This window comes from Carcharhinus amblyrhynchos, chromosome 24 (assembly GCF_965287045.1).
Source record: "Carcharhinus amblyrhynchos chromosome 24, sCarAmb.v2.hapA, whole genome shotgun sequence".
NCBI lineage: Eukaryota > Metazoa > Chordata > Chondrichthyes > Carcharhiniformes > Carcharhinidae > Carcharhinus > Carcharhinus amblyrhynchos.
In genome coordinates this window covers 40,929,966-40,990,913 of record NC_137347.1, presented here as the reverse complement: position 1 = coordinate 40,990,913, position 60,948 = coordinate 40,929,966, and the positions used below count along the sequence as shown (strand labels likewise).

Genomic DNA, 60,948 nt, shown 5'->3' with positions numbered 1-60,948 from the left:
TACTAACAAGTATTTCCTAAGACCATAAGACATAGGAGCAGAATTAGGCCACTCGGCCCATCGAGTCTACTCCACCATTCAATCATGGCTGATATTATTGTCATCCTCATTCTCCTACCTTTTCCCCTTTACCCCGATCCCCTTATTAATCAAGGACCTACCTATCTTTGCCTTAAAAACACTCAATGATGTGGTCTCCACAGCCTTCTGTGGCAAAAAATTCCACAGATTCACTCGCTGGCTGAAGGAATTCCTCCTCATCTCTGTTTTAAAGGATCATCCCCTTAGCCTTAGGTTGTGGCCTCTGGTTCTAGATTTTTCCTACTAGTGGAAACATCCTTTCCACATCCACTCTGTCCAGGCCTTGCAGTATCCTGTAAGTTTCATTAAGATTCCACCCCACCCCATCCTTCTAAACTCCAACAAGTACAAACCCAGAGACCACAACTGCTCCTTATACGACAAGCTCTTCATTCCAGGGATCATTCTTGTGAACCTCCTTTGGACCCTTTCCAAGGCCAGTACATGCTTCCTTAAATATGGCGTCCAAAACTGCTCACACTACTCCAAATGGGGTCTGACCAGAGCCTTATACAGCCTCAGAAGTCCATCCCTGCTCTTGTATTCTAGCCCTCTCAACATGAATACTAACATTGCATTTGCCTTCCTAACTGCTGAACATGCACATTAACCTTAATGCAATCTGGAACAATAACTCCCAAGTCCCTTTGTGTTTTTGATTTCCTAAGCATTTTCCCATTTAGAAGGTAGCCTATGCCTCTATTCCTCCTTCCAAAGCACATAACCTCACACTTTTCCACATCTGCCACTTCTTTGCCCACTCTCTAACCTGTCCAAGTCCTTCTGCAGTCCCCCTGCTTCTTCGATATTGTGAAGGGTCGGTTGTGCCTCACAAACCTTATTGAGCCCTTTGAGAAGGTGACCAAAGAGGTGGATGAGAGTAAAGCCGTTAATGTGGTGTACGTGGATTTCAGTAAAGCATCTGATAAGGTTCCCCACGCTAAGTTATTGCAGAAGGTACGGAGGCATGGGATTGAGGGTGATATAGCGGAAATTGGCTAGCTGTAAGTAGACGGGGGGGGGGGGGGGTGATAGTAAATGTTCATCCTGGAGTTCAGTTACTAGTGGTGTGCCACAAGGATCTGTTTTGGAGCCACTGCTGTTTGTCATTTTTATAAATGACCTGGATGAGGGCATAGGATGGGTTAGTAAATTTGCGGATGACATTATAGTCAGTGGAGTTGTGGACAGTGCGGAAGGATGTTGCAGGTTACAGAGGGACATAGATAAGCTGCAGAGCTGGGCTGAGAGGTGGCAAATGGAGTTTAATGCGGAAAAGTGTGAAGTGATTCACTTTGGAAGGAGTAACAGGAATTGGCTAACGGTAAGTTAGTTGGTAGTGTGGTTGAGCAGAGATCTTGATGTCCATCTGCATAAATCCCTAAAAGTTGGCACCCAGATTGATAGGATTTTTAAGAAGGCAAATGGTAATGTTAGCTTTTATTGGTAGAGGGGTTGAGTTTAGGAGCCACGAGGTCATGTTGCAGCTGTAAAAAAACTCTGGTGCGGCTGCACTTGGAGTATTGTGTACAGTTCTGGTTGCCGCATTATAGAAAGGATGTGGAAGTATTGGAAAGGGTGCAGAGGAGATTTACCAGGTATGTTGGGAAGGTCTTATGAGGAAAGGCTGAGGGACTTGAGGCTGTTTTCACTAGAGAAGAAGGTTAAGAGGTGATTTAATAGCAGCATATAACATAATCAGAGGATTAGATAGGGTGGACAGTGAGAGACTTTTTCCTCGGATGGAGATGGCTAGCATGAGGGGAGATAGCTTTAAATTGAGGGGTGATATAGGACAAATGTCAGAGGGAGGTTCTTCACTCAGAGCATTGTAAGAGCGTGGAATGCTCTGCCTGCAACAGTAATGGATTTGTCAACATTAAGGACATTTAAATGGTCATTGGATAAACATATGGACGATATTGGAACACTGTAGGTTAGATGGGCTTTAGATTGGTTTCACAGGTCAGTGCAACATCGAATGCCGAATGGCCTGTACTGCGCTGTAATGTTCCCAACTCTACCTATTCTGAAATTAAAATAGGCTTTCCTCAGGCTGCAAGGCGTCGGTAACACGAACCGAGTTTACAAACACAACTCGTAAAGAAATGTTAATTGAAAGTGCTCCTTTAAAACTGAAGAAAAGCATCACACACAGATCTAGGAGCGGAATAATACTTCCATTCATCTTTATTTCAAGATTATATTAAGAGTTTGTTTCCATGATGAAATATAAAAGCAGGCACAGTTTGATTTCATGTTTGCTGCTGCTACACAAGGGGGACATCAGTACCAACCCACACTCCACAAGATTCACCCTCCAGCTGAGGCTCATTCCAGTCGGCTAAAACAACAGAACAAGGGGAAACTACAAACCAAGAGGTGCGAAATGAAAATAACGTATCGATAAACTGAGACTCTTGTTTTAAAATTATCGGGGCGGTGGGTAGTCATGAAGGAAATGTACTTTTGCTTTGCTAGTTAGAAACTCGAGTGTTGCACCCAGACGGCATGGTGGTTAATATTGTTGCCTCTCTGTACTAGGGACCGGGGTTCGATTTCTGGCTTGGGTCACACACTGTATGGAGTTTGCATGTTCTCCCCATGTCTGCACGGGTTTCCTCCCACAGTCCAAGGACGTCTGCGGGTTAGTTGCATTGGCTATGCTGAATTGACCCTTAGTGTCCCGGGATGTGTAGTTAGAGGGGTAAATATGAGGTTGGGGGATAGGGTGTGGGTAGGATTGTTGTTGGTGCAGACTTGATGGGCCGAATGGCTTCTTTCTACACTGTAGGGATTGTATGATTTTAAGCTTGTCAAATTTGGAGTTTCCCGTATCATCAAGGAGGCAAATGAATTTGTTAGCAATTCCGTTCTTACTTCTGACAAAACCAAGGTTGGAATTTTTCTGTCCTGTCTCCCATGGTAATCGTAGTGGGTAGGACACAGAGTGCGAAATGGCCCACTAACCTTGGGACAAGTGTGGCCAGAAAATCCCACCCCAAGTATTTACTCACCACCTTTGCCCGACCATCAATTTAAAGTTATATAAAGAATGGGGGTGGAAAACGAACTTGCTCTACCAATCGCTCAGATGACAGCTGATCTAACAACGCCACCTTCCTGGATTATCCTCTAATTCCCTCAGCACCCAAAAACCTTCTGAATTGAATATACACAAAGTCTGAGCTTTGACAGCTTTGTGGGATAATGAATCCCAAAGATTCACAACCCTCAGAGTGAAGAAACTTCTCATCTCATTCCTCAGTGGTTGGCTCCTTCTCCTAATACTGTGACCTCTACTTCTAACCCAAGGAAACCACCTTTCCGTATGTACCATCTTGAGTTGTTACATCTGGTAGAGTTGGGGGTGAGACAAAAACAAAAGGCATAAAATGTGTCTTAATTCTAAATTTATTGAAAGCCTGTGGGAGGGTATTTCAAAAGCCTTAAAAGAGATCTGTACACAATTCCGGTACAGCTATCCATTTTGATGTGTTCCTATCCATTTCCATCTTGGATCCAAAAAGAGAACGCCAGCATAGACTAGGTGAACAACAGGGCTCATTGCCACTTCCACGTGGAAACACACCCTGGTGGGTCAGCTGGGAGCCGGCCTTGGGAGTCTTGGCCGATTAAGGCAAGTAGCCCGTACTGCGTTCCGCTCGGTGAAGGGATGGTAGAAAATATCTGGGATGGTTCAAAGGGTTTGCATGTGACCACCTTTTGGGACTGGGAACTTTTGAGACCGCCTTTTATAACACTGGTCGTGCTCCAAGCATTCATCAGGTTTAATTACGGGAACAAGGCTGAAGTCCTGAGTAATTACGCTGCGTAGTTTCAAATATTCCATGTGTGGTCAGGTCAATGAAGTTAGCTGTAGCTCACTTGATTGGAATGATGGAAACACGAAACAGACTGCACCGAAACTCCAATTACAACTTGTTAATTACAATCTGTTTTGTATGGCAGTAGTGTGATTGCGTCCTCAATAAAATCAAGCATTTCCACCTTTGTGTAAAAATAAAAAGTTAAATCTTTCATCAATATCAAATGAACTTTTACAGTCACAGTTTCACACTGTGTAACAGTAGATGCTAAACAGAATAATGTAATCTTTCCAACCTCAGATATACAACTGCAACACGTTGAAGTATCAAGAAAATACATCAGGAGGAGCTTAACCTAGACACAGGAGCCTGAACAAAAATAAAGTAGTACAGTGTTCAGGTGACATTTTGCAGAGGTAGCTTTGAAAGAAAAATACAACTTGCCAGAGATTTAAAATGGAGTTTGGAAGGTGGGAACTTCTCAAAATGAACAACTGGCGTTACACAGCAATGTTCCAAATGAATGCTACATGATCCAGCTCAGTAATTCCAACACAATATGTTACTTTGATTTTACGTAGCTGTAAAAAATTCCAAGATTCAAAAACTCAACTCTTAAAATCTACACAGGCCGTCAAGAGATGTGAGCAGATAGATGGTAATTCCTTTTATGTGAGCAGATGGATAAAATTTTCACCATTTTGACATTACACATTACAAAATTAAACAAATGATGGTTTTTCTCTTGACAGTGTGTTGAGTAGACAGGATTGACAGACCAAAGCATCAATGTGAATATGTAATACTGTAAAATTTAATGGCCAACGCTTCAGATCTGTAGAATTAGGCGACACCTGCATAAAGAGAGAGGGAGATATTTAAGAGAGTCTGGAACCAAGGAGTCAAAGGCTTTGAATGGTCACTGTCTTAGGGCAGTCATTTAGGATTCAGATGAAACAAAACGTCTTTGTTCAGAGAACTGTAAACCTTCAGAATTCTCTATCACAGAGGGCAGTGGTTGTTCAACTGATGAGTATAATCAAGATCAAGAGCAATATAACTTCCGGGCACAAAGGGATCAAGGAGGTGGGGACAGGGCAGGAATGTAAAGCTGACATAGAAATTGAAACATGATCTTACTGACTAGCAGAACAGGCTTGAGGGGTGAATGGCCGACATCTGCTCCTATTTCTTACGTTCTTGTATGAAAACTTAAAAGAATCCTTTCCACTAACTTTCTCCCTCTACCCCTGAAGGTCCAAGTTGAGTATAGTGCTACAGGCACCACTTTCTAGTTCTTCAACCAAATTTTCATTTTTCATGAAAAACTAGACAATGTCAGCCGCCTCCCTCTCAGTTGAATCTAATCTTACCCTAATGCCATACCTGCTTTCTGGATGGTCACTCGATTGTAATGAGGAACAAGAATCCTGATATATCCCTTTGCAAGCCCCAGGGTAGAAGCTCAGTATTGCACTTACTGCTGCTCTGAACAAACTCAGCACAGAAGAGATCTAACCTTCCGGGATCTCATTTAGCAGTGAAGCTCACCTGCTCAATACCTATCCCAGCCGGGCCACCTGGGGAGCAGGCTTAAGGTGCAGCGGTCTCCAATTTGAAGTGGTGGCTGAAGATTCGAATCGAGCATTAGCAGCAGCCACAGAGGGTGGATGGGGCACAAAGTTCCACTGTCCAACTTGGACCTTGGTCAACTTAGAGAGCGCAATAGCAAGTGTACAGCTCTGGAAAAGAAAATAGGGAAAAGCTGCCACACTCAATCCCAAATAACTAAAGAGGGTTTTGCATTGGTGCCATAGAGTCCACACTACTGTGGAATCAGGGAGGTTCTCCTTTATAGTGTCAGTATTTATCACTCAGCTAGCATCACTTAAACAGATCACCCTCAGTTCAACTTATTATTATTCCCAGGATCTTGCACAAATCAGCTGCGTTCCATCATAACAATACTTCAAAAAAGCTTCACTGGCTACAGCGAGCGCTTTGGAAAGTTCAGAGATCAGGAAAAATATGTCAAGCCTGAAATGATTTCTTGAATTTGAAACACTCACCAATATTTGTTTTTAAGCAAGAATCAGCCTTAACAAATAAATAGTCATCTTAAAGACAGATGCTTCAAAAACTCTTTCCTTGCACTGTGCAATTTTTTTGATCAGGGGGCCACTGTCCTAAATAGTTGCGGTCTCTGCAGACCTCTGCTGTGAACTAGAGCAGTTCCAAAATCCAAGGCTGGTCACAAAACTTACCACATGTCAGTCTTGTGGGAGGATAGCTGACAGCTTTAAATCAACAATTTCAGAATCCGGAGAACTGCTACCGCTTTGATCACTGTATGTATCTCTGGAGAGAGCAGAATCACAGGAGATTGGCGTGCTGGTATTTGGTAGGTGGGTGAGGGGAAGAAAACAATTTTTTTTGTTACAGACACACATACCCCAACTTCTTCACACACCCATCATCTCCAACCCCGAGCATAGTTCATTTCGAGATTAACAGGAGGAGGTCTGTATATTACCACAGGATGTCGCTGGCTGGGCCAGCATTTATTGCCCATCCCTAGTTACCCTTGAAACTGAGTGTCTTGCTGGGCCATTTCAGAGGGCAGTTGAGAGTCACCCACATTGCTGTGGCTCTAGACTAACATGTAGGCCAGGCCAGGTAAGGACATCAGATTTTCTTCCCTAAAGGACATTAGTGAAGCAAATGGGATTTTCCGTCAATGATTTCATGGTCATCAGTAGATTCTTAGTTCCAGCTATTTTTTATTCAAATTCCACCATCTGCCACGGTGGGATTCGAACCCGGGTCCCCAGAACATTAGCTGAGTTTCTGGATTAATCGTCTCGCGATATAATCACTGGGCCGTTGCTTCCCACTGGGCCGTTGCTTCCCACAGCGCTGTTGGAGCAGATTGATTTGCTGGGATTAGCCTGAAATCAAGGGCAGCACAAATCAAGAGTGCAATCTTCCTCATTTAATTGGCTTCTGAAACCTCTCCCCATTGCCTCAGCATGATCCATCTAAAACAGAACTTTAATCAGCAAGCATTTGCCTTGTGAAAAGTGTTTTATTTTCCCCCCCCAAAAGAAACTCTGGTTAAATTCTAGACATGATGTGGGTATGCCGGCGTTGGACTGGTGTAAACACAGTAAAAAGTCTGACAACACCAGGTTTTAGTCCAACCTATTTATTTGATAATATATTATCAAATAAATAGGTTGGACTAAAACCTGGTGTTGTCAGACTTTTTACTAAATTCTAGAAGCAGAGGAATGTAAGAATTTAACTTAAGGCTGCTGTTATCTCTGAGTCAATGCAACGGGACCCCTAAAGGTATAACTGAGGACAATCAATATTTAATATTAAGAGGTGAGGAAAGTACATGTCAAAACACGACATTTTTCTTTGCTCTGAAAATACAGCTTCAACGATTACACTTTCAACCAGTCGTGCGCACCAAAACGTGCTGTAAACTGAAATATGTGCAGCATTATTCCCCGGACACCTATAATGGGCATGCTGCTTTTTTTTTTCCAAGGGTAACTGTGGTTACACACTGCTAATAAATTTTATAGCTATCCAATCCCATTTACAGAGCAGGTATGTTAGCATGAAATTATTCGTATATGTCAAGTTCTCTTCCACAAACATGACATTTGATTAAAACAGTGAATGACTCCACCAAATAGGAAGGTTAAACAGATGCGCCGCCATCAGTAATCTTTGCGCCATTGCTTGCAGGCCAAGGCTCTGAGAAAGGTGGTGGAGTTTGGCAACGAGCAGAGGCAAAGCGGGAGTGGGGGGGGGCCCGGGGTGCAGTGAGCAGTCGGAAAGGCTGGGGCTTCCGATGGGAGGCCTCCAACAGGTGGAGGCAGGGGATCTGCCAGTGGACATTAAGACATATAACTGTCTATCCATAGAACAGAATCACTACAGTGCAGAAGGTGGCCATTCAGCCCATCAGGTCTGCACCGACTCTCCAACAGAGCACCTAACCTATCCCTGTAACCCCACATGTTTATCCCGCTAATCCCCCTAATCTTTTTAAAAGTTTATTTACGTAGGCTTACATTAACACTGTAACGAAGTTACTCGTCGCCACACTCCGGCGTCTGTTCGGGTACACTGAGGGAGAATTCAGCACGGCCAATGCACCTAAAATGCACATCCTTGGACTGTGGAAGAAAACCGGACCACCCAGAGGAAACCCACGCAGACACGGGGAGAATGTGCAGACTCCACAGTCACCCGAAGCCAGAACTGAACCCAGTTCCAAGGCGCTATGAGGCAGCAGTGCTAACCAATGTGCCACCCTATTTATTATTGTATACTTCCCAGACTCGCTGTTGTGAATTATATAGAATTCACTGCATGGAGGCAGGCCATTCAGCCCAATGCTGGTACTTATCCTCTTTCCACCCAAAACCTTTCTCCGATGTACTTACCTAGCTTTCCTTTAAAATAATCATGTTATTCCTCTCAGTGATATGGGCGAGCGAGCATGACAGCTACATGGTAGAAAAAGGCTTACACAAGCAAAAAAACTCAATTATGAGCCAACTCTGAATCAGTTAGAAAGCTTGCGCGAATGTTTACATATTCACAATGGAACAAAGAAACAGCTTGCGTTAGTTACCTGGGTGACAGTCTACAACCCTTTTCCAAGTGACGTTGAAGTTTCCCTGAGGCAGCCAACATCAGGCCAAAGTAAGGCGGTGATGGTTTCATGGGTCGGGAGGTAAACTCTGGGTGATACTGAACCCCAACAAAATAGGGATGCTCTGAAAAAGATATTGGTGAGAGCATTATCCTAAGCACCCACTCAATTGCAAAACTTCAGTTTAAGTTTATAAAGCGTCACAAGTAGATTTACATTAAAACTGCAGTGAAGTTGTTGCGAAAATCTCTTAGTCGCCACACTCCGGCACCTGTTTGAGGACACTGAGGGAAAATTTAGCACCTAACCAGCATCAGTATTAAAATATAACCGGTGACAACTTTGTATTGGATGTAATGTGACCAATGGAAACAAGATGTAAGGGTCAGCTGACCCAGTAAATCATGGAACCAACTGCAGTGTTGTAATAGTCAGCTGACTAGCTGATTCGCTATAAATAAGGAACTATGTAGACTTGTGGAGAGCTTGGAGTGGCCCAGGACGAGGACCATGTTTGGAGTAATGCTGTTTCTTTATTAAACCCTTTCTTTGATTTATAAGTTGGAGTAAGTTTTGTTGTATTTTCATTAGCTGCAGTTTGAAGAGTTATTTCTGAAGAAACAACCAGACTGGGAATTGAACCCAGGTCCCTGGAGCTGTGGGGCAGCAGTGCTAACCACTATGCCACCCAAACTTTTAATACGCAAGTTTAATAATTTTTTTATCCAGAATGTTGGTTCAAATTGTAAACTTTACTAACAGGGCACTGTGATCAGTTATTCAAAATATTGCAGCTCATTTTTGACAATTAAGGCATCTCTTCACTCACCGTCCAGTTCGATTATTTCCATCCGTTCACCCTCCACATCCTGACCAACAAATCGAAGTCCCTTTTCCTCAAAGTTATTTCTCATTTCAGGATTTACCTGAAATACAACAATATTGGAGCTTTTTGATCCTTTGTTTCAATACAGTTAGGTAGAATGTTTTGGTGGAATCCAATTGGGAGGAAAGGTTTTGATGTCAAATGATTATTGCACAACGCAAACAAAAACATGACCATTTAGAGTCATAGAGGTTTACAGCTGGAAACAGGCCCTTCAGCCCAACTTCTCCATGCTGTCCAATTATTACCACTAAGCTAGTCTCAATTGCCCTCGTTTGGCCCACATCCCTCTATACCCATCTTACCCATGTGACTATCTAAATGCTAATTTAGAAAAGGAAAGAATTGTACACCGAAAACATCACTGAGACGTCAAGGACAAAGACAGACCTGGTGCTCTGGACAGACTGGAGGGGAAGAAAGTTACAATAAAAATACTGCATATTTTCATAGAATCTTGCAGTGCAGAAGACCATTCGGCCTATCGAGTCTGTACCCACCACAATCCCACCCAGGCCCTGTACCCATAATCCCATACATTTACCCTAGCTAGTCCCCCTAATGCTCAGTGACAATTTAACATGGCCAATCACCTAACCCGCACATCTTTGGACTGTGGGAGGAAACCCACTCAGACATGGGGAGAAGGTGCAAACTTCACACAGACCGTGACCCAAGCCGGGAACCGAACCTGTGTCCCTGGCGCTGCGAGGCAGCAGTGCTAACCACTGTGCCACCACGCTGCCCAAACAAAGGCTGCAGAAAGCCCTGGGAAAAGCAAGCAGATTGTACCTCATATCGATGTCGGTGTCGCTCTTCGACATAGTCACAGTTCTTATACAACCTCCCTATAGGTCAAAGAAAGTATATATTAAAACCTTTTATACATGAACTCTGGCACAAAAATAAAACTGACCAGCTTTGGTTTGGGCAAAACATTTTGGAGCAAAGATGTTGAGGAACGTTGGAATTAGGAGCAGAAATAGGCAAATTTGACTCCCTGGTCCACTAGTCAATGGACCTACCTTGCATTAAGTTTACCTTTCTCTACACCCTCCACTATGACTGTAACACTATATTCTGCACTCTCTCCTTTCCTTCTCTATGTATGGTATGCTTTGTCTGTATAGCATGCAAGGAACAATACTATGCACAGTATATTAATACATGTGACAATAATAAATCAAATCAAATCATGGCTGATCTCTCCCTGGTTTCAAATCCACCTCCCCACCTGTTCCCCACATCCCTTTTATTAAAAATATATCAATTTCCTTCTCGAATCCATTTAATGATTCAGACTCATTGGGTGGGATTTTCCAGCCGTGCTTGCCCCAAAACAGGAAAATCCCACCCGAGATCAATGGATCGTTGCAGTGTCCTGGTCCTGTCCAACTTGTCCTGGTCCCTCCACGCGGACACTATCATTAAGAAAGTCCACCAACTTTTACAGATACACTATAGAAAGCGTTCTTTCTGGTTGCATCACTGTTTGGCTCCTGCTCTGCCCAAGATCGCAAGGAACCACAAAGTGTCGTGAATGTAGTCTAATCCATTACGCCAACCAGCCTTCCATCCATTCACACTGTCTACACTTCCCGCTGCCTTGGAAAAGCAGCCAGTATAATTAAGGACCCCAAGCACCCTGGACATACCCTCTTCCACCTTCTTCTGTCGGGAAAAAGATACAAAAGTCTGAGGTCACATACCAACCAACTCAAGAATAGCTTCTTCCCTGCTGTTGTCAGACTTTTGAATGGACCTACCTTGCACTAAGTTGTGACTGTAACACTATATTCTGCAGTCTCTCCTTTCCTTCTCTACGAGCGGTATGTTGTCTGCACAGCACTCAAGAAACAATACTTTTCACTGTATACTAATACATGTGACAATACTAAATCAAATCAAAGGAATATAGAATTTTAAGGTTAAATAAGTAACGTAATCTTACAGAATATCTTCACACTTAAAGACTTGTTGACTTATGGACAGACTTACACCAGCTGGGTACACATGGACCTGGAAGAATATTGAAAGGAGAACTTGCTTTTATCCTATTGAGGGATGGTTAGATTTGTTCTGGGATTAAAGTAAATGCAAGTTTCAGACAGAGTCTTGAAAGTGGATCTGAATTGACCGTCCGGCCTTTCTCTAATTGTACCTCCGATTATCAATTACTCGTAAAATTTTTAAAATTTACACAAATTACCAGGTTAACCTTGTATCGTCCCACTGAAGCCTTCTGTCATTGAAGGGTCTGGGGCATTTGAAACTTATTTTACTTAAAGAGGTACAGCGCCCTTAACAAAGCAAAATGTCCCCAGTGATTTACTGAGGCAACAAACCAGTTCTCTGAGTAATTCATTATATTCCATATTTACAAAGTCCATGCTCTTTCCACCCTATTCACTGCAGTAAGGTTACATTTATGTACACATTAAATGATGTGATTATATATTTCTTTGGCAGGGATTAGCTCCTCAACTCTTTGGACCAAACTCAAGTAGTATCACTGGCTAAACCGTAAAATGGTTCAGAGCACAGGAGGAGGATATTGGGCCTGTTGCGCTTGTATCAGCTCTCTGCTGCTCAGCTAGTCCCCCTGCATGCCTTTTCCCTGCTCGTGTACTCACTGCTTTAGTTGTAAGGCTCAGGATCCCTTATGTCTCACCAAACACTTTCTCAACATTCTCTCACCTCAGCCCCAGGGGGCTGAACTTTCTCACAGAAACCATTACTGCCTGTTCAGTCCAGGACACCGTCCCATTCCAACTGGACAAACCCAAAAGAAAATCTCTCTATGGTACAAGTCAAAGTATAAGCAGAAGTTGTGTAAGAACAAATAACTCGCTCAAGCACTTCTCTGGGGGGAAAAAAAAGTCATATTTATAAATTATTGTGCACATGTTAGGCTGTGTGAAAATACTGCTGGAGAGGGAAATATTAAGCAGCAACATTTAGAGGCTTAGTTATTGTTCCCATTGGGCTGCATCACACAAAAACTTCCAATATTATTGCATTCATCACATTAATTCCATGTTGTACTGTTCAGACAAGTAACCTAACCCAAATGTACAACTAAAATAGACTCACACCCAATCAATAAGCAGGAAAGCACAGTTGTTTAAAAACTGCCTTTCAATGAAAGGTACAATCTCAGTCAAAATCAGCACAATGTACTCATTCGATTCCCATCTTTCAGTGGCAGTGACAAGGAAACACCTCGTATCAAACTCAATACTCAGGCTGGAGAACGCAGAATATTCACACTTGGGAGAAAGCTGTCCCACCTCCCTCACAGCAAGCAAAATGCTCTGCCCTGCAATCCCCGCATGCAAAAGCTACAGCAATTACTGTTGGTGAGTGTTTAATATCACAAAGTTGCAGCACGATGCTTTTACCACTTAGAGGGAGAGAGCAGAGAGACTATACAGTAAGTGGCCTAACAGTATTGATAGGCAAAGGGATCTGGGTATACTGGTATACAGGTCACTGAAAGTGGCAATGCAGATGGAGAGGGTAGTCAAGAAGGCATACGGCATGCTTGCCTTCATCGGCCAGGCACTGAGTTTAAAAATTGGCAAGTCCATGTTGCAGCTTTATTGAACTTGGAATATGGTGTTCAATTCTGGTTACCACAGTACCAGAAGGATGTGGAGGCTTTGGAGAGGGTACAGAAAAGATTCACCAGGATGTTGCCCGGTATGGAGGATGTTAGCTGTGAGAAGAGGTTGGGGAAACTAGGCTTGCTCTCACTGGAACAGCAGAGGTAGAAGTCTACAAGATTATGAGAGGCATGGATAGAGTGGATTGTCAGAAGCTTTTTCCCAGGGCGGAATAGTCAATTACTAGGGGGTACAGGTTTAAAGTGTGAGGGGCAAAGTTTAAAGGAGATGTACGAGGCAGATTTTTTTTGCACAAAGAGTAGTGGGTGCCTGGAACTCGTTGCCGGGGGAGGAGTGGAAGCAGACGCGGTCATGACTTTTAAGGGGCGTCTTGACAAATCCATGAATAGGATGGGAATAAAGGGATATGGTCCCCGGAAAGATAGGGGGTTTTAGTTAAGACGGGCAGGATGGTCAGTGCAGAATTGGAGGGCCGAAGGGCCTGTTCCTGTGCTGGAATTTTCTTTGCTCTTTGTAATTGTTCCATGCATCTCAGGAGCGACTCAAACTTGATTAACTACAGGACAGCGCGGTGGCACAGTGATTAGCACTGCTGCCTCAAAGAACCAGGGACCCAGGTTCAATTCTCGGCTTATGTCACTGTCTGTGTGGAATTTGCACATTCTCCCCGCGTCTGTGTGGGTTTCCTCCAGGTGCTCCAATTTGCTCTCACACTCTAAAGATGTGCAGGTTAGGTTAATTGGCCATGGTAAATTGATCCTAGTGTTAGGGAGATTAGCAGAGTAAATGTGTGGTGTTGGGGGAATAGGGCCTGGGTGGGATTGTAGTCAGTACAGACTCAATGGGCCGAATGACCTCCTGTACTGTAAGGATTCTACAAAGTTCCTCAAAATGCAAGTTCTGGTCGCGCTTCTCAAGATAGTCACTATCAGCCAGGACTATTTCTACGTTCCTCACAGAAAAAGCTCCTCTAATGTCGATTACATTAAACCTGACACGGCTCCACTTAGAGAGCTGACAGTTCAAAGCAGCATGCTGGCAGGTCAGTGCCAGAAGCAATGATAAAGGCTGCACAGGCCCTGTAAAGGCCCCCAGGGCAGTCTGTTGGATGAAACAAACCAGACACACACAAGCTGTGCAATCCACATCATTAGTTGCTGAGGCCCTAAGCTCAGGAATTCCTTCCCTACACCTCGCTACCTCATTTTCCTCCTCTAAGGCACATCTTAAAACCTACCAGGTTTTAACTGCGGCCAAGTGGCCAAAAGCCTGAGCAACTAGGCCCAACACAGAATTAGGCAATCCGAATTAAACAGCAGTCAACAAGATTAAAACACAAACACAGGTCAGAGGTGAGCAAGGAAAAATCTGGACTTGCCCTGGAAGCTGGACCTAAAGATGCTCAGCCTTGACCAAGTAAGGACGATATTTGTGTATTCCCCAGTTTCGGCCAGACTCTCTGGCACATCGGGTTCCTGCCGTTATCTTATATGGAAAGGGACTACGTGCACCCCTGCACCTGAGGATAGACCTGGTTGGGGGGTGGGGTCCCTGTCATCTTCCATATATGAAATTGGTAACCCTATTGGGTGCTGCAACCCCCACCCAGCAAAGATTCGATCTACAGTGAAGACTAGGCAGAGATCCAGTGATATCGGAAGAGGTTGCACAAGACCAACCTTTACGAAGAAGGCCCTGAGTTTGAAGAGGAGAGACGGCAGAGCTCAGCGAACCAGGCATGGCAGCCTGGTCATGTTCATCGCCATGGGTAATATCAGAAATCTCAGAGAGACATCATAAAGTATTAAGTTACTCTGGGAATTAAGAGTTGTTTCTGAATAGAATTTGTGTAATAGGGACCCGTTAATAACATTTGGATTGATCCATGAACTAGGTCTTGTCCATTGTCCATCTTATAAGTAATGGCACCTGGGTAAATTGTTTTAATACAAACTGGTCAAACTGTCTGACCATTTCCAGACAATATAACTATCTGACCTAGCATAATAATATCCCTGTTATAGAAAGGATAGAGTCATAAAGATTTACAGCACGGAAACAGGCCCTTAGGCCCAACTTGTCCACACCTCCCTTTTTTTTAAACCTCTAAGCTAGTACCTACTGCCCGCATTTGGCCCATATCCCTCTATACCCATCTTACCCCATGTGACTGTCTAAATGCTTTTTAAAATTGTACCCACCTCCACTACTGCCTCTGGCAGCTTGTTCCAGGCACTCACCACCCTCCGTGTGAAATAACTGCCCCTCTGGACACTTTTGTATCTCTCCCCTCTCACCTTAAACCTATGCCCTCTAGTTTTAGACTCCCCATGGGTATTATTAAACTAGAAAGAGCGCAGAAAAGATTTACTAGGACGCTACCGGTACTTGATGGATTGAGTTATAAGGGGAGGCTGGATAGACTGGGACTTTCTTCCCTGGAGCATAGGAGGCTGAGGGGTGATCTTATAGAGGCCTATAAAGTAATGAAGGACACGGATCAGCTAGACAGTCAACATCTTTTCCCAAAGTTTGGGGAGTCTAAAACTAGAGGGCATAGATTTAAGGTGAGAGGGGAGAAATACAAAAGGATCCAGAGGGCAATTTTTTCACAGGGTGGTGAGTGTCTGGAATGGGTTTCCAGAGATAGTAGCAGAGGCGGGTACAATTTTGTCTTTTATAAAGCATTAGACAGTTACATGGGTAAGATGGGTATAGAGGGGCCAAATGAAGGCAATTGGGATTAGCTTAGTGGTAAAAACTGGGCGGCATGGACAAGTTGGGGCGAAGGGCCTATTTCCATGCTGTAAACCTCAATGACTCAATCTCCTTATATGGCTGGCTGTTATATTTTGTTTTATAATGTTCTTTGAAGCACCTTGGGACATTTCATTACAGTGACGATATCATCATGCCCAGTGCAGACATGAGGAAATTTCCAACTTTAAACTACATTTTTAAGTGGATACCTAAGCTGGCTATAGTGAATCATGTGACTTGGCAACGAGCAATGCTGGACAGTTCTGAAACTCCAGCAAATACCTAATTACAGATGGACAAACACAGCTACTTGTGAAACTCACACGGCTTTTGGTAAGGACACACTGTCAACGGAAAGGGCTATGGACAGTAGCGATGTTGAAACTCAATGGGTGTTAGATGAACATGAAATGGATCTCATCTACCTTTCACTGTATTGTGCTGGCACCTAAACCCAAACAGACCTTGGCAGAGTGAAAAGCTACAACACAGGACAGGTACTGGTCCAACAAACCACCTTATTTGGAAAAGCGCTTTGGAATTGCAGGTCATGTTCGTCAACAGTTTCAAAGTAAAAAAACAGGAGAAGCCATCCTGGGACTGGCACCATGAGAAACACCATCCGAGCCACTGGGCCAACTATCAGGTAACTTGATCATAAAATTATCTTTACTTTTAAATTCACAAAAGCTTGCTGCTGCAATTTAAATCAGAACAAATCACTATGAAAGTGAGAAAACACGGTAAACTCATGCACTAAAACGTGAGGATCACAGGTGACAATGCACAAACTTTGTCTGCAAGTCATTTTGTTGTAAATAACGCATTGCTCCAAAGGGGGTAAAAAAACAATGCAACTATCCTTCATTTTATGCAGCAGATCCACAGATTGGGGTCATAGGAGGGGGTGGGGGTGGGTGTATGGGACAAGCAGTATCCCATTCCTCCTTATCTCAATAATCCTTTCTTCTCTAAGATGTCAGTACACATAGACTGTCCCCATTATAACAGTTCACTGGCTGGTTATGTGGAAAGGCTGTGAGAATAATGCTGCAGCACGTATTATGATACTCCAGCAGATAAACATCCCCGATTCAAGCAGTTCACACCTGCTAACTAAAGTTTATTTGCTGTGCCACAAGTAGTCTTATATTCACACTGCAATGAAGTTACTGTGAAAATCCCCTAGTCGTCACACTCCAGCGCCCGTTCAGTTATACCGAGATAGAATTTAGCACGCCAATGCACCCAACCTGCATGTCTTTGGACTGTGGGAGGAACCCGGAGCACCTGGACGAAACCCACGCAGACACGAGGAGAACATGCAAACTCCACACAGGCAACGACCCAAGCTGAGAATTGAACCTGGGTCTCTGGTAAAGTGAGGCAGCAATGCTAACCACTGTGCCAACATGCCGCCCTGTTCGCTCCCCAGCATCTAGGATCGCTCCCCAAGGTGTGAGTTCACAGTCTGTTGCTGCGCTTTCACATATCGCAGCTTCTATGAAGCAACAGCTAAAAGAGGTAAGGAAAACTCTAAAAATACATAATATATAAAAACAAACTCCTACTTAGCACCGAATTCTTTTCCTTCAGAATTGTTTTTCTCTTGCCGAGTCTCATGGTTCCTCCCATTTCCCCAGGGTTGTGTTCTGGCATGTCAATCACCTATGCAAAACGTGAGACAGAATTTTAAATTCTTTGTCTAGCGAAAAGCGCCAGCATTAATTAAATTCATTATTTATAATTAAGTGACCTCAGCATCTGTTGTTAAATTCTCCCTGCAGCATGATGTAGTTTTATATCTTTTATCCTCCCAAAACTCTCAATTTCAGGAAATTAGAGAAGTTCAGTCATTCAGTATATTCAACACAAACTCTGGGTTACCAAGGGAATTACTGGACACAGGGACAGCGTGAGGTCTTGTGGCACAGTGGCAGTGACTCTACCTCTGGGCCAATAGCTCTGGGTTCAAGTCCCACTCTGGGACTTGACGGTCATGGAAGATGTGTTCATAATGTGGCCAAACATGATTGATTATCAGCCCGTAAATCTGTCCAATTTGCCTGACGACGGACAGGCAGTTGGAGTGGAAGAGTTTCCTGTTCAGCCATTAATGCAGAAGATAATGGCCAACCACTGCAGTATTTTATCCAGCCTAATCATGGACCAATCCAAATGGAAGTCCGTGGTCAAAATGATACCTGATGGGGCAGGGGGAGGGGGACAGTGTGGAACGGTGGAGTGGAGGTAGATCAGGCAGAATAGCACAGCAAGACTGAGGGTTTGATGCTCTTATAGCGGTGTTCAGAAGTTTATCCACTCACCAGTCCATTTTTGATGCCTTGTGGTTTCTGGCTTGGTCCAGCAAGGACACATAGCAATAAAAGTAGTGAAGCTCCCTTTCCTTTACCTCGTTTTCAATCTCACAGAATTTTCGCCCTGACCCAAAGGGTTTTTTTAAAATTCATTCCTGGGCATCGCTAGCTGGCCAGCATTTATTGCCCATCCCTAGTTGCTCTTGGACAGCAGTTGAGAGCCAACCACATTGCTGTGGCTCTGGAGTTACACGTAGGCCAGACTGGATAAGGAAGCCAGATTTCCTACCTTAAAGGGACTTTTGTGAACCAGGTGGGTTTTTCTGACAATCAACCACGGTCATCAGTAGATTCTTAATTCCAGATTTTTTGTTTATTGAATTCAAATTCCACCACCTGCCCATGGCGGGATTCGAACACAGATCTCCAGAACAGTAGCTGAGTTTCTGGATTAATAGTCTAATGATAATACCATTAGGCCATCGCCTCCCTCCATAATTCAGAAATAATAATCTAGAAACAAGATCAGAAAGTCTTGAATGGCCTGTGGTGTCAAGAAAGAAAAGTGTGACTTTTGCCAGGTGTCAGGCTAATATTTCAGTCAGATTGTTGATAGTAAAGACCTACGTAAAGCACCTAAAAAGACGGATAGTATTTTAGAAGCACCACAACAGATAAGTGTGAAGAAATTCAGGTCATTTTTAGGATTAGTAAATTATTGTGGCAAATTTTTTCCTAACTTAGCTACATTATTGAAGCTAAATTGGGGAAAAATTTGATGGCCTAGTGGTATTACCATTAGATTAATAGTCTTGCAAAATCACTAGGCCACTGCCTCCCTCATTCTGTGACTGCAGTATAACCATGGCTGGAGGAACCAAAAGTACTGGACTCTTTGAAAACGGGACATACGCAAAGGCAAGTGTATCTGCTGTCAATAGCAACGTGATGAAAGGTTGTATCACTTTTCAAGAGGCAGACATGGAACAATCAGCAAAACTGATGTGACTGCTTGCTTCATGGGAGATGGCAAACCACCTCAGTTGGAAAGGCAGGAAAATGTTTCACAGAAGCATAACTTTCTTAGTTGTTACATACATACCACAGGATGGCTTGTATTCGGATTAAATTCAGTTGAATTGGCATCTGTAAAAGCAAATCCATTCAATAAAACTTACTGGATATAAACCACATATTTCTCTTAACCGGAATAAACCTAATCTCGTTGGGGTCTTTTAAGAGACTTCTGGATGAGTACATGGGATTTAATGAGCTTGAGGGTGATAGGTAGGCCTAGTAGGTAGGGACATGATCAGCACAACTTGTGGGCCGAAGGGCCTGTTTGTGCTGTCGTGTTCTATGTAATCACAAGATCAGTGATTTTATAATAATGGACTGGAAGAAACAGGAGTGGAGTTTGGCACATATTTTGCATACTGCACTATTTTGACAGCTTATTTTCCCCATTAAAAAAACACAGGACCTTTAAAAAATAAAATTCTTCATAGTAAAAACACAGCAGCAAAAAAGATCATTTTGGAATATGTTTGCCAGATGTACTGATTTGATTGTAAAATGTACAATTCACATTAAATTTATAACATTAATAACAGAATATAAATGACAACATGTGTTTCGGTCAAAGTGAAAAATGGGCTCTTAAAGAATTCATCCAGAAATACAAATTGAAGTCACCAGGAACAAAAAAAAATTTTTTTTTTACCTGGGCCAGGCATTAACATCAATTAAAATACAAAATCATGCCCCAGATTTTTGCAGGAATACTTATGATGAAACTAGTCTGTCATTACCCCACTCAAGGGCGGCACGGTGACACAGTGGTTAGCACTGCTGCCTCACAGCGCCAGGGGCCTGGGTTCAATTCCCTGCTTGGGTCACTGTTTGTGCAGAGTCTGTACGTCCTCCCCGTGTCTGCATGGGGTTTCCTCCCACAGTCTGAAAGACGTGCTGGTTAGGGTGCATCGGCCGCGCTAAATTCTCCCTCAGTGTACTCGAACAGGCACCAGAGTGTGGCGACTAGGGGATTTTCACAGTAACTTCACTGCAGTGTTAGTGTGAGCCTATTTGTGATACTAATAAATAAACTTATAGCTGAAACCGACAGCAACATCTGGAGTCCATACATTTGGAGCTGAATGCAAAATCCAGAAATTGCTTTCAGTGAATCTATACTTCCCCATTGGTTCAGCATTAAAATCCCCCTGGCCTGGAACATATTAGAAAGCAATGAACTGAAAAGAACTTGCTCTTTATTAGTCCCACTGTAAGAACCCAGGAGAAAGCAACACCTGTTGAATGAATTATATCTAAGTCCATAATTACTACTGGAAAACCTCTCTGGCCCTGGAAAACTAACTTTATATTTGTGGAATGCCAAATTTCTCCACTATAATATTTTTAAAGTAACATTTTTTTAAAAACTGTTATTATTTCAACTTCTTTCTTAACCCCATGTGCATAAAAAATGAAGTTAAAATGAAGGATAATCAGTACATTATACTTCCCAATCTGTAAAGTTAAAAACTTTGTGTGATAAGTAGGCTCACATTAACATTGCAATGAAGTTACTGTGAAAATTCCCTAGTCGCCACACCTGTTTGGGTGCACTGTGGGATAATTTAGCACGGCCAATGCACCTAACCAACATGTCTTTCAGACTGTGGGAGGAAACCCACACAGACATGGGGAGAATGTGCCGATTCCACACAGACAATGACCCAAGGTGGGAACTGAACCCAGGTCCCTGGTGCTATAAGGAGCAGTGCTAACCACTGCCTCACCATGCCACTCTGCAGATTTGCTGTTTCAGAACAGTGAAATGGCTGATTATCCTCATGACTTGGTGCAAGATTCACACTAACATTAAGAAATGGGAAATCCACAGCACAGATCTCACTGGATCTTTGTGGGGAGCTTTCTTTGGGGTGACTGGTGACTGCGTCACCTCAATGCTGAATATCAGAGAATCACTGCAGTGTAGAAGTTGGCCCATCACGCCTGCACCGCCAGCAATCCCACTCAGGCCCTATCCCTGTCATCCCTCACATTTACCCTGCTAAACCCCTGACACTAAGGGGCAATTGAGCATGGTCAATGCACCAAACTCTCACATCTTTGGAGTGTGGGAGGAAACCAGAGCACTCGGAGGAAACCCACGTAGACACGGAGAGAATGTGCTGACTCCGCACAGATAGTGATCCAAGCCGGGAATTGAACCCGGGTCCCTGGCGCTGTGAGGCAGCAGTGCTAACCACTGTGCCAACCACTGTGCCACTAAGCCAATACTTTAAAAACTGATGATATATCAAAATGATAGAGTTACAATTTGAGACTAATTTGTCTCCTGTGACATCACTGATGAACAGGGAATTTAGTAAGTACAGGTTGTAACTGAGTGGATCGCCAGAATTCCAATGTTTATTGGTTTATAAATGTAATTCCAGAACTGGTTAAAACCAGTCTGTCCTCACTTAATGTTTAATCAGAATTTAACGTTTCGGATCTGCACTTATACAATCTCCAAATATTTAAGTCTTAACCTAAGTTTTAAATTTCAAGACCGTAGGCAGGATTTTGTAGCCTCGCTCGCTCCCAAGGCTGGAAAGACCTGTCCAAGGTCATCAGCCCTTTGCAATAGTCCATGTCCTGCATGCTACAATTCCCCTGGTGGGCAGGATGGGAAAATCCCGTCCCTTATGGGTATGATTATTGTTCTCCATGTTGTAGAACGCAATCCTCTCTTTAGACTGGTCCTCACCACCCACGGGGCTGATACCACAAAGTTGAGATGGATCTCCCAGGAAGCAAAGTATTAAAGTGACAGCCTTATGTTAGTATAAATGCTAAACATTTCAGTAAATACACAGAATATGTTCATCCTTACCTGACCAGTTAAGCACATTCCGTGCAAACTCAACAACTGCCAACTGCATTCCAAGGCACACACCTGAAACGGATACAGCAAATTAAGTATACGGCAAAATGACAACTGAATGTGTAGGCAATCAGTCATAAAGCAAATTCACAGAATCCCAACAGTACAGGAGGCCATTCCGCCCATCGAGTCTTTACAGATCCCAATCTCACCCAGGCCCTATCTCCATAACCCCACGCATTTACCCTGCTAATTGCGCCCACACAAGAGGCAATTTATCATGGCCAGTCAACCTAACCCGCACATCTTTAGACTGTGGGAGGAAACCGAAGCACCCGGAGGAAACCAATGCAGACGTGGGGAGAACGTGCAAACTCTACACAGACAGTGACCCGAGGCCGGAATTGAACCTGGGTTCCTGGTGCTGTGAGGCAGCAGTGCTAACCACTGTGCCATCCAAACTAATTTTCACAGAATCAAAGGATGTGTAGTAAAAAATGAAAAGTATTGGTGGATGTAGGTGAGGTGCAGGGGTGGAAATGGTGGTTAAAGCCTGGTAGAGAAATAGATCATTGAATAAGATGTAAAGGTTTGCAATTTTTCTTTCTTTATGCATTCCTGAGATATGGGCATCGTTCCATCCCTAACTCCCAACTGAGGGCATTCAAGAGTTAACCCATCTTGTCGTGAGTCTGGAGTCACGTGTAGGCCAGACCAGATGAGGACAGCAAATTTCTCTCCCAGCTTTGGTCCTTATCTAACACGATCAAAGAAAAATTGCAACATTTGCTCCAAGTGTCTTTCAATCATTCTTGATTGGACACCTAACGCAGTCCACGATCAGATTTTCTTCCTGAACTAGGTGGGTTCTTTTTTTAACAACAATCAACAATGGTTTCATGGTCATCGTTACACTTTTAATTCCAGATTTTTACTGAATTCAAGTTTCACAATCTGCCGTGGTGGGATTTGAACCAGGGTCTCTGGATCATTGACCTGCGTCTCTGGATTACTAATCCGGTGACAACAGCAGAATGCCAACGCCTCCCCAGTCAATTTACAGCCTTGAAGCGAGATCCCAGACTAGGGGCCATTCTCCCCACACACCATTCTGCCTTAAGTTAGTGACATGGTTAATGCACACTCAGTTAACACAAGGATATCTGAACATTCAGCCTGGCACACCCCACCCATCCCAATGAACTTTCAGAAATGAACACAGTAAAGTGGTCCCACTCTCCCTGGCAGTTGCTATCCGCAGTCAGCCCTCACTCCAGTCTCAGCTTCCCCACTGCCCAGACCGTCCTCAGCTACTGCAGCACCATCTTCCACAACCTGCCCTCACTCTGGCGATTTAAACCTCCTGAACCCAATCCCCTTTATGAGGGGCATAGACAGAGTGGATAGTCAGAAGCTTTTTCCCCAGGTTGGAAGAGTTAATTACTAGGGGACACAGGTTTGAGATGCGGGGAGGCAAGGTTTAAAGGTTTTTTTTCCCCCACAGAGGGTGGTGGGTGCCTGGAACTGGCTGGCGGAGGAGGAGGTGGATGCATATACGAGTGACTTTTTAAGGGGTGTCTGGACAAATACATGACTAGGATGGGAATAGAGGGATGTGGTCCCCGGAAGGGTAGGGGGTTTTAGTTCAGACAGACAACATGGTCAGTGCAGGCTCGGAGAATCGAAGGGCCTGTTCCTGCGCTATAATTTTCTTTGTTTGTTGTGTCCCACTGCTCTGATGCAGCAACACCCTGTTCCCTCACTGCCACTGAGATTCCCACGCTCCATTTTCCCAACTTGTGCAAGACCTTACGCCACAACTGCTCGGGATTATCACCCAGGATTCCTGACTGAGTGAACTTGAAAATGCAGAACCCTCACACACTTGACATTTGAACACATTCACATCCCTGTGCGTGTCCAGATACAAACTAACCGCATTCTGCATTAATTCAATATGTATTCAGAAATAAATTACAGATTCATTTGATAAGAATATATCACTGTTCTCACATTCTCACTGTTCTACACGCACGTGCTTTCATGTGTAACATGGGTTCACATGACATGATGCTGTACCGTGTTTCCTTGCAAGTTAATAAGATTTAGAATCTAACTGTCTGTGCCTTCAGTTTAACAAATAAATAAATTCCTTTATTTTGATTTATTATTGTCACTTGTATTAGTATACAGTGAAAAGTTTCTTGCATGCTATACAAAGCATACTGTTGATAGAGAAGGTAAGGAGCGAGTGCAGGGTGTAGTGTTAGTCATAGCTAGGGTGCAGAGAAAGATCAACTTAGTGCGAGGTAAGTCCATTTAAAAGTCTGGCAGCAGCAGGGAAGAAGCTGTTCTTGAGTCAGTTGGTATGTGACCTCAGACTTTTGTACCTTTTTCCCGACGGAAGAAGGTGGAAGAGAGAACGTCCAGGGTGTGTGGAGTCCTTGATTATGCTGGCCAATTAGGTCAATGTTTGTGCGATATCATATTCCATTGACAAGGTGGATATTTCAACCAGGCTTTCTTGCATCACTGAGGTCTTCAGCAGCTACAGCCTAGAAAAACTTTGCTCACCACTGGCCACCAGCACGATAAACGTGTTGGGGACACCATCTCTTTTTGTGCAAATAGTTCCGTATATCTTGTGGTGATTCATGCTTTGGAACTCATCTTACAACGGCTGGCAACTGACTGCACAAATCCGAAGCATCAACATCTTTGAAGTTCTAGCTTCATGCAATGTTACATAACCTGCTTTGATGTGCTATTTTGCACACAGTGAACATAACAGAGGAAGCCAAACACAGCATTAATTTGATGCATCTGTGTGAATCTTTCTTCAACCAATTACATTTCTGTGCCAAGGACTGCAAAATAAAACAAAAACAGCAAACGCTGGAAAATCTCAGCAGGGCTGACAGCGTCCATGAAGAGAGAATAGAGCCAATGTTTCGATTCTGGATGACCCTTGTCAGAGCTAATGGAGGGTCATCGAGACTGGAAACATTGGCTCTATTCTCGCTCCACAGATGAGGTCAGACCTGCTGAGATTTTTCTAGCGACTGCTGTTGTTGTTTTAGACTGCAGCATTCACAGTGTTTTGCTTTTATCCAACTGCAAAATAGAAGTTCGCTTTGAATAATTTCTTGATTGCCTATTTCATACACAAACTGTTTCCTCTTTCTCGGAATACAGACTGGATTGGTTCAAAGTGTGATGACATCTCTAAATCTTCAGCTGATCCACCAGTCTTTTCTCAAACTCTTCACCACTCTGATAGTCCATCACAAACACCTTGGATTCTCTCAGTTGCTTCCTGACATCATGTATATCGAATCTTTCACTTCAAGTGGTTTGCCAGGCTTACTGATCTCAAAATGAATGTCATACTGCACACGAGAAACCCATTAACTTCAAACTAGAAATGTTCTTTGCTAGAGTTTCTGCAGCTACTGGTGAAGTACTGCCAGGTGCTCATGCTGGGGGAGTGAAGGTGGTCGCTGAAATCTTGCCGTCACTCATGCCAATGGGATGTTAAAGCCCTGCCAATGGGATACTCCTGCCGCAGGTTTCCCAGCAGCTACAGCGTGTTCAAAGAAAAACCCTGTTGACAACAGTGAGACCATAAGGTCCTGCCACCGGCGAACGATTATACACCTTCAGCTACCGCGGAGAGGGAGAGAAATTCCACCCAATGTCTATTATACCAGCATCACTTGTCTCCCTTATCCCAAGAACAGTTGCTTTGTGCAGACAAGCTCACAACTAAGTGGCTAAAAAGCTCTATCCACAAAAGAGATTGACCATGACCGTTCGATCATGGGCTACGTCTAGTGTACAAATCAGGAATGATTGAAAAATACTTGGCAGCTGAGCAGATGTTACAATTTTTCTTTGATGGTGTTGGGTAGGAGCTAAATTAGTTCATCTTGTATCTTTATCCACAGGTAATGTACACATGTCTCATTGCATGTTCGCCGAAAGGCCAGATTTTGCAGAGCAGGAACTCTCACTAAAGCAAACAGTTGTTTTAAGGTTTGCTGCCAATACATTCCTTATTGTTAAATGAGGCACGAATTTCCTTAGTCAATGTTTCTCTAGTTTTTCCAATCAGAATTCAAGTTCTTTCCACTTTTGAAAATTCTCTCAATGTTCACTTTATGTCTGGGGCGCGGCAAGAATAGCAGATCTCTTTTACCAATCTTTGGAACCTTTATCAGTAAAAATAAGACGATGCATCACTAGGAGACAGCTTGCAACAGAAGCAAAATACAAAGTCTTTTCATAGGGAATTCCATAGCCGGAGAATGAATTTCTCCCTTTTAGAATGATGTAATGCTCTATCTATATTGGGGGTTGTGGGTTTTAAACAAAGTCAAAGATGTGGTTTGCACACGGAGATTCAAAATAACTACAGTTTATTGAAGGAGCTGTTGCCTGCACAGAGCAGAAAATGAAATTCAGATAGCAGCCATTGAAACATCCTAATAGCATCACCATCAAATCCTATGGCCGGCTCTTCAAGTAATCATGCAACCACTTAAATATATAATAAGTGATTTGATGAGAATTTACTTTCTAATCTCTGTTCCACTAAGATCTGCTGCACATGATCAACACACTTGGGGCCAACAGCAGAATCACCAAAATTCAAACCCATCACACTGGTGCCAGGTTCTTGCAAATCTTCATCTTGGTGGACTTCTTCCTTTGGCTCATCTTCTTCTAACGTCAGATGTTCCTCAAACTCTACTTCAACTTGTGAGACTGGAGGCAAAATTGTCAACTCAGTTTCAGTCTCACGCTGATCCTTTCAGGCACCTTCATCTTCTCGATGTTGTGGGCAAAGATTCTTCAGAAAGGCACCTTCTTACTTCGCCTGCTCTTTTCCCTTTTTCAGCCTCCCATTTACGATATTGTACCCCAGGCTAACGTTTTTCCATATCTCTTGGTCATGTTGCCACCTGACCTGAGGTCATCCCTGGATTTTGAAGCAGGAGTTCAGGAACATTCTCACCCTTCCTTATCTCAGACTCAGTCCATCAGGGAGCCTCCGCTTTTCAATTTCTCAGGCTGCTCCATTTCCTTGTCTCAGATCCGGGTCTCCAATTGTCGTTAGTTGTCTTTGAGCTTAACAGATGGTCTTCAGATCACAGCAGTGCGCTGTCTCCCTGCTGCTACCATTGAACAAAGACTCACAAAAGCAGCCAGCATAATTAAGGACTCCACGCACCCCGAACATTCTCTCTTCCACCTTTTTCCATCGGGAAAAAGATACAGAAGTCTGAGGTCTCGTACCAACCAACTCAAGAACAGCTTCTTCCCTGCTGCCAGGGAAGACTTTTTTGAACGGACTTACCTTGCACTGATTGGACAGTGCGGCCGTAAGCAGCTGACAGCCTGAGTCACAAAAATGGTGACAGAGAGAGAGCGGTTCTCAGGAATTTGTGGGGGAAATTCCGCAGGCGGCAGCTGGAAACAGGCTGAAGGGTGGCTATGGGCAGCCGAGCAAAAACTGGCAAAACCAACATTGCAACAAAAGCACAGCCAGTGACGGCCCGAGTCAACCAATGGAGTCACTGGCTCTTCAAAGGGTTGCAAAGTGCGGGGGAAAAACGATTGGACCGGTCATTCTCCTATTGGAGGATCAACGAGCTGGTCAAGGGAAAGGGACAACAACTGGATGGTCAGTGAGCACGTGCGCACAACGGCAAACACCCAGGAGGTTGCTAGGCGAGGCAGGAGGGGGAGGTGCAGGACGGGGCTGGGGGGAGAGCAGGACCGGGGAGTGGGCAGGAGCGGGGAGGCTGGGAAAGAGCTGCTCAGTGACTACCTGCTAGAAAATTCAAGAGGGGAGGGAGGGACTGACAAAACAGTCCAACTTGGTGCCCCACCCTTGGCCACTGCCGCCGTAGAATTAAACAGCTGATAATTTTAAATTTTCAGAATTTGTATCAGACACAGCCACCACCCCCCCAACGCCCTCCCCCCGAAACCGCCTCGTTTACTCAGCGGTTGCATCAGCCCTGTTGTGTTAACTCTGCTGTTTCTGTACGGCTGCTACCTTGCTGTATGTTCGGAAAATGATTCAAAACTTTTAAATTTGAAATGATGTGTGGGATAATTGGAACAATTTCAATAATTAGCAACGACTAAAATCCCGTTGCTCTGAAATAAACATTCTAAAATGATCTGGGATTGAGCTGCAGCTACAATGGATAACGACACACTGAACAATAACTGCTGCTTTTTAGTCAGAGAGAAGACCTTTTGATTTAATGATCTTACAATCAATGTGCAGATCAGAGAGTTAGTGATCCATTACAGTTAATGCGAGTGCCAGAACACAGGGCAACACAAGTTATATTGCTGCTGTGAGGGTACAATAAAGCTATAAGAATGCTAGGTATGTTAAATAATTCAACTGTTCGAATTTAACACGTTTTTAAAATTGGAAAACGTCCCACAGTGTTATTAAACAAACTGATACCGAGGCACAGAGTGGATACTGAGTGGCACAGTGGTTAGCACTGCTGCCTCACAGCGCCAGGGACCCAGGTTCAATACCAGCCACGGGTCACACTGTCTGTGCTGAGTTTGCATGTTCTCCCTGTATCTGCGTGGGTTTCCTCCGGGTGCTCTGGTTTCCTCCCACAGTCCAAAGATGTGCAGGTTAGGTTGACTGGCCACGTTAAAATGACCCTTAGTGACAGGGAATGAGCAAGGTACATGAGTGGGGTTACGGGAATAGAACCAAGGTGGGATTGTGGTCGGTACAGACTCGTTGGGCCATTTGGCCTCTTTCTGCATTGTAGGACTCCTGTGATTCTGTGAAGTGGGATGCAAGGAGGGGAGAGAGGTCGAGAGGTTTGGGGAGGGAATTGCAGAGCTTTGGGCCTCGGCAGCTGAAAGCACGGCCACTGAAGAAGAAACCGGGAATACGTAGAAATTCTAAATGAGGGTGCACTGTCAAACAATGAGTTGGATTAAACCTCTTACCCAAAAAAGGTTTCTTCTGTCTTCTGGCCCACGAAATAGCAAGAATCTTTCCCTCTGTGCCTCGAAAGCCAAAACCGCCGGGAACCAAAACTCCACTGTAAAAAACCGTGAACACAATGGTGGAAATGCCATAGCAACCAAGGTGCAATGCAAATACAGCAATTCCATTTTTCGCTCTACTCATTATACTGGCTTCTTTCAGACAAACCCTCAGGGATTTTTAAAGGTGATGCTTCATTTTAAAAGTATCTAACTGGGAGAGACAAAACAGCAAATTCTCTCATTGCCTCCCTTCCCCTATTTTGTGATTGGTCTGTTTCATGACATCTACACGGGCAGCACAGTGGTTAGCACGGCTGCCTCACAGCTCCAGGGACCCGGGTTTGATTCCCGGCTTGGGTCACTGTCTGTGTGGAGTCTGCACCGTCTCCCCGTGTCTGCCTGGGTTTCCTCCGGGTGCTCTGGTTTCCTCCCACAGTCTGAAAGCCGTGCTGGTTAGATGTATTGGCCGGGCTAAATTCTTCCTCACTGTAGCTGAACAGGGACTAGGGGCTTTTCACAATAACTTCATTGCAGTGTTAATGTAGTCGACTTGTGACACTAATATATAAACTTTAATCTAATGTTGATTCACTGAGTATTCAGCACACTATATCCCCCAGGTTAACTTAGCTAAACCTTTACTGAAAGTAACTTTATTCTTGAAACTCATATTTTACGCTGGACACTTAGAATCGCTACAGTACAGGAGGCCATTTGGTCTATCAAGTCTGTACTGACCACAATCCCACCCAGGCCATATTCCTGCAATCCCACACATTTACATTAGCTAGTTCCCCTGACACTAAGGGGTAATTTAGTACGGCCAATCCACCTAACCCGCATGTCTTTGGACTGTGGGAGGAAACCGGAGCACCCGGAGGAAACCCACGCAGGCACGGGGAGAATGTGCAAACTCCACACAGTCACCCGAGGCCAGAACTGAACTTGGGGCCCTGGCGCTGTGAGGCAGCAGTGCTAACCACTGTGCCACCTAAACTTAGTTAACTTAAACTGTCCCTTCAGCATGAAAGTTGAGTCTCAGGTTCGCAACATGTCCCCGTCTGAAAAGGTGTGGCGATCTTAATCACCTTCAATTTTCCAGATGCAGCTCACTTACATTAGCAATGATATTATGGAGTGTCCCGAGGGTATAAACAACACAATGTGTGCTGACCGAAAAAACCAATCTGTTTTTATTCAGCTGCCCAACAGGGTCAATACAGAGTATTTTACTGGGACGTTTGTGCAGTACTGGTGGAGAAGTCATGCCAGAAAGAGGTATTTTGTGCTTACTTGGCACTGCACAGGTTCTGCCAGGCCTCATGGTACTTGACTGGTTCTTCCTGCTGTCTGTCAGGCTCCAAATCCGCAGAGTCAATGTACTGTGAAGACAGAAGGGACCTTTCACTCACTTCAGAATCGTACACACCACACTAACGCTCGCAGACTGATCAACAAAGTTTAAAAATCCACAATACGACACCGTGGCTTTAAGCAAACGTTTGTATAGGCTATTCAACTGAATATATTGCACTCAATGCTCATGATGCAGTCTCCTCTACGATGGAGACACCAAACGCACTTTTCGGAGCAGATTTGCTCAGTCCACAACAGCCCTGAGGTTGTCATTTTAATTTTCATCAATGGTCCCAACCTCCCTCCTGTCACGTTCCAAAGAAGTTGGCCTCACAGCACCAGAGACTTGGGTTCAATTCCGGCCTTGGGTGACTGCGGAGTTTGCACGTTCTCCCCGTGTCTGCGTGGGTTTCCTCCGAGCGCTCCGGTTTCCTCCCACAGTCCAAAGATGTGCTGGTTAGGTGGATTGGCCGTGCTAAATTGCCTCTTAGTCAGGGGGGTTAGCAGAGTAAATACGTTGGGGTAACGGGGATAGGGCCTGGCTGGGATTGTTGTCGGTACAAGCTCGATGGGCCAAATGGCCCTCCTTCTACACTGCTGGGATTCTATGATCAAGGAACAGCACAGCGATTGGACATTTCACAGCCTTCAGAATTCAACACTTGAGTTCAACACTTTTAACTCTGTATCCTCCCACTCCAGGTTACTGCCTTTCTCTTTTTTTTTAATTCCCTTCCCGTTTCTCCTTTTTTTCTCCCTTGTTTCCGCTTACGGACGGTGGTCATTTATCACTCAACCAATCACACCTCCTCCAGACACATCTTTCGTTTCTTTATTTGACCCCATTCAGCGGTGCCCCGTGAAACTTCTCCCGCCCCCACCCAATCTCAGAGCTTGCCCTTTTTTGTCCTCCTCTCCATCCTGCCCGTTTTCTCGTGTCTAAAAGGTGTTACACTTTTAACTTTTCTCTAGGCTGTGGGATTGGGCTGGGGTTTTTCACAGCGCTGCTGTCCGTGTGCTGCCACACAGCAGTGTAACACCGGGGGAACGTTTCCAATGTTTAATGAAGTGTCTTCCACCACCCCCCCAAATCTCGGCAGAAGCCCCACCTTCGGGAGCTACTGGCCAGTCGGACAGCCCGCAGGTCAGCGTCCCAGGAGCACCGTCCAGGAGTGGAGGCCTTTGCAGAGACTGCAGGGAGACCATCCACAGCAAGGAGCCCAGTTAAACCCAGCGTTGGGGGTCTCAGTGAGGGAGGGAGGGAGGGAGGGAGGGTGGAGGTGGGCACATTTAAGAGAGTAGGGGGAGGGTTAAAGTGGGTCGGGGAGGGGGTGACGGGAGTTCCTTCAAATGGGTTACGACACATAGAGGTTTCACCCATACCTTGCCTTACAGCAGCCTGCATGGCTAAAGCTGCCGCCCCCATCAACGCCTCTGCTTCTCCTCTCACTTCACACCCTCCCCTCCTCAGGCTTTGCCCCCTGCCCTCTCCTTCCCTCCACTCCATTCAGCCTCTCCTCCCACCCTCGACAACCCCTCCCCCCACCCCCGCAACACCTCCCACCCTCGGCTGGAGCCCGTCCCTCCCCCGGCTGCTGTGTTTGCCTGTGCTGAACCCCGCTGAAGTCCTGGGCTCCATCTAAAGGCAGAGGTTGGACAGTGTAGGCAGTGCTGGAACTTCAGTTAATACCTGCACCGACCAACCTCTGCAACTAGATGGAGCCTGACCAACCTAAAAGTACCTGCACCGAGTGAAGCTTTCATTGTCGATCATTTTATATTTAGTGATATTTTTATTTTGCAAGTTATTTCAGCCAGGAATACTCATTGCTGCACTTGTATGGTACGATATTTTAAACTTTTACACGGTTTCCTCCAGGAAATGCCCCAAACAACCTAATTTCAGCTTTCATAGAATCCCTACAATACAGGAAGAGGCCATTCGGTCCATCGAGTCTGCACTGTCCACAACCCCAGCCAGACCCTAATCCCACAACCCCGCATATTTACTGGGCTAATCCCCCCGATACTAGGGGCAATTTTAGCGTGGCCAATCAATCTAACCTGCACATCTTTGGACTGTGGGAGGAAACTGGAGCACCCAGAGGAAACCCACGCAGACATGGGGAGAACATGCAAACTCTGCACAGTGACCCAAGCTTGAACCCAGGTCCCTGGTGCTGTGAGGCAGCAGTGCTGACCACTGTGCCACGGATTTAACAACGATTTCTATGGGAATTCCCGATTCTTTTAAAGTCGTGATTTTCAGGAACGTAAACAGAAAGGACTTGGTGCATTTTTGCTTTTCCTGTAAGTTATCTTGTTAATCATATAATAAACACTCAAAAGGAATATCTCCTCGACGCCGCGCGATTATCGCAATGACTAATGTTCTCAATCCCATATCAACTGAGAACGAGATTTCTAACTTTAGAATTAGGTATTTAGAATACTTTTAATATTCTAATTTTAGACACCTTTACATTCATTGTTCCTACTGCAACATACAAAATATCCGTGTGCACAAAATTGGGAGGCAGTTTGTCCCACATAAGATTAAATTTTCATCTGAAAAAGTATGTTGCTCTCTGAAAACTTACCTTAAAGCTCGTGCTACTGGCTACCTGGTAATATAACATTTGACAAGGTGCCACAGTGGTTAGCACTGCTGCCTCACAGCGCCAGGGATCCGGGTTCAATTCCAGTCTCGGGTCACTGTCTGTGTGGAGTTTGCATATTCTCCCTGTGTCTGCGTGGATTTCCTCCAGATGCTCCAGTTTCCTCCCACAGTCCATAGATATGCAGATTAAGTGGATTAGCCATGCTAGCTTGACCCTTAGTGTCCCAGGATCACAGAGTCATACGGTGCAGAAGGAGGCCATTCGGCCCACTGGGCCTGCACCGACCACAATCCCACCCAGGTCCTATCCCTGTAGCTCCATATATTTACCCTCCTAGTCCCTGATGCTAAATTTAGCATGGCCAATCCACCTAACCTGCACATATCTTTGGACTGTGTAGGTTAGGGTGATTAACAGAGTAAATACATGGGATAGGGCCTGGGTAGGCTAACCTGTCAGAGATGTTAGTACAGACTCAATGGCCTCCTTCTACACTGTAGGGATTCTATGAAAATATGATTTTGTTTTAATAAGACTGAAAGGCATCTTCTAAAAAAATTCCATTTAGCTCAGTTTGTTACTGTTTTTAAGAAATTCAATGACAATAAGTGATTTGACTCACCTTGACTTCCAGTTTCTGGTTAATAGCCAGAGCAGAGTGTTCCAAAGCTTTGATCACAGAGGCATAGGAGTCAGAGAGTTTGGTGTATTTACCAACTAACGCAATGGAGCAGTTTTCTAACGTGCGATCATACCTACATTTAACAATTAGGAAGAAAGTAGAACAGCTGTCACAGAACTGGAAGAACTGAATAAAATGTACAAGCTTCACATTTCAATTAATCCAGCTGAGAGGAGCTCACCTAATCAGGGAATTCCACTATCCAGCTAAACAAAGAAAGGATTTATATTTTACATCCTCAGGACTTTCCCAAAGAGCTTTAAGGTCAATTAAGACATTTAAAGAGGCAGCGTGGTGGCACAGTGGTTAGCGCTGCTGCTCCACAGTGCCAGGGACCTGGGTTCAATTCCAGCCTTGCGTGACTGTGTGGCGTTTGCATGTTCTCCCCGTGTCTGCATGGGTTTCCTCCGGTTTCCTCCCACAGTCCAAAAGTGTTAGATGGATTGGCCATGGTAAATTGCCCCTTAGTGTCCCAAGATGTGTAGTTTAGAGGGATTAGCGGGGTAAATATGTGGGGTTATGGGAATAGGGTCTGGGTAAGATGCTGACTTGGTGCAGGCCCGATGGGCTAATTGGCCTCCTTCTGTACACTGTAGGGTTTCTAATGATTCTGTGGAAGAGTAGTTACCGTTGTCATACTGGGAAATACAGCAGTTAATTTTCACATGGCAAAGTCCCACAGATTGCGTGTGGGTTAAATACTGGTCCAGGAACCAGGAATACTCCTCCGTTATGTTACGACCATCACCACAGAGTGTTTTATGTCCAGCTGTGGGTCTGACGGGGTCTCAGTTTTAATGGCTTCTCTGAAAAACAGCGTTTTAACATTGCGACTGAAGACTGACATCTGGGATGGGGGAGGTGAATCATCCACTTGGTATCTCTGGTTGAAGATTGTTGCAAATGCTTCAACCTTACCTTTTGCAATGAAATATTCAGCTCCTTCATCATTGAAGATGGGAACAATTGTGGGGCTTCTTCCTTCAGTGAACTAATTATCCACCATCATTCATGACTGGATGTGGCAGGACTGCAGAGCTTAGATCTGATGAGTTGTTTGTGAAATCGCTTATCTCTTATCACTTGCTGCTTATGCTGTTTGATATGCAAGTAGTGCAGGGTTGTAGCTTCACCAGGTTGGCATTTCATTTTTAAATACGCCTGGTTCTACTCCTGTTATGGCCTCACTGAATCAGGGTTGATTCCCTGGTTTGGTGGTAATGGGGGATATGCCAGGCCATGAGGTTACATATTGTGGTCAAGAACAATTCTGCTGCCACTAACGCCCCACTGCGTCTCATTAATGCCACTCTTGAGTTGCAAGATCTATTCAAAGTCTATCCTATTTAGAATGGTGATAGTACCACATAACATGAAGGGCATCACAATGTGAAGGTGGGATTTGCCTCCACAAGGAGTGCGCGATGGTCACTCCTACCGATACTGTCAATGATAGAGGCATTGTGGCAGGTAGGTTGGTGAGGATGAGGTCTCAACCAACTCAGTCTGCGATGGTTCTACTGAACCACTCCTGGTGACGGACATTGAAGGTCCCCACCCAGAGTACTTACTACAGCATTGCAATCCTTGGAGCTTCCTGAATGTTCAATCAAAGCAAGTGATGGAGTCATATACAGACCAGATCACATAAGGACGACAGATTTCCTTCCCTAAAGGACATTAGTGAACCAGATTTTTTTAAAATATGATATTCGACAATGGTTTCATCATTAAAGTTTATTTTCTAGTCACAAGTAAGGCTTACATTAACTGCCATGAAGTTATTGCAAAATTTCCCTAGTGGCCACACTCCGGTGCCTGTTCGGGTCACTGCACCTAACCAGCACGTCTTTCAGACTGTGGGAGGAAACCGGAGCACCAGGAGGAAACCCACGCAGACACGGGGAGAACATGCAAATTTCATACAAACAGTGACCAAAGCCGGGAATCGAACCCGGGTCCCCGGCGCTGTGAGGCAGCAGTGCTAACCACTGTGCCGTCCATTAGTCTTTTAATTCCAGATTTCAAATGTCAGAATTCCCAGAGCATTATCCTGGGTCTCTGCGTTACTAACCCTGTGATAATAGCATTGCCTCCCCGATTCCGCAATGGAAGTAAATTAATTCACAAAGCTGCTGAAGAATCCTGGCATGATGCAGGTGAGAGTAACAAAACCAAGTGTGATATATTGCACTGGCTGACTGGAATCACAACATGATAGCGTTCTCGCAACGCATTGCTACATGGAATTTACAAGCTCCGGCTGTATCAGACTGAAAAAAACTAACGCAGCTGGAACCCGTGTCTGAGGCGTTTCTTCACAAAGGATTTGCTTCAAGACTCACTTATCAACAACATGCTGCATCCCCAACTCCCAAACAGATCAATACTGCAACCAACTAAATACTTGGCTGGAAAAGGGAACAATATCTCCCATTTTCCAATTCAGCACTTTACTGCATTCTTCACTCAACACAAAGTTCAACAATTCCACTGTCCCTTTTTTTTTCAGCTGGCAGTTTCTGGTAACTATTTTATTTTATCCATTTACACTCACTTAGAATCAATTGACCTTTTTGTTTCTTTCCTTACCCCATTCACTTTACCCTGAACTGTCACCCCGCTTGTCATTTAATTTCTCCTACTTTCTATCCTGTCACGCGATGTGGAGATGTCGGTGTTGGACTGGGATGGGCACAGTAAGTAGTCTCACAACACCAGGTTAAAGTCCAACAGGTTTATTTAGTAGCACGAGCTCTCGGGGCACTGCTCCTTCATCAGGTGACCCGATGAAGGATCAGCGCTCTGAGACCTGTTGCGACTTTAACCTGGTGTTGAGAGACTTCTTCTTGCACCCTATCACAGACCTCTTTCGCTGCTCCCTCTCTTCCCCCTTTCTGTTTTACTTACTTGCTCAAAAGCAGGATTATATTTCCAACCTCTTCCTGTTAAGTGGCAAGCACTGCTGCGTCACAGCACCAGGGACCCGGGTTCGATTCCCGACTTGGGTCGCTATCTGTGTGGAGTTTGCACGTTCTCCCTGTGTCTGTGTGGGTTTCCTCTGGGTGCTCCAGCTTCCTCCCAGTCCAAAGATGTGCAGGTTAGGTTGACTGGCCAGATAAATTGCCCCTTAGTGTCAGAAGTTAGTAGGGTTATAGGGAGAGGGGCGAGGTGGAATTGTGATCGGTGCAGACTCAATGGGCTGAATGGCCTCCTTTCTGCACTGTAGGGATTCTATGATATCATGGCTGGTCTGTAACTTAGCTCCATATACCCAACTTTGGCTAACAAAACTCAATCTTAAAGTTAAAATTATGAATCCACCGCCCTTTGTGGAAGAGAGTACCAAACTTTTATTACTCTTTGTCTGTGGAAGTGTTTCCTACTTTGGTCTGTGAAAGATCTGGCTTTAACTTTTGACCATGTTCCCCTAATCCTAGACCTTCCAACCAGTGGAAGTAGTTTCTCTCCAACAACCCCATCCCCTTAATATCTTGAAAACTTTGATCAAATCATCCCAACCTTCTAAATGCCGTTTGGTATAACCCTAATCTGTTTAAACACTTCTCGGAGCTTAACTCTGAGTCCAATTACCAGTCTAATGGACTAATGCTGCCCCCTATCCAAGGCCAATATATCTTTCCCATCCTATTCACTGTTCAGAATCCAGGTCTCTCTCAGTATCAATCCATAAACAAATAAACCACATAAAGAAAGTTCAAAAGCTACTAATAACAATAGGTCATCAAATAGCAAGAATATTAAAAAAATACTCATTCTCTCTCTAACCAACAAAAATAGCTGTTTTATTAAACCATAAAACACTAATGTACTAATTAATGAGTACGCTTCGCAGGTGACAGGTTAAATATATTTTTCTTGAAGTCCACTCATGATATGAATAATTAAAAAGCAAATTAATCAAACCTGACCACATGAAAACCGTGTGGATATATCAAAAGGTGAAAGGTTACTCACTGAGGCCCTGGATTCCTACACTTAGAACACAAACCGAGAAACAACAAATCCATTTATTATTGTGAGGAAATGAGCCTGTTATTGTCTAAAATGAAAGTATCTTTTTACTGCAATGGTTACAGACAGAGAGAATTGTCATACCTATCTGCCATATCTTTCCACTTGTTTAGTAATTTTCTGGGCTTCGCTTCAAATTCAAGGTTGAGCCTGTCCTTAAAATAGCCCACGACACCTTCAGCTTCAAGTAACAAGGGAACTCGGTACAGGGAGCAGACATCATACACACAAATGACCTGAAATCGAACAGAACTATTGAATGTAATTTGAGAGAAATGCCAATCTAAATAAACACCGTAAATACGTAACCCGAGACTGTAAAATGCCAACTATAGGAACACTTGGAAAAATGTTTGAAGTATCACCGGCAGGAGAAGTAGCCCCATGACAACGTCACTGCAAACGTTTCAGAACAGGCATTTCAAAAATCATGCAAGGAGAACTTGTTTAAAAATCAATATTTATCTTTAATCCAAAGGTGTGTGGGTTAGTGGATTGGCTATGCTAAATTGCCCTTAACATCAGGGGGACTAGTTAGGGCAAAATGCATGGGGTTATGAGGATAGGGGCTGCGTAGGATTGTCGTCTGAGCAGGTTCGATGGGCCAAATGGTCTCCTTTAGCACTGTTAGATTCTCTGATTGACAGAGTCAGTATCATAGAATCCCTACACCGCAGGAGGAAACCATTCGAGTCTGTACCAACAACAATCCCACCCAAGCTCTATTCCCTGTAACCCCATGCATTCACTCTGCTAATTCTCCTGACACAAAGGGACAATTTGGCGTGACCGATCTACCTAACCCACACATCTTTGGACTGTGGGAGGTAACTAAAGCACCCAGAGGAAACCCTCACAGGCGCAGACAGAATGTGCAAACTCCCACAGACAGACAGTGACTCAAGGCCAGGTGTCTACCGCTGTGAGGCAGCACCTCTAACCACTATGCCACCACGATGGAGTGCTAAACTGCTAAAGAGTTTTGGCACCAGTGACAGAGAAGCATAAGATAATTCTTTGTGGCTAGTTGCTGTGGAATATAAACGCAATCTCAATGACTTGTCCCTCCTGTATCAGTCTTCTGCATTACACCCACTGCTCCTGCCTGCATTCAGACAGAAAGGTGAATGCAAGAAGTTCATTGTTGATGTATTAAGGTTTAATTAACCAGCCTCAAAATGTGACAGCATTCATTACAGTAAGCGTGCTCTAGTTAAGTCACCAAAACTGCTGGGAAACACTCAGCAGATCAGGCAACAACTACGGAGAGAAAAAGAAGAAATAATATTTCAGGCTGATGCTTTCAGCATTTGGAAAATTGTTATCAACCACAAATGTTAAATGGGACACACCCATGGCGTGTTTTGTAAAGTTTATTTATTAGTCACAAGTAGGCTTACATTAACATCACAAATGAAGTTAGTGTGAAAATCCCCTAGTCAACACACTCTGGCGCCTGTTCAGGTACATTGAGGGAGAATTTATCATGACCAATTCACCTAACCTGCATACCTTTGGAGTATGGGAGGAAACTGGAGCACCTGGAGGAAACCCACGCAGACATGGGGAGAACTTGCAAACTCTTCCCAGACAGTGACCCAAGGCTGGAACTGAACCCGGGTCCCTGGTGCTGTGAGACAGCAACACTACCACTGTGCCACCCGTGCAGAGACGGCCTACCATTGGCTGGTGGTGGGACCTTCTGGTCCAACTGTTGCCAACATTGTCCCATTGTATGCACCCTCCCTCCTGCCCAAACCTCCCCTGGAAACCCAAGGCAGGTATTCGCTGTTGGCGGAAAGAAGGTTCTGCCAGCAGGAATTCTATCCGTTTACTCCGGCTCCCTCTCCGCAGATGTTGCTGTGCCTGCTGTCTATTTCCAGCATTCCTCTTTTTATTTCCAATTTCCAGCATCTGACCCTTTTCTCTCCATGAAATAACATCTGCTTTTAATTTTACCTGTTCGGGTTCTACATGGCAGAACATAGAGATCTTTTCTTTTACAGACTTCTCCATGGGAGTTGTACACCGGCAAACAATCTACAGAAACAATTGAGGCAACAAGAAAACAAGAGTTTATTAAAAGGTCAGATAAATACACCACAGCCAAAGGAGAATGATTTCTGCTTTTACTGATGCATCTGTGGGGGTGGATGACAAGTCAGCAGAGCGTAGTCACTCTTTTCGTTTCAATGCGTGTTAGCTGATGAAATACAGCCAAGATGTTTTGAACCTCTATCGGTCGAGAGTACTTTACGACGGGGAGGTCCTATGGAGGGCAGATTATTTGATGCCATCACTATAAAATCAGAAATGTTCACAATCTCCAGCACAAACATCCTTCAACGTAATAAACTCAATAAAAAGCAAAAGCAACAAAATGGAACAATGTAGGGCAGGCCAGTAATTTGGAAGAATGAACGCTGTAACTTACAGTGTAAAGTGTTCCCAGGTTACACCTTCTAAATCATTGTGGTTGACATTATTTTTTGATGCGTGTCATGAATTTTTTTGTTTCGACTTTCACTTTCAATGACAACCCACTGACTGAAGCCCATTGCTACAAATTAAACATCAGCAGCCCAGAGCGATACGACAGATTAGTTTTGAGTTGGTAAATTTGTTGGGATAGTGACAGACTGATTCATCAGCAGAACCATTTAAGGTCCAAAGTAATCACAGTGAAGAATAATTTCAACAAGTCAAATTTTATACGGAACTCTCTTTGTTTTAAGAGTCCCCACAGTGCAGATGGAGGCCATTTGGCCCATCGGGTCTGTACCAGCTCTCCATCAGAGCATCTTACATAGGCCCCATCCCCATAACCGTACAGCTTGCTAATTCCCCCTAACTTACACATCTTGGGACACTAAGGGGCAATTTAACACGGCCAATCCACCTAACCTACACATCTTTGGGTTTTATTTTGCGCCTTCCTCCTGCTTCTCTTCTTTGTGCATCCTTTCCCTGAAATTACTACCTCTCATCTCATTCACATTCTTTGGTATCTCTCCTGCCTTTCATGTCCGCACCGCTGTATCTTTTTTGTGTGTATTCCATGTCTCTTCCCTCAATCCTGTAATCCCCAAACCCTCCCCACCTTCACCTTCAGTTTAACCTTGTTCAGTCCCCTCCTTTTTTTTTAAAATCTCTTTTTCTCTCCCCATTTCTTTCCTCTTTATTTTTTTTCTCTCCTACCTTCTCATTTGCCTTTCTGTACCCTCCACTTTTTTAAAATTTTTCCTGCTCGTCTCAAATCTAACACATTACCATTTGGATAAAGGCAAATTACTGCGGATGCTGGAATCCGAAACCAAAAAAGAAAATGCTGGAAAATTGCAGCAAGGCTGGCAGCATCTGTAAGGAGAGAAAAGAGCTGACGTTTCGAGGCCAGATGACCCTTTGTCAAAAGATGCTGCCAGACCTGCTGAGATTCTCCAGCATTTTCTCTTTGGGTACATCATCGTTTGGAATTTGCCAAGCTAATATTCTTTGCAGATCAGGAGCGTTGTCTATCCACCTGCTTGGGGTGACAGCAAGCTGTGATTGACACAAACTGCAACGGGGAAACTTCTGACCTCAACATTTCTTTCCCTCTACTTAAAAATAGTAGAATCATTGGCTCTGTGGTAAAGGAACGGTTCCCACTGAGATCACTGGCAACTCGATTTTGTTTTGTCACAACTAGAAGAACTGGGTTTAAGACAATACAGCACTGAACTCAAATAACTTTGAAAATGGTTAACATTTTTTTAACAGCTGGTAAGGCCACTAGGGTTAATCGAGGAGTTGATAATTTGCCAGCAATTGAACGAGTATTTTTAGTGCTGAATTTTGCACAAACCTTGAGCAGTGACTGACTCCCGATTACACTCAGGGAGCTGTTCAAAATGGGATATTATTTTTCACTTACTAAATCTGGCGACAGCCCGAGTCCTCGAAGCTCCCGAACGCTGTTCTGTGTCGGTTTTGTTTTCTGCTCTCCAGTCGTACTTGGCTGAAACAAATAATCACATATTTTGTAGTGTGCAATACGCTATCCAGGATATACATGGTAACTGAACAAGATTCTAGTATTGTTGGAAGTTGTGACATTTTCACATTTAACACAGAAAATAACCAAGGTGGATTGAGAATGTTTCGCAATCCCTTTATCAAGCCATCACAATCAGTAATTGATGGGTAATGCTGCCCTTTGTGTTTTGGAGCAGAGAACAGCCACGTCATTTTATTACACACACGGTATTAGAACAAATATTACCCTCAGCCATCCAAATCCCCAAGTTCATCAAAGATTTCTGCTGAATTAGCTCAGGTAGGTGTGAGGCTGAGCTCAGAACCAGGGTTAGTAGGACAACATGGTGGCACAGTGGTTAATACTGCTGCCTCACAACTCCAGGGACCTGTGCTTGATTCCCGGCTTGGGTCACTGTCTGTGCGGAGTCTGAACATTCTCCCCGTGTCTGCGTGGGTTTCCTCTGGGTGCTCCGGTTTCCTCTTATAGTCCAAAGACGTGCAGGTTAGGTTGACTGGCTATGTTAAATTGACCCTAGTGTCCCAGGATGTATATGGTAAAGGGTTTAGCTGGGTAAATAAGTGGCGTTTCTGGGATAGGATCTGGGTGGGATTGTTGTTGGTGCAGACTCGATGGGCCAAATGGCCTTTTTCTGCACTGCAGGGATTCTATGATGGTTACACCGCTGTCTCAGTGCAGGTCAATCCAGTTCACCCCCTCCCACACTCTATCCCAGCAGTCTTGCAAGTTTAATTCCATCAATTGCCCACCCAATTAAGGAGTGGCAAAATATCAGTTAGGCTTCTAGCTCTTGATAAGAAATAGAAGCAGGAGAAGGTCTTATCGACCAATCGAGCTTGCTCTGCCTTTCAGGACTTTCTGCCTCCGTATCCCTCCATTCCCTGAGATCAAAATTGCATCCAGCTCAGTTTTAAATCTCTCCAATGACGGAGCAGCCACAACGCTCTGGGGTAGAGAATTTCATGAATGGATAGCACCCATGGAAAGAGATAGCTGAACAGTGCTATGGCCCTGTGGACAATCACAACACTGCCACACATGATGCATGGCCGCTTGGAATTGGCACCATCAATGCCTGCGGAATTTTACCCCAACGTGACCAGGCGACTATCCGAGCACAGGAAGATCCTCGTCAGGATAGGACTGGCTGATGCATCAGACAGCTGGAGCACCATGACTAGACACAGCATCTCCTGAGAGAGATCTTTAAAAAAATAACCAGGGTCACATAAGAACATAAGAAATAGGAGCAGGAGTAGGCCATCTAGCCCTTCTAGCCTGCCCCGCCATTCAATAAGATCATGGCTGATCTGTCGTGGCTCAGTTCCACTTTCCCGCCCTCTCCCCATAACCCTTAATCCCCTCTCTTATCAAAAACCCATCAACCAGCGTCTTAAAAATATTTAGCGAGGCAGCCTCCACCACTTCAACGGGCAGAGAATTCCAGAGATTCACCACCCTTTGAGTGAAGAAGTTCCTCCTCAACTCCGTTCTAAACCGCCCCCCCTTTATCTTGAGGCTGTGCCCCCTAGTCCTACTGTCTTTTTTGAGCGGGAAGAGTCTCTCCACCTCTATCCTATCCATCCCATTCATCATCTTATATGTCTCAATGAGATCTCCCCTCATTCTTCTAAACTCTAACGAGTACAAGCCTAGTTTATTCAGCCTCTCCTCATAGCTCAACCCCCTCAACTCCGGTATCAGCCTAGTCACAAAAGGAAACAATTCTGGAAAGGATACAAGAGCGAAAAGTCATTGGAAAGATTTGTAATTTTGACTTTGGTAAAATAGTTACAGCACAGTTTGCCCACTGTTTGCACTGGCACTCTGAATGAGCATTTAGCGACATTCCCCTTTCTTATCCCTATATCCCAGCAACATTCCCCTTCAGACAGCGATCAAATTCCTTTTTAAAAGCCTCAATCGATCATGCTTGTGTCACACTCTGAGTAGAATTTCACATTTCACTTGCATTGCAGAAGCTCTTAAGACTAACGGCAGGATATGTAATGGTCACTGTACATCGATGCACCTGATGGCCGTACCTGAATCAAAAAGGCATTGCCAGGAACCTGGAAGCAGATAGGCCACTCTCAGTCGGTCAGGGATAGTGTGCAGGAAGGAAAAGAACAATTATAATTACACTGGAAAAACTAAATTCTTCTTCCAGCACATCAAACCTTTCTACAGGGAAGCAGATGGGGAGGGATTTTGCTTTAGAAATAATAGTAAGGTTCAGCGTGTTTCCTGTTAGTTATGTACAAATTGGACAGCAACTTGGAGCAATCACACAAGCAGTTAAATGCAGAAATATGGAAGATGCTGTTCCAGATGCACTGGTCTTCGAGAATCTGTACCAGAAAGGCACTGTACCGTCTGACTCGCCATTCAAATGAAGAGTTGAAGTTTCCTGCACTGACATCACAAACACGGACTAAAACCACCACAAAATTTAGGGTTTGTCTATTCCAGACTAAGAATCTTTTTATGTCATGTTAAGTCTCAAATTAATGGTGGCACAGTGGTTAGTGCCGCTGCGGCACAGCGCCAGGGACCTGGGTTCGAATCCATCCTTGAGTGACTGTGTGGAGTTTGCACGTTCTCCCCATGTCTGCATGGGTTTCCTCTGGGTGCTCCGGTTTCCTCCCACACTCCAAAGATGTGCAGGTTAGCTGGATTGGCCATACTAAATTGTCCCTTAGTATCCCAAGTTGTGCAAGTTAGGGGTATTATTGGGGTAAATACATGGGGCCTGGGTGAGATGCTAAGTTAGTGCAGACTTTATGGGCCAAATGGCCTGTTTCTGCACTGTGGGGATTCTATGAACTGCCAAAAATTACCATCTCACTGAATAGTAAATTTTGCAAATGTGGGGTCTCATTCTTTCTGCTTTTAAGTATTGAAGACTTAACAAAAGTAAACAACATTCACTTTTTCTTTGCTCTCTTAATCCAATCTTTCTTTCCCTCTCTTTATTTAACCAATTTCACTATTCTAACAGTTCCTGATTCAGACACTGTGCTGCTCATTAGCAACTCTTCACTCTTATTGCTTAAGGAGGTCTTCAGTTACCTTCTCTGGTCACAAGCGCCCAGGTGGATTGTAGAGGGCGCTGCACTTTTTGGGTGATTGGCAGCATAATTTGTCATGCAGAAGCTAACAGAAAGGCTCTAGGCAACTACGAGTCTTTCAAAGCAACGTTCAGCCCAGTAAAATCCGACAGATCCTCTCAAGACTCAGATATCAGCAGTTCGGAAATATTGTGTTCTACCTTGAGACAGGCCCAGAAGCAGCCTGAATGCTTGAGTAGATTCACAATCCGAGAACTCACCTGAGGAACTAAACTGACGTGAATATTGCAGAAATTCTCTCGCTTGGCTTTAAACTGGAACTGCCGGAACGCTTCAATGAAAGGCATGCTTTCAATATCTCCCACGGTACCACCCAGCTGAGTAAAGAGAAGACATTGTTAGGAGAGTCAGATATACTTGAAAATCAAGAGTCACACATTGTAACTGAGACTGACCGAGTTAGGACCCCTATTGGTCTTATCTGCGAGTCATCTTTTGTGTTTCGCAAGTATTCCATCTGCAAGATCTCCCTTTTATACCTGTAATCCTAATTCTCTGACCGATGAGGCCTAATTCTCAGGCTTCTGCCAATCTGACCCCATGAAGAGCAGATAGGAACAAAAAGCCTTTGAAGACAACTCTTGGGCCTCTTGTCCCCTCAGTTGCAGGAATCACCAGTATCTGCCAACCTAGGTGCTACACAGAGCCTAGGGGAATATAAACGCCCCCACTCCTGTAGGGGTGGTGCACAGAATTTAGAGAGAACATAACCCTCTCCCCGCCTCTCCACTTCCCTTAGGAGTGGTACACAGTCCAGTCAGAACATAATCCCCCCTTCCCTAGGAGTGGTGTGCTGTGAATCTGAATAGAACATATCCCCCAGGCTGTACACTATGAACCTAGGGAGCTGACTGGGGCAAAGAGGCAATTCTGCCTTTACACAATGTTAATGACTCAACTGCTTTGGGGCTATTTGGTGAGATAGAGAACATCAGCCAGGATTCTTGTTCATCACCCATTCGTCACTGCTGAAAGCTGGCCATTGGGTGGGACATTGTTGGCAAGCTATGGAAGGTATCGCTGTCGATCACCGTCTGGGCGTACAAAGCATTGTTATGTGAGTGCAGCACCATGGCGCTGATGGATATAAATATAAATACACTGGTAAGCAGTTGGTGCCCCAGGAGGTGGTTGGTGTTGGGGGGCTGGCAGGGAAACTGTAATTTACCTTTCTGGAAATATCAACTTCACATTAATCTGTAGCTCCGAGCTTCAAGGCCAGCTTATAACTATCCACCTTCCCGGTTCAGCGTGCCTTGAAGTCAGGAGGCTGTTGAATCAAACTCTATTCCAGCATAAATCACGACACTTCAGTGCAATACCGAGGGAAGTGCTGAATCTTCAGGAAGATTAAAAAGATGCCACAGCACCTTTCCAACAGTAGGAAATTCTCCTGGAGTTCTGGCCAGCATTCCTCTCAAAATCTACCGCAAAATAGTTAGAAGTCTCACAACACCAGGTCAAAGTCCAACAGACTTATTTGGAATCAAGAGCTTTCAGGAGAGTGACTCACCTGACGAAGGAGCAACGTTCCAAAAGCTCTTGATTCCAAATAAACCTGTTGGATTTTAACCTGGTGTTGTGAGACTTTTTACTGTGCCCACCCCAGTCCAATGCCAGCATCTCCACATCATGCCCCCCAAAATACAATATTCTGGTTGCTTGTGGGGCTTTTCTAAATGCCAGCTACTTGAACAATACTCCAAAAGAAGCAACTAACTAGTAATGAAGCACTTTGCAACATTCCGGGTTACGCTAAACGCTACAGATGGTAAAATGAGTACTTATTTTCTTTACCTCAATAACACACACTTCAGGCTCCACCCCATCAGTGTCCACAGGAATGCGAGCCTGCCGCACCACCCATTCCTGAATAGCGTCTGTGATGTGTGGAACAACTGCAAGGAGACCATAAACATCAACATTGGTCACATAACCAGTTTCCCAATGTACCAGATCATCACTGCCACCCTCACAACTCTCTGGGTAAATTCTCAATCGGTGGCCTGTTCGATAAACTTGCAAAAAAATACATCTTATCAAAAATTGACTCTGCAGCCGGCAGCATCATTGTGTTGCTGAGGGTGGAAAGGTTCCTCCAGTGTGAAAAGATTTCCCAAGGTCACTGGTATTCAAGTGTCCGATTGTACAGGCTGTTCTGGCAGCTGTGTTGCTGTTCGTTCAGTTTGTGGGACAGTGAAAGGCTTAGACAAGTATCGCTGTTTGTGAAATAACACATCAATGTAATCGGGGAAGTCAAACTGAGGGGAAACGAGAACTTAAAAATGCATCTCGAATTTGGGATGTACTTTCTGATAAGGTGGTGGATACAGATTCACCAATCTCCAAAGGGGACTTGGATAAATACTTGACAGCAAAGATAATTGGAGAAATATAGAGAAATGGCAGTGACTAACTGGACTGCTCTTCAAAAAAATCCAGTACAGACAAAGGGCCGAATGGCATCCTGTGAGATATATAATTACAGACCAAATATTACAACCATTACAAGGCCTAAACCTACAAACAATGACTTCTGTATAAAAGCACTTAGACATAGCAAAGATACTTTGAAAGTGTATAAGATATGAGAGGAGGACAGAGTTGCATGAAAAAGTAACAGAGAGGCTGGCTGATGCAATAGGGGTTATAGAAGATGAGCAGCACCTCAAAATTCAGCTGAGAACCTGAGACAAGCTTTTGACCAATGAGGGAATTAAGGGTTATGGGGAGCAGGCAGGTAAGTGGAACTGAACCACTATCAGATCAGCCATGATCTTATTGAATGGCGGGGCAGGCTCGAGGGACTAGATGGCCTACTCCTGCTATTTCTTATGTTCTTGTGACCTTGTGCCCATTTCAAGGTTACAAAGCACCTCCATAAACTCACCTGATATTACTCCTCTTCATCTCATTTGCTGTTAAACATCCTCATCCATGCCCTTTTTACCCTGGACTTCAGCGTTCCACACACTTCTGGCAAGCTTCCCATTTTCCATTCTTTATAAACTAGAGACCTTCTAAAATCCTGTTCATGTCTTAATTCACACCAAATTCTGTTAAGGTTAAATTCCAACTGCCACTTATCTGCCGTTTGACCATCTTCCTGTAACCCAAGACACTCCGCCTCACTGTTAAACACCCAGCCAATCTTTGTGTCATCTGCAAACTTATTGATCCTATCCCCCACATAGCCAGTTGCGCCATTTATATAAATGACGAACAACAGGGGGCCCAGCACAGATCCCTGTGGTACGCCACTGGCCTCCAGTCACTGAAGCAGCCGTCTATCACCACCCTCTGTCTCCTACCACTAAGCCAATTCTGAATCCACCTTATCAGGTCACCCTATATCCCATGTGCTGGCGCTGTTGAAGAATGTGCTACCGAGGTTGCAGTGAAATTTGTTCTGAATGTTGGAGCAACAACTAATAACTGGTAGTTTATGCTTTTAATATAAAAATATCTCAAGGTACTTTACAGAGAGAGAGAGGCATGGAGGGAAAGATTAGGATGGAGAGAGTGGTGTTTAATTTTAAAAAGGTAGAAGGAGAAATGGCTGTATTTGTTGGAAGAGCTTCGGGGGACAGGGTTGTGGGAAGCTGTAGCCAGAGTCACTGACTGATGAACATCAGAGAACTTTACATAGATTGAATAAGGCAAGGCTGTGGGTGTAGAGATTTGAAAACAAGGCCCAAGATATTGAACACACACGAGACGAGAAAGCCAACAGAAATTAATGAATTAGACAAATTAACTGAGGAAAACCCTTCACATAGCAGAAAGTTACTTACCCTGTACAGTTTTGCCCAGATAATCTCCTTTTCTTTCTTTATTAATTACCGACTGGTAGATCTTCCCCGTGGTAATGTTGTTATCCCTTGTTAAACGGATGTCTAGAAATCGCTCATAGTTTCCCAGATCCAAGTCTACCTCACCACCATCATCCAACACAAAAACCTCACCTACACAAACAAAGGAACATTATTGCATATCCTTCATTCCGATTTTTGCAATTCAGCTGTAGATACCATCTAATAAAGCTACTCCCATGAATTAAACAATGCTTCGATACACTTGAGAACTTTCTGCAAAATAACGTTTGTGTGAGAAAGAGAAAGAAAATCACATTGCATGCCTTTTTAAAAGTTGCCAATTTCCGACCTTCTCTCTTATACCTTTGTGCATTCAGCTGATCGTGAACCGTAAGGCAGATAAAACAATGTTTCATCAATTATACTGCCCAGCACATTTCCCAGTTATACAAGTCAATGGGTAGATGTGATACGCTTTGTAACAATGCAACTTGGACCTTATTCTGGGGCAGTGTCATCTCCAGTTGCTCTCAGAGGGTGGTGAACCTGTGGAATTCTCTACCACAAAAGGCTGTGAGGGCAAATCACCGAATATATTTAAGAAGGAAGTAGATCGATTTCTAGACAATAAAGATGTCAAGGAGTGTGGGGAGAGCACGCGAGTGGATCAACCATGATCAACTTGAAAGGCGGAGCAGGCTCAAAGGGCAGAGTGAGCCACTCTGTTCAATGTTTCCAATGCTATTCAGATCAGAGACATTCTCCTGATTATCTGATCATTGACTCATTGCTGTTTGTGGGACTTTGCTATGTGTGAACTGGCTGACCCGTTAACCTATATCACCACTTTACACAAGGCTTCTTCCAACACTTTTGGTGGCTACAATTAAAGTCACTATCCACATCAGCATGCAAGTACATAACATGCCATTAATCACTCATGTTTGTTTTAGATCCTTACATTTCATTCTTGCAACAAGTATCGTAAGAAATGTTTTAAATCTTCAATACCAGCAGTTTATAAAGGCAGCACACCAATCCGCACAATGGTTAGCACTGTGGCCTCACAGCACCAGGCAGCCAGGTTCGATTCCCGGCTTGGGTCACTCTCTGAGCGGAGTCTGCACATTCTCTCCGTGTCTGCGTGGGTTTCCTCCGGATGCTCTGGTTTCCTCCCAATGTGCTGGTTAGGTGGATTGGCCCAGCTAAATTCTCCCTTAGTGTACCCAGGCAGGCACCGGAGTGGGCACTAGGGGATTTTCACAGTAACTTCATTGCAGTGTTATGTAAGCCTACTTGTGACTAATAAATAAACTTTAAATCTTTAAAATCAATCTCTTGGAGGGACAGCAGTGCAATGACAGGTGCAACCAGCGTAACATTGCTTAATGTAAATTCCACAAGGAATTATAGAGGTCTATAAAATAATGAGGGGCATAGATCAGCTAAATAGTTAATACATTTTCCCAAAGATAGGGGAGTCTAAAATTAGGGAGCAATTTTTTCACACAGAGGGTGGTGAGAGTCTGGAACAAGCTGCCAGAGGTAGTAGAGGTGGGTACAATTTTGTCTTTTAAAAAGCATTTAGGCAGTTGTATAGATAAGATGGGTATAGAGGGATATGGGCTAAACGTGGGCAACTGGGTCTAGCTTAGGCAATAAAAAAAGGGGCAGCATGGACAAGTTGGGCTGAAGGGCCTGCTTCCATGCTGCAAACATCTATGACAATAAGGTTAAAATCAATGCCACAGTTCCTGCCTCCAGGGTCTCAAAACTTGTGCAGGTTTATGTTCAATTTGAATGCATTTTCACTGCAGATAGAGCCAAATTATCCAGACATTTCAGGGATTCAGTGCCTCTGCATTGCAATCGAAAAGGTACCTTGTATGTCCTGCTATACAAACAAATCAGAATTGTACAACTGATCAGATCTCTTGCTTTAGGTCAGAATGCATCCCGATACAATAACGTTCTTTTACCAGTTTGACTTCTCAATTCGGAGATGTCACTATTTTAATTCCACAAGTTACTATTCAATGCTTCGAGCCATTAAAATAAAGTTAGAACAGAAGTAGCCCAATCTTCGACCCATGTCATATGGTGATGACCTCCACTCTAACAGAAGGTTCACTGTCCCCTATGAAATATTTGATGCTGAAAAGTCTCAATCATTCACCGTATCCCCTTGCTGGAGGACAAATCAGAGTGAGCTGCTCCCGTGAATACTGAGCTGGAAAATAGGCTTACATTTAAAGAGCAACTTTAGGACATCCTAAAGCACCTTATAATCAATGAAGTACTTCTGAAGTGTCATCTCTGTTGTAATGGAGCCCAATGAATGCAATTAGTTATTATTCTGTCTCACTGATTGAATAACTTTTGACAGTTTTATAATTGAGATATTTACCACATGGTAGCACAGGGGCACAGTGGTTAACACTGCTGTCTCACAGCGCCAGGGACCCGGGTTCAATTCCAGCCTCAGGTCACCGTCTGTGCAGAGACTGCACATTCTCCCCATGTCTGCATGGGTTTCCTCCGGATGCTCCAGTTTCCTTCCACAGTCCAAAGGTGTGTGGCCACGCCAGGGGGGAATAGCAAGGTAAATATGTGGGGTTACAGAAATAGAGCCTGGGTGGGATTGTGATCGGTGCAGACTCGATGGGCCAAATGGCTTCCTTCTGCACAGTAGGGATTCTACGATGTAATTAAAAATCGTCATGCGGAATAAATGTGTTCAAATCCTTCCACCCATTACAGTAATACCACAGTACAGAAAATTCACAGAGTTCAAAGCATAATCTCAGAATAAAGAGGCACCAATTTAAGACTCAGGAGAGGAGGAATTTCTTCTCTCAGATGGTGGTGTTTCTACAGAACTCACTGTCACAGAGAGCTGTGCAGTTAGTGTCCGTGTTTATATCTAAGGCTGAGATAGAGATTTTTGATCAGTAAGGGAAAGGTTAGGAATGTGGACGTGAGGAATGTTGGATCAGCCATGATCCTATTGACTGGTGAAGCAGCCTCGAGGGACCAAACAGCTAATTCCTATCTCCTATCGTCTTACAAAGTACAAAGGTAGATGAAACAGAAAGGGTCGAGAGCTTCAAGTTTTTAGGTGCCCAGATCGCCAACAACCTGTCTGGTCCCCCCCATGCTGGCACTATAGTTAAGAAAGCCCACCAACGCCTCTACTTTCTCAGAAGACTAAGGAAATTTGGCATGTCAGCTGCGACTCTCGCCAACTTTTACAGATGCACCATAGAAAGCATTCTTTCTGGTTGTATCACAGTTTGGTATGGTTCCTGCTCTGCAAAGGACTACAACAGGTCGTGAATACAGCCCAATCCATCACTCAAACCAGCCTCCCATCCACTGACTCTGTCTACACTTCCTGCTGCCTCGGCAAAGCAGCCAGCATATTTAAGGACCCCACGCACCCTGGACATTCTCTCTTCCACCGGGAAAAAGATACAAAAGTCTGAGGTCACACATCAACCAACTCAAGAACAGCTTCTTCCCTGCTGCTGTCAGACTTTTGAATGGACCAACCTTGCATTAAGTTGATCTTTCTCTACACCCTAGCTATGACTGTAACATTACACTCAGCACTCTTTCATTTCCTTCTCTGAACGGTATGCTTTGTATAGCGTGCAAGAAACAATACTTTTCACTGTATGGTAATACATTTGACAATAATAAATCAAATCAAGTCAAAAGACAGTAGTGCAAAATTCTTTACCGTGTTCATACGGTGAGAATGTCCCAGCATCAATATTAATGTATGGGTCGATTTTGATTGAGGTCACATGCAGCCCGCAAGACTTCAGAATGGTTCCAATGCTACTGGCAATAATGCCTTTTCCAATCCCTGAGATCACACCACCAGTCACCAAAATGTACTTCATTTGTCTTTTGGTCTCTGGTGAGCACAAAAAAAAAGCAGCAGGATGAACTGTCAGTTCTTAACAACATTTAACACGTGACAATATCAGCAACACATTCCAATTTGGAATCCTTCACGCCTTATATTTATAGCAAAAACAACAACTGTCGCAATGCAATTTTGGAGTTGCATTTCCAAATACAGCAACCTCGGCTGTGACCTTCATTCTCCTGTGCATTCCAGAGCATGATTCACAAAACTGTTGGATTTTCTCAAACTTACAGATAACTTCTGTGCTCAAGAACGTGAAAACATTCTCAATTTTCTCTGTCCAGTTTCATTCTGATATGAGTATTTTTATTTTCAGCATAATCTAAGCGGGCACCTTAGCACAGCACTGAAGGAATGCTGCACTGTCTGAAATTCTGTTTTTTTCTCTCAAGGGCAGCAAAAAGAAATAGGAGGTTATTTGACCTTTGGAACCTCTCGAATTTGGGAAGGTGGTGGCATAGTGGTATTGTCACTGGGCTAGTAATCCAGAGACCCAGCATAATGCTCTAGGGACCTAGGTTCAAATCCCACCATGGCAGATAATGAAATCTGAATTCAGTAAAATATCTGGAATTATAAAGTCTGATCTATTGATTGTTGTAAAAGCCCATCCGGTTCACTAGTGTTCTTTACCAAAGCGAGTCCAGTCTACATGTGACTCTAAAACCACAGCCGTGTGGTTGACCCTTGAATAGTCTAGCCACTCAGTTCTTGGGCAATAAATGCCCACATCCCATGAATTAATTTTGTAACAAACCTGTCCTTCCTTTCAACAATATCCAACCTCACCTTCACTTTCCCGCCCTGCCTCCACATCCTTTCACTTCACCTTGTCTCCACTCTCAAAAGTAGGTACAAGATCCCACAGCACTTTTCAAATAAGATCAGAGAAGTTCCCTTGGCCAACGTTAATCCTCAGCAAACCACACTGAAGCAGATTAGCTGGTCATTTACTGGTTATTGTTTGTGGGACTTTATTCTGTGTAGTGTGGCTGCCTCATTTCTTTACATCAAGGCAGCAACTTCATTTCTCAATTCTGTCCCCAAATGTAAAGGACTTTACGATGCCCTCACGAAAGTTACTACATTAATGCAAATTCTTCTGTTCCTCCTGACTTTAATGGGAGGGAAGTTAATAGCTTGGGGAGCTACCCTGATCAATCCAAAAATAGAACTATAAAACTATTTTCCCTTCCCCTACGAATGAGTGAAGTGACCAGGAGCTTTACGCCGTTGTTTAAGAAGGGTGCCAGGCAAAAGGCGGGGAATTATAGGCCGGTTAGTTTAACGTCTGTGGTAGGTAAAATGTTAGAATCTGTCATTAAGGAGGAAATAGCGAGGCATCTTGAAGGGAATTGCTTGATAGAGCAGACGCAGCACGGTTTCATTAAAGGGAAGTCGTGTCTGACAAATTTACTGGAGTTCTATGAGGATGTGTCTAGGGCGGTGGATAGAGGAGAGCCGGTGGATGTGGTCTTTCTAGATTTTCAGAAGGCGTTTGACAAAGTACCTCACAAGAGGTTATTGCAGAAGGTCGAGGGACATGGAGTTGGGGGTAGGGTGTTAGCGTGGATAGAGGATTGGTTGTCAAATAGGAGGCAGAGAGTGGGGGTCAACGGGTGCTATTCGGATTGGCGGATGGTGACTAGTGGAGTGCCCCAGGGGTCGGTGCTGGGGCCTCAGCTTTTTACCATTTATATAGATGATCTGGAGGAGGGAACCGAGTGTAGAGTGTTGAAATTTGCTGATGACACCAAGATTGGGGGAACGGCAAATTGTGCGGAGGGTGTGGAGAGTCTACAGAAGGATCTAGATAGGCTGGGCGAATGGGCCAGGAAATGGCAAATGGAATTTAATGTTGGCAAGTGTGAGGTGGTCCACTTTGGTAGGAAGAATGGTAGGAAGGACTATTACTTACGGGGCGAAAAACTGCAGCAGGCGACGGTGCAGAGGGAGCTCGGGGTCCTTGTGCATGAGTCGCAAAAACCCAGCTTGCAGGTGGTCAGGAAGGCGAATGGGATGCTGGCCTTCATAGCGAGGGGGATTGAATATAAAAGTAGGGAGGTCTTGCTGCAGCTGTATAGGGCATTGGTGAGGCCGCAACTGGAGTACTGTGTGCAGTTTTGGGCGCCGCACCTGCGCAAAGAAATTTTGGCCTTGGAGGGAGTGCAGAGGAGGTTTACTAGGCTGATACCGGAGTTGAGGGGGTTGAGCTATGAGGAGAGGCTGAATAAACTGGGCTTGTACTCGTTAGAGTTTAGAAGAATGAGGGGAGATCTCATTGAGACGTATAAGATGATGAATGGGATGGATAGGATAGAGGTGGAAAGACTCTTCCCGCTCAAAAAAGACAGTAGGACTAGGGGGCACAGCCTCAAGATAAAAGGGGGGCGGTTTAGAACGGAGTTGAGGAGGAACTTCTTCACTCAAAGGGTGGTGAATCTCTGGAATTCTCTGCCCGTTGAAGTGGTGGAGGCTGCCTCGCTAAATATTTTTAAGACGCGGGTTGATGGGTTTTTGATAGGAGAGGGGATTAAGGGTTATGGGGAGAGGGTGGGAAAGTGATGGCGGGGCAGGCTCGAAGGGCTGGATGGCCTACTCCTGCTCCTATTTCTTATGTTCTTATTTCTTTCTCCATGGCATTGCCTCGGCCAGTCAGAATCTACTCGCCAACCAACCAATCAGCACCCCTTTCTCCTGTAACATAAACTGTTGTGACGCTTTGAAATTTGGCATTCTTGTGTTTGTCCTAACAAATGCGAGATGCAAAGCTCCCACAACATGTCTCCTTTCGGTGAAAATAGATACCACTCTGATTAGTATATGTTAATCATACAAGGAAATCGCTTCCTTAAAAATATTTAAATGTACAGTACTCCTAAATTATTTCAAACAGTACAAAATTCTGCATTAAGGAAAAAACTTTCAATTTCCTTTCCTCAACCCTTGAAGAAATTGACTCCAGTCAGAGACACAACCTATAACAACAGCTTGATACCTTTAGTGTAGTAAAACAAAGTTTGACATCTTACCACATAAGGACTCAATAGGACAGACAACCAAAGAAAGACTCGATCAAAGAGATACATTTTGAGTGATGTGGACAGTGTGGAGGTTTAGGAAAGGAATTCAGAGCTGAAGTCATGGCCGCCAATGGTTGAGCGATTAAAACACAAGGTGGTCAAGAGGCCAGAAGTGGAGTGCAGAGATCTTGGAGGATTATAGGGCTCGAGGAAATTACAAAGATAGACTATGGTCAGATCTGAAAACAAGGGTGAGAATTTCAAAGTAATTGGTGCAATAAATAAGAGGGGAGTCTATTGTTATCTTAGTCACACCTCTTTATCCAGCAAGGATTTAACCTGGGAATAGAAACATTGATCAATTCTCCCTTTTCCAATGGGAGCAGTGACCAGGAATGAACCAAATGGGTCAGCATCATCCTGAAATGAAACCTATTAACTAGGGGAGGTGATGGCCCAGTGATATTATTGCTAGACTATTAATGCAGAAACTCAGCTAATGTTCTGGGGATCCAGGTTCAAATCCTGCCACGGCAGATGGTGGAATTTGAATTTAATCAAAAATATTGGGAATTAAGAATGTACTAATGATCATGAAAACATTGTCAGAAAAACTCATCTGGTTCACTAATGTCCTTCAGGGAAGAAAATCTACTGTCTGTACCTAGTCTGGCCTACATGTGACTCCAGAGCCACAGCAATGTGGTTGACTCTCAACTGTTCTCTGAACAAGCGCAATTATTGATGGGCAATAAATGCTGGCCAGCCATCAACGCCCATGCCCCATGAATGAATAAAAATAACTCCTGTGAGGCAATTGTCTGAGCCTTAAGATGACATAATGGCATTGGGGTTAGCACTGTTGCCTCAGATCCAGAGACACAGGTTCAATTCTAACTTTTGGTGACTGTCTGTATGGAGTTTACACATTCTCCTAACGTCTGCGTGGGTTTCCTCCAGGTGCTCCGATTTCTCTCACAGTCTAAAGATGTGCTGGTAGGTGGATTAGTGAAGTAAATGTGTGGGGTTACAGGGCTCGGGCAGGAGAAAGGACCTGCGTAAGAGGTTCTGTTAGAGAGTTGATGCAGACTCAATGGGCCAAACGACCTCGTGTGCACTGTTGGAATTCTAAGAAACATTGATGAGGCTAAGTTCTGCCTCTTCGCTGCTTTATTTATCCAAAAAAAAACCATATACACTGGACTCATTCAAACTGCAAAGCAAAAATGAACAAAACGGCAATCTGAAGGGGGGATATAAAGAATAAACTCGGAATAAGGGGAAAATTAAAAGTTTACTGAATGAAGGTAGACACATGTTCCCTGCTTTACGACGCACAAATATTGATTATGTTCATTTGTTTGCATCAAAATCCATTAGATGAGCTCAGCAGACAGTTCATGACCATCGCTTAAACTGACTGGTTGTTTTTGTTTTTTATTCCAATTCAATCCAATCGAGTCCAATCCAGAGTCTCAACAAGTTGAGACATTCCTGATCCAAGCTAACAAGACAGGGCTCTCACCTCTTGCCTTGGGCTTGATCTACATGATCCAAGCTGATTGGAACAGGCATAGCTCCTCCTGCAAGGCTTGATCTCATTTTCATCTTAGCCAAAAGGCCGAGATGCCGCTTTTAAAAATTGCTTCAAATGAAGCTGAAATGTAACCTAATGACTTCAACCAAGCGCAGCATGTCAATACTACACTTGATCTTAGCCAAAAGGCCGAGAAGCGTCTGATAAGCACAGATACTACATTTGATCTTAGCCAAAAGGCCAGGAACTGGTTCTAATTAGAATAGTTGCAATTGATACAAAATAGAAAAAGAGAGATTCCCTTGCAATCACCCAGGAATCCCACAAATTCATCCTGAAATCACTCAGGTATCACATAAGTTCACCCTGAAATCACCTGGGAATCTCCAAGTTCACCTGGCAATCCCCAAATTCACCCTGAAATCAGAGAAAAATCATAGAATCCTTACAGTTTCGAAGGAGGCTATTCAATCCATTGAGCCTGCACCACCAACAACCCCCATTAGATACTATTCACGTAAACCTTCAAATTTACTCTGCTGGTCCTCCTGACACTAAGAGACAATTTAGCATGGACAATCCACCTAACCCGCATATCTTTGGATTGTGGGTGGAAACCGGTGCACCTGGAGGAAATCCATGCAGACATGGGGAGAACGTGCAAACTCCACACAGACAGTGACCCAAGGCCGGACTTGAACCCGGGTCCCGGGCGCTGTGAGGCAGCAGTGCTAACCACTGTGCCACCATATCATCTCAGAATCACCAAACTCGCTCTGAAATCACTGGGGAACTACTCAAGTTCACCCTGAAACCACAACAGAATCCCACAAATTCACCCAGGAATCCACCAAATTCATCTTGTAATAATCAGCGAATCCCCTAAAACTCACCCTGATATAAGCAGGAAATTCTCCCCCATTCACTCTGAAATCATCCAAAAATCCCACAAGTTCACCCCCAAATTCACCACGAAATCACCCAGGAATCCACCTGGTTACAATCAGTGAATCCCCCAAATTCACCTCGATATAATCAGGGAATTCTCCCCCATTCATCCTGAAATCACCCAAGAATCTCCCAAATTCACCCTGATATAATCAGGGAATTCTCCCCCATTCATCCTGAAATCACCCAGGAACCCCGTAAGTTCACCCAGGCACCTACCAAATTCACCTGGTACCAATCAGAGAACCCCTCCAAATTCACCCCGATATGATGGAGAGGGTTCTCCCCCTGAAATCACCCAGGCATCTCCCCCAAACCATCCGAGAAGCCTTTAAAAGTTCCCCAGACAGACCCGGAGTCCCTTCAAACTGAGCTCCAGCCCGGCACTCGCTACATTTCCCTGGGCCCCGATTGGTGCAGATTGCCCGCGCTACCACTCGCTACACTGATCAGATACAGTAACAAGCAGACACTGTCCCGGCTCCCTGTCTGAACCAGAACCCCAGTCTGTCCCGGCTCCCTGTCTGAACCAGAACCCCAGTCTGTCCCGGCTCCCTGTCTGAACCAGAACCCCAGTCTCCCCCAGCACAGTGCCTGCAGACTGACCCCTCTCTCTCTCTCTCTGTGAGCTCCCTGCAAACAGGCGGGAGAAGCTGCCTTTGCAATGCTCCTCTGCTGCCCCGCCGCATTCCCCTTTTCTTTTAGCCGGGGTGGGGGGGCTGAAGGCCAGCTCTACCCCTCCCGGTGCTAAATACACTCCCAGCAGCAACTCACCGCTCTGCGCCGGGAAGAAGTGGCTGGATTGTTGGGATTTCAGGAGACAATTGTGGAAAATTCTCCCCAAAGCCGGCAGCATCCGCTGGCCAACACGCTACAAACACATGTGTCTGTGTCTGTGTCTGTGCTCCCGGAACGCCTGTTTCAGGCCGGGACAGGCGGGCCTGACGTCAACTCAACGCCGGATAGAAAGGAGTGAAGGTGTCTCCTAGTGGCTGCCTGTTTGTGTGCTGTATTCCTCTTCCTCTGTGTGTGTGGGTGGCCTAACAGCAACCCCCCCCCTTCCCTCCTTGCATCTCAGCCAGTAACATTTCCATCCTCCTTCCCACACAATGCTTAAAGATAACATTACAGATATTTCCCCAACATTTGCAAAGTTTTCCAAAATTTGCAAAACAGTAATGTGCTGGGGTGGGGGTGGGGGTGGGGGTGGGGGTAGGATTCTATGCAACTTTTTGCCAACCCCATATCTGGTTGGGGGTGACCAACCTGGTGTAAAAGGTTGGGGAATTTTAACTTGTTTTTTGTTACAAGTGTCAAACGTGACCCCTTGTCAGTAAGATTTGAGACAGTCAGGTGCTCATATCTAGTCCAATATAAATAGTCTTTGTTTTATTCTGGGCATCACTGGCAAGGGGAGCATTTATTGCCCATACATAATTACACTTGAGAAAGTGATGGTGTGCCATCTTATTGAACCACGACCACCCTGAGTGGTTTGCTCGCTGTTACCATGGTATATTCTGTACAGCTCAGGCACCGTGAAACACGGTGTGTACATTACAAGGAAGTCTTTATTAACAATAATGAACTATGTGCATAATTTACAATAAATATACAAAGGGATCTATACCACAACCTTACCCATTGCTATTCACCTCTAGACTGGCCCCAGTTCCAAGTCATGTGTCTTCTGATGTCATCATGTGGGCGGTGCTGTACTCAGTCTCATGTTAACCCTTTAGACACCAAATCTTTCTACTAGGTTTTTTGTGTGGTACACCCACAGTGCTTTTACAAAAGTTCTAGGATTTTGACCTAGTGACAGTCCAAAGATGTGTAGATTAGGTGGATTAATCATGGTAAATGCACAGGGTTACAGGAATAGAATGAGGTGGGGGGGGGGGAGGAGGGGTGAGCCCAGGTAAGATGCTCTTTCGGAGAGTGAGTGCTGACTTGATGGGCTGAATGGCATCTTTCTGCACTGCAGCGATTTGATGGTTCGATGGATAATGAAGGAACCACAATATAGTTCCAAGTCAGTATAATGAGTGACCTTAGTTTCAGGAGCAGTGGGTACCTAAGGAAGGCAATTAAAGCGATAGAGATATACAGCATGGAAACAGGCCTTTTGGCCCAACTCGTCCATGCCAACCAGGTTTCCTAAACTGAACTACTCCTATTTGCCTGCATTTGGCCCATATCCCTCTAAACCTTTTCAGTCCATGTACCTGTCCAAATGTCTTTTAAATATTGTAATTGTACCTGCCTCTACCACATCCTCTGGCAGCCTATTCCATATATGGACCACGCTCTGTGTGAAAAAGCTACCTCTCACATCCCTTTTAAATCTTTCCCTCTCACCTTAAACCTCTGCCCAATAGTTGTGGACTCCCCTACCCTGAGGAAAAGACCTTGATTATTCACATTATCTATGCCCCTTGTGATTTTATAAACCTCTGTAAAGTCACCCCTCATTTTCCTAGGCTCCAGGGATTAAAATCCCAGCCTATCCAGCCTCTTGTTATAATTTAAAGTTCTAGTCCGAGTAACATCCTTGTAAATCTTTTTTGCATCCTTTCAAGTTTAATAACATCCTTCCTATAACAGGATGACCAAATATGGCCTTACCAATGTGTGTACAGTTGTGACATAACGTCCCAACTCCTGTACTCATTGTCCTAACCAATGAAAGCAAGTGTGCCAAATGCCTTCTTC

The 60,948-nt window shown here is 44.3% G+C and overlaps 1 protein-coding gene across 4 annotated transcripts; it reads right to left on the bottom strand.

Moving 5' to 3' along the window:
• Positions 1-4,724: 4,724 nt before the first annotated feature.
• Positions 4,725-59,204, bottom strand: LOC145357744 (CTP synthase 1). Of its 4 annotated transcripts, none has more exons than XM_080211190.1 (20): positions 59,008-59,204; positions 52,531-52,710; positions 48,768-48,938; positions 46,771-46,871; positions 45,174-45,290; positions 43,888-43,914; positions 41,720-41,803; positions 39,766-39,846; positions 37,891-38,042; positions 33,712-33,844; positions 30,406-30,494; positions 29,071-29,165; positions 22,081-22,143; positions 19,279-19,322; positions 17,430-17,526; positions 10,265-10,320; positions 9,416-9,512; positions 8,566-8,710; positions 6,176-6,302; positions 4,725-4,765 (listed from the first exon to the last, which is right to left on the bottom strand). In XM_080211190.1, the coding sequence occupies exons 1-19, from the start codon at positions 59,087-59,089 to the stop codon at positions 6,182-6,184; spliced, it is 1,935 nt and encodes a 644-aa protein (XP_080067316.1). In that variant the 5' UTR covers positions 59,090-59,204; the 3' UTR covers positions 4,725-4,765; positions 6,176-6,181. The 4 variants fall into 4 exon arrangements, with proteins under 4 accessions (XP_080067316.1, XP_080067318.1, XP_080067317.1 ...); XM_080211192.1 differs by having other exon boundaries at positions 6,176-6,269; positions 59,008-59,203; XM_080211191.1 differs by lacking the exon at positions 43,888-43,914 and having other exon boundaries at positions 59,008-59,202.
• Positions 59,205-60,948: the final 1,744 nt, after the last annotated feature.

Bases quoted from the DNA above. Each gene is read 5' to 3' on its own strand.
- LOC145357744 (XM_080211190.1), bottom strand. From the start codon at position 59,089: ATGCTGCCGGCTTTGGGGAGAATTTTCCACAATTGTCTCCTGAAATCC. The intron at 39,847-41,719 runs GTAAGTGAAAAA...TTGTTTCTGTAG, and splicing joins TCGGGCTGTCGCCAGATTTA to ATTGTTTGCCGGTGTACAAC. The intron at 38,043-39,765 runs GTAAAATTAAAA...GTTCGATTTCAG, and splicing joins GCCATGTAGAACCCGAACAG to GTCATTTGTGTGTATGATGT.